The sequence below is a fragment of the Punica granatum genome, unplaced genomic scaffold, assembly GCF_007655135.1.
Source record: "Punica granatum isolate Tunisia-2019 unplaced genomic scaffold, ASM765513v2 Contig00357_ERROPOS270092, whole genome shotgun sequence".
Lineage (NCBI taxonomy): Eukaryota > Viridiplantae > Streptophyta > Magnoliopsida > Myrtales > Lythraceae > Punica > Punica granatum.
The window spans coordinates 22,634-86,049 of NW_022204300.1; the positions used below are offsets into that span (position 1 = coordinate 22,634).

Here is a 63,416-nt window from a genome sequence, read left to right on the forward strand (position 1 = left end):
TGTGGGGGTACGAGAGTGGTGGATATGTAAGCTCTCTCAATCACTCTTAGCCTTTCTATCTCTCTCTTTGCCGCACTCAACTCTCTCTGTAGGCGGTCACTCTCTTCTATCATCTTCTTTTCCTCACTGGTCTGTTTGTCTAAGATGTAAGTGAGCCTTTTTATAGTCTCCTCATTATCTTGGCAGGAGGAGCAAGAGAGTTCTGCCATTGCCTGTTCCCCGGGAAATCCTTGGGAAGTGGATTCCTCCTGAGATGAGTCTTGATAATGGCGTAGGGCTGGGCAAACATAATAGTTTAGCCCAATCCTAGATCTTGCCACTGCAAAAGCTTCATGGAGAGTGTGATATCCCTTCCATTGGGCCTCTGGGAAGTCTTGGATTTGGTCAAAGACGTCCGTCCAGGTGTTGAAGACACCAGCCATCCGTCCGTTTAATACCACAAAAAATGGGTATCCTCCTTGTGTGTAGCAGCAAAGTATTCTGCTAAACAATTCACCACATGGGAAAGTTTTTTTACATCCATTGGGTTAGTGTGTAGTCCAACCCAGAAATGGTCTAACAGGCATAATTGTTCTTTAGAGAATTTATTTCGGCCCAGATGAGCCTTTGGTCTATAAGACAGGTTTGAGGTCTGATATATGACTAGGCTTAAACCCAAATTTTGCCTTATCTAGCCTTTGTTGTGGGCGTCTGGCTTCACTGGTGAGAAGATCTGATGATTGTTGCTGGCCTGAGGGCCTCATCTGCAAAACAAAGTTGGTTATCTGTATAAGTCTTTGTATGAGACTTCTACTGCCTTGCTGTATACATGCGCAGCAGACCATGCAATATTTTTATAAGAAGATATGAAGCGAGAAAGAATATCAGCAAAACTATTTTCTTTCCCTTTTATATGTTCAACATTTACCACTCTTCCGTGGCCTATTAGGGACTTACACACGCCTGTCTCCTAGGCTTCGACTGCCCTATGACGGCGACCAGAGTCAATTGGGTGAAATTAAAACCTTATTAAGATATGGAATGCAGGGAAAACGTGCAGAAGGAAAAAAGAATAAATATAACAAGAATATTATATTAAATTAATTCATACCTTTAAGATAAAAGGGTGGCCGTTCCCTCCTTGGGGAACTTCCCGGAGAGCCAAATGAGAGGGGATTAAGACAAAATGAAAAACTTCTTTGTTGATCTGGAATGATTACAAAAGATGGAATGGATACAAGATGGAAGGGAGAGGAGAGGATGCTTGGAAGGCTATGGGTATGGTGTTTGAGAGCACACTCCGCTCATTCTGCCTATTCCTGTCCTTAAGAGTTCCCTCTTATCAAAAGAAGTTAGATTGTCCCCATGGACACGACTTTCAACGTGTAAAGTTATCTTCTGAAAACTAAACGACGCACTTGCAAAAAGGAAGTCCATAAAAAAGAGGCATAAAAGCATTGGCATGTTTTGTCGAAATATAAAAGATGATTGAAATACTTTAATTCAAGGAGAAAAGTAAAAAATAAAATAAAATGGAAAGCGTAATAAAATGAATCTTGGAGTTTTGATCCAGGGTCTTGACTGTGACGGACAGTGCATCTAATTGCAAAAAGTAAAGATCGTTCATAATAATTTTTTGAGACGTTAAATTGCAATAAGCGATGAATAAATAATTAAATTTTATTTTTAAATACGTAAAAATTCATTTATCATGAAAAGGAAAGAAAATTGATTAATGAAATATCTTTTTTTAATTGTATTTACACATAACTTTTGGTTTTATATTTTTTTGGTAAAAACATAGATGTCTTTATATTATTGGCCAAGATTAATTCCATTCGGATATCCATTTAACCTTGATATCTAACCTTGATTTCAGAGATACAAGTTTTTATTTGAATTTGAAGTGTTCAAATAAGTCATCCATAAAAAAAAGGGAAGAAAAATGGGTGAATAAAATTTCTTTAATTAAAACGGAAAAAGAACCTGGAAAATGGAAAATGGAAAAGGAAATTTGAAAACAAATGAAAAAACTGAAAAGGAAAGCGAAAATTTAAAAATATGAAAACAGTGAAGATCATTCACCCAAAAAAAAAAAGAGTGACGATCAAAGGAAAGATTCAAACACAACACCAGGTCAGGTACAAGACTCCATAGAGGGTAGCTTAAATAATGGATACATCTCTTGTAGCTTAAGTATCTTCCGAGATTTTTATGTAAAATGTCAATGGTTTTTGATAAAACTAATGGAAAGACCAAAATTAAAAGGGTGGGGAAAAAAAGGGATTTGTAATGTTAGGGAAAAAATTCTGTGGAACCAACACAGAAAGCAAAAATACAAACATAATCTAGATCTAGATTTTATGGTACATTAATTAATAATGATTCAATCTGGCAAAAAATTCTAATTATCCCAATGGCTTTGATCACGATTAGGAAAATTTTCCAATTAGTTTCACAATAAGGCTGCCTCTGATCACCGAGACAAAATAGAATATCCAATCGGGATTGGATGAGATTGATTTTCTATCAATTTTAAAGTCCAATTTTGCGTTTGGAGTAATAAAAAAAATCTAGAATTGGGCTATGAGGTTGAAATGACGATTCTATCCCACTTTTTTAATATTTTAATTATTTCTAATTTCTCAAAAATAAAATAGCTGGAAAATTTATTTATAGAAAAAAGTTTAGGGAACAAATTGAGAGGTGTTGTGATGCCCTATCTATCCGCAAAGGGAGAGAGAGAGAATAGGAAGATCATAGGCAGTGGTGGCCCGACAGCGAACACCACCTTCCGATGGAGGCCGCCCGCGCTATATGAGGCCGCCGACTTAGGGCACCACCGCTCTCTCCAACTCTCCCAGTAAGTTTCTCCTTGTAAGTGGTAGAAATGGTAAATTATATTATAGTGGCAGGACATTGTTGCCATTTCGTCCAAATTAATATCCTAATCCGGTTATAATTAACCCACCTCCTGTCATTTATTCTGTCAAGTTCTCCCAGATATCCTATTCTAATCATAAGTAACACAGAATAAGATTTGTTTATTTTTTTTAATAAAAAACACAGAATAAGAATCTGCAAAATTCTATCTTGCATTATTCCGGTTAACCAAATGCATCATAAGTCTCAGAAATTCGATATTTCACGTTCAGGGGGTTAATTTCCATGGTCCGATTTAATGATTTTCGTATTCAAGAAATGGGCTGGGCTTCAGTCCATGTACAGATCCCAAATCAAGTTGCTCTTGCCATGATCAATCTTATTTTCCACTTGTTTACTCGATCACACGAATTCATACAATTTCGGTCCTTGGTACATGATCAGAATATATGAACTCGAACGGCGTATATATGACCAAATTTACTAACCCGGGAAGGGATCATCTGCGTGTCCAAAAATGATGATTAGGGGTTGAGGTGATCCCTTCACGGGGCACTTGTCGGCCGAATTTCTGGTACTACGCACTTTTCTTCTATATTATGGCCATGCTGATGATTTGTTTGTCAGTGAAAGCCGTAACTACATATGGATGACCGCTTTTATACTTATCAAAGCCAAGAGTCATTTTAGAATGCTCAGGTTGAGATACGAAGATCTCGCAATTAATCGGGGGCTGACTCTTTCTATATGGTTCAACCACAGGACTTCATAAAGCACACAATAAGTCGTATTTCAATCGTGGTAGAACTCTCCAAAAAATAAACATACCTAGTCAAACCAGACATCAAGAATTCATGTATATATATATAATAGAGAGAGAGAGAGAGTACACATTTCTAATTCATTATCAAATCCATTTCTGGGTCAGTCATTTTGTTTAGGTACTCTCGTCGTGCCATCCATTAACGAGTTAGAGAGATTCGGGAGGCCGACAAGAGAACCATGAGTTTGTTTCTTCTTCTTTTTTCGTGAGTTTTTTTAATTAAACTGATCATATATATTGTATATATTTCTTAATTCAAACGTTTATAGCATTGCTTTTTTTGGGTAATTAACGTTTATAGCATTGTTATTATGCTATATAGTAGGCATTTGTACGTTGATAATGCATTAATAAAATACCACGTACGTCCTCTGCTTTGAGAATAGGATAATCACCCTCCTAATTTAGCTAAAATAGTCGCTTAAATAGGGTCATGTGGAAAATTTTGATATGGAACTAAAATAAATATTAATTTTTTGAAAAATCAAAACAATATATAGCTGAAAATTAAAAAACTGTAAAACTGAAACAGAAGTTCACATGAAAAATAAAACGTCCAAGAGGGAGGGACAATGGTGGCCTCCGAGTCAGCAAAAAGGATCCTTTTTGCCCTTATGGTGTCATCTTTAACATAACATGTCATATCGCACTTATCACGTCAATAACATTCACACAATTAAGATGCATTCCTCGAAGCCGGGTTGGAGACTTACTTTTGCTCCTTTGGAAAAGTAATGAAAGGATTGTCAAAACTTTTGAAAAAGATATGAATGAAAAATAGTGAAAAGTTTGTAGGAAGTTTCAATAACAAAATATCAGGACATGTGGCTCTATAATATGCACGCGAAGCCGTTTTCATGTTTTAGTTCATTTGTGTTTACTCATTCCTATGTCCTTTATATAAGCATGAAATTTATAATAAAAAAACTAATTCAGTATTTTTAATATAAAGGCATTTTTTAAACAAGTACATGGATGATTAAATACAGTAAGTCCATAAAAAAGAGGAATAAAAACATTGGCATCTTTTGTAGAAATATAAAAGATGATTGAAATACTTTAATTCAAGAAGAAAATTTAAAAAATGAAAAGCGTAATAAAAAGAATATTTCCAGGGTCATGGTTGTGGCAGACAATGCATCTAATTGCAGAAAGCAAAGATTGTTCGTAATCATTTCTTTGGTGGAATTATTTTTTAAACGTTAAGATTGCAATCAGTGATGAATAAAAATTTGAATTTTACTTTGTATGTAAAAAGCCATTTATCAGGAAAAGAAAAGAAAGATTGAGTAATGAAATATCTTTCTTTAAATTGTATTTACAATAAACTTTTTGTTTTATATTTTTTTGGTAAAAACACAGATGTCATTATCCTATTGGCCAATACTAATTCCATTCGAGCGTCCAAGAAGCAAATTTCAGAAAGCAAGTTGTTTAATGAATTATTTAAACGTAAGATTGCAATTGGGGTGAATAAATATGATTTTATTTAAAACGGAAAAAGCCATGGAAAAGAAAGAAAATTGAAATGAAAAACTTTTTGTATTATAAACTTATATATTTGGTAAAAACACAGATGTCATTATCCTATTGGCCAATACTAATTCCATTCGAGCGTCCATGTAACCTACTTTCAGAGATGCAAGTTTTTATTTGAATTTCAACTGCTCGAATAAGTCATTCATAAAAAAAAAAGGAAGAAATATGGGGTGGATAAATATCTTAATTAAAACGGAAAAAGAACCTGGAAAATGGAAAAGGAAAATTCGAAACAAATGAAAAAACTGAAATGGAAAAGCGAAAATTAAAAACATATGAAAACTATGAAGATGATTCACCCCCAAAGAAAACAGAGTGAAGATCAAAGGAAAGATCGTCAATGAATGCATCTTATATGTGACTGCCCTGCTGTAATAGGCGCTATATGATGGGTGTGTTCAAATAAACCACATATAAGGGCATAAAACGATCCCTGTTCGTGACATTGTTAATCGAGCCCTGGGAAGTCGATAGGAGTCTCTCCCACGCACAACCGAGCGCCTCTAACGAAATTTATTCGATAATACCCTCGACAAAATTCAATCTATTCACTCTCACGCTATATCCAATTGATTCCCCTCACACCATTCAACGGAGCCATTCAACCAGGTCACTGGAGTCCCTCCTACAATAATGGTAACTATCAGAAGAATCCCCCTTTGATGCTAACACTGACTATCACCCTGATAGGAAAGAAGATGAGCTGCTCTTTAGGAACGACTATTCACTGTTGCTGGATTCGTCCTCACTGTGTCGGTCGCTGCGTTGTTGAGAAATGATTGCAATTCACTAGGATATACATAAAGGTCATGTGCAATATACATACAGGGATGGCGGCAGTAAGGAGGGAGGAGGGGCAACTGCCCCCCTTGCCATTCCAAGCTCCAATACATGTGTATATAAGATTATAACTTACGAAAATTTTACACCATAAAAAATTGAGAATTGCACCCCTCAAATACATTATGATCTGATTTTGTCTCCAAAGTTCTTACAAAAATTGTGAACTTGCCCCTACCAAAAATGGAATTTATGTTTATGATATTTTGAAATTACAAAGGCTAGTAACAAATCATCTTTTTTTTTAATAATAAAATCAACCTCCTCCAAAAATCTATAAGGCATAAAACTTAAATTTATTAAGATAGAAGAATTCACCAAAAAAAGAAGATTGAGAATATTTTGGCAATTTGAATATAGTCTTCTTATTATTTGTAAAGATTTGGAAATTAAATCTACATGATATTGAGAATAATATATCAATTTTTACTTGCGATACACCAATTATAGTTTTTTTGGCTCAGTAATTAATGATTGTCCATTAATATACCAAAAAACGAGTACAAGGTAAAATGTTCAAAAAAAATATTATTAAGATAGAAAAAAATACAGCAAATCCAACATATCACTGCAAGAAAAAAAAGAAATGTGACAAGAGCAAATCGATGAGAACAAATAAAATTGTAGAAAATCTTCCAAGCGCTGTACGTCTAATCCCAATGTTTTGAAATTAAACTTTACATGGACTCAGTCAATGCTGGGAAGTGCAGCCAAGTGCAACCCACATAAAACTGCTACTGTGTGAAAATAAAGGAGCAAAGCCAAGAGGGGTCTTGAACCGATACTTAGCATAGAAACCATTCACATATCACAATATCTATATCTAATCAATCAACTAGTCTAAAAAAGTCAAATCAAAATAGCTAGACATCATTGATCGGTTCAAATCGGCGACTATCATTTAGAAAATCAAACCAAATAAATCAACCTACATTAATCGGTTCAAACCAGCAACTATATTGGGTAGTGGAGACCCTATCAATATCAACAGAAAAAGGTGGAGCCAAAAAAGGTCAATATCTGCCGACAAATAGTCAGATAAATCATAACAGAGTTGTAATCCTTGAAATGGAGGGCTATCACAGGGTGGAGGCGGATTACCACAGAAAAGAACCGCAATCGGAGGGAAGGAAAAGAGCTGATCGGACATAAAGAGGATTTAGGAGGCCATCTCCTTTGTGACATGATCACCACTTGTCATGCGGCTGTGTAGCACCGACGTCGGAGCCACTACAATACCACCATTGAAGCTAGGCACCATCTTAATTCCTAAGACTAAGTTACTAGAGTGGGATCAAGCGCTATCCCCGACAGAGAGGGGAAACCACCACTACACGCCCATCGGAGACTGAGAAGAGGAGGAGGAAAGACTACTATGACTAGTGATGTACTGGTCCGTTTACCCTATATTTTTAGTGATGCTTGAACCCTACTTGTAAATGACCAGACCCTACCATGTTGAGATCTCATGGGTTCTAGGTACTCGTTTGGACCCTGTAATTTTTTTCTTGCCATCTTAAAAATAATAATTAAAGAAAAATCTAACATCAATTGTTACATTAAAATGGTCACATAATCAAGCATAAGCCATATACAAATTACAAAATTAGGCAGAATCAAAGGTAAGAAGCAGCAGTGATTCAAGTTGGTTATAGCTCATGGAAGTGCAGCAGCAGACGGCAGTGGCTCGTGGAAGCTATGACTTAAGGTGGTTATAGCTGGATCTGACGCAATAAGAAGAGCAGCGGGAGCAAAGCAGTTAATCGTGGCTAGTCTCAATCAACGAGAGAAGGCCACGATGAAGTGGTTGAGATCGATGGCAGAGGAAAACAATGGGGAAGAGGATGATGATGGTGCAACACATGAGGGCTAAAAGAGGCGAAGAGAGATGGCCTAGGGGTTTCACTTTTTCATTTTAATCAATTTAGTAACTTTATTATCTTCATATTGCATTGATTTATTATCATAAAAATAGCACATAAAATAGAAAAATAAAAAGGTTCTGGGCACTGGTTCTAATTATGATTATGGGTACTTGTAAGTAAAACCAGAACTGGAATCGGTAATTACCGGTTCCTGAAATTGTTATTGTGAACTTACCCATTAGGGTAGGTTCCTACCAGTTCCAGGTCTACCAAATACCATGCACACCCCTAACTACGACCTCCGGGCTGTCGTCAACACCAACTCCATAGTGGCCGCGGGTCTTCCGACCCAAACCTAAGAAGACGCCGTGTTCCCAAACCTTGTGGCCACCCTTGTTGAATTTTGCCCAAATCCGATCCTATAAGGCATCAATCTTACCGGATTTGAGGTCTCTATGAGCTAGCCTTGCCGGGAAAGTACCATCTTGGTTCGATTCGGTTGTATTATACTTGATCGAGCAAGGTCTTGGTCGGTTTGGGTAGGAGGAGAGCAACACAACAGTACAATAGAGAGGAAGAGGTAGTGCAGAGCAGCAACATAACGTCGGAGCCAAGGCTTGGCATGGTACAGTGGTTTGTCACCTTCGCCAGAACATCGGTGGGTCAGGCAGAGGACAATAGTGTCGGACATCCATCAGTCTGAGGGCAAGTAGGGGTGGCAATTCGTATCGTATCGTGTCTAAACAGGTTCGTGTCATCGAAGTCATAACCCGTACACAACATGATTATTAAACGGGTCAGGTTTGTACACGACACAATTATATCCGTGTCAACCCGTACACGACACGTTTAAACTCGTTTATCGAAACGTGTCATAATAGATACACGTATAGACGATACGATTATAACGGTTATCCGGACACGATAACCTGTTTATCTAATTAATCCGGTTACCCGGACACGTTAATCGACCTATTTATCCGATCAACCCGTTTACCCGGACACGTTAACACGACATGTTTATCCATTCAACCCGATTACCCAGACACATTAACACGACCTGCTTAAAGTTTTCCAAAAATGAATTGCATGTCAATGACTTCAATCCAAGAATCCTTCGCCAAAGAGATCCTTGTAATGTTATTGCTATCACAAGATTCTCGCATGGCTTCCATGCCACAAAAGGCATCCTTACCATCTCTAGTAACTTCCTTTTCGTGCCACCGGAAGTTCAAGAAAGACTTTGATTTTCCTCTTCAGAAGTAATCTCTTGGATGCTAAAACTATCTAAATCAGAAATTAGCTAATGCTCATCATCCACATCTACAACTCCTTCATCAGTACGATCTTCAGTTACCGATAGTCTATCACACTTTTTGGCTCCAATGCTCTCGATCTCGCGGCCTGTCCCCTCTATACTACACCAAGAGGGCTTCAGCAGCAAACCGGAAGGGAAAACTTTCCCCACTAACTTCCCATTGCAGCAATTGCACCTTGAAACGGTTTCTTCTTCTGCCACAGAAGTCAGAGAGCAATTCTCACACATTTCTTGGGACTTGGCCAATTTTTGGTGGCGGTGATAGTCGCCCAGTCCAGAAATCCCCAAGGCATGGCGATTGTGTTGGGAATTGGTGTATGCCCTAGAGGCAATCTATAATCAGTTCTGTAATATGATATCTATTTCATTATATTACGAGGCATATCTGTTATTGTGTAAGATTGCGCTAAATATGATTTTACACAAAATGTCCTTGGAATAGTAGGTTCAATAGGCATCAAGTGTACTTGATTGTGAGATCCTATAATTAATGAACATTATTCCTAAATGTCCATAGTCAAAGTATTCGTTAATTAGGACAACGACAATACGGTTAGACTAGTGTGAGTGTTGATTGATGACCAATCTCATAGGTCATGGATATGGAGATATCAAATCACACCACATGGTACATTAAGAGTAATGTGCTTGGACTGACCCACCATGAGATTGCTACATGGGTTGTTACGTGACTGTCATTAGCTACTCAAAGTGACTATAGTGTATGGTCCTTTTGACTTGAGGTCACCATAGATCCTACATGTAATGTCATATACTTTGATACTGTCAAACGCCACTGTATACAGATGGTTATAAAGACAGTTATTGTATACCACAGAGCATGGAGAGGAATGTGAGGATCAAATAGAATTTGTCCCTCCTACGAAACGGGAGCGATATCTCACGGCCACTTGGTGGTTAGTCTAAAAGTGTATGCATACCCAATGAGTCGATATAACGATATCGAGCTCATTTGTTCTGATAGACTTAACCGATAAACCAAGAAAGAGAAATATTGAGCCATACAAGGATGTCATCGACCATGCCTTGGGCTCATAAGATATAGGGGACAATGGATTATTTACAACACGGTAATATAGGTCACGAGGTTCGTCGAGAAATTGACTTTCGATTACTTGAGTAACGTGATGCATTGCTAGATGCCGCTCACTGTTTGTAATATTGAATAGAGATTTTGATATTACTATCAATAATTGGGAACCTACAGGTCACACACTACGCTAAATTGACGAGATATTTTGAAACAAATAAAATCGTCTAATAGAGATTAGATGATTTAGGATGTGACTAATTAATCGGATATTTAATGAGATTAAATTTGTCGATTAATTAGACCCGATTTGAATTAGATTAAATGGACTAATTGAAAATTGCACGATTAATGCGGGACACATGGGCCAATGGTTTAATGACATTTACTTGGACACATGTCACTTGAGCTTTGATTTTCCTTATCCCACATCGGCCAGGATTTAAATTGCTTCCTCCCCTGTGTTGCTTATAAAAGGGGGCAGAGTACATAGAATAGATATATTGATATATATAATGTGTGTAATCATATACTTTTTATATATAAAAGCAACACATATTATATGTGCTGATATATTGTGCGTGCATATAATATGCATATAAAGTATATATATAATTTGGGTTGAAATTGTTCAACTCAAATTAGGTCCATTAGTCTTAAAAATTTCGGTGTTGCACGGTGTTTCTTTTCGAGTGTTGGTCGCTAGCACCGCCGATCTCGAAGACTCGTCGACAAAGTCGGTGTGGACACCGGTAGAGGCGTCACGCGTGGGACGCTTGGTCGACAATTTTAATATTCCAGGTACGCTTTTATTTACTCTTATTCTCTATAGGTCTTGGAATTAGTTTTCATCACGGTAGGAAATTTTGAATTTCTGTTCCTTTTTTCGTTCCGTTGCTCCCCGTGACTAGCAGATTGCACATTATCATCCTTGATGGCTCTTTATGTCTCGCACGGTCCAGACATGGCCGATCCTAGAGCACTAGAGGCAAGGATGTTGAGGCCAAAGTAATCTGCGAACTGGCAAGAAGTAATAAACAAGGAGTTGAGGAGAGGAGGAATATCAAGACCCACTCAAGAACTGCATAAACAAGTATTACGGTGATCTTGTTCGTGTTCTGTGAAAGCATTGTTGCAAATCTATTTGCTGCGCATTTCTCTTCAGGAGGAGAAAGAGAGACAGATAGAAACTGATAGAGACCGAAAGAGTGGAAGAGAGGAGGGAAATGCCCGGGTCGGGATCGAGGTTGCGCGGAAGGGAAGAGGCCAAAAGGTACGGTGGAGACTGGATTTGCTGGGAGTCTGGAAGCAGCGCTACAGCAGAAGGAGGAAAGGATTGAAGGAAATTTAGTTAGGGAATTAGGAAGTTAGAGTTACATAAGGATATTTTGGTCAATTCATATACATAAATGGGTTAACAGGTTACAGTTACCATTAAGTAACACGATTAAAACGTTTAATAACATTTTAATCGTATATAATCGGGTTACACAGTTTCAATTCGGTAAGACACACTATTAATCGGTCCAAAACGGTTGGACCCGTTTAACCCGATATCAAAAATACCAATCCAAACCAAACCCGTTTAACTCCGTGTCGTGTAATCGTGTCGTATCAATTATTGCCGGCCCTAAGGCAAGGTAGAGTAAAGGGAGGTAAGGGAAGGGATGCCACCGGACATACCAAGTCGAAGCTGAACAAGCCGGCGACAGAGCTGTCTTTAGGGTTTTCTGACTAAGAATGAGTCTTCTAGAGAGAGATTTTAGTTTGTGAATGATTTTAGGGTTTAGGGTCATATGTTGGCATGATTTTTATGTTGCCTCCCCTGAACGAAATTTATGGTTCGTCCCAGTATAATACAAATATATATGTATATGTACATTATAATTAAGTACCATACCTACGTAGCATCGACGGTCGGTTCGTAGCTGGCCTGCTATGTATGTACCACACTTTTGTCAATAATTAATTATTGTGAAAAAGAAAAAATTGCAGAAGTATGAAGGAGCTAGCTAGGGTGTATATATGAAATTAGTAGCAGGCAGCTTAACTTGGCGGGCCAACCATTTCTTTTTGTCTTCTTGGTCCTTTTCATTGGATTTTTGTGTTCACACCTCATAATTGATAAATAAAAGCCTCTAACTATACTAATTTTGTAGTGAAAAAAATACGTGTGTATATTGTCTATAATTTAAAAAATCGAGTATTAAAGTATATGATCTCCCAACAAATGCGTTTCTTTGAATTCATGGTTGTTTGTTCCTCTAGGAAAGTTGAAATTTGCATTCCATTTAACTGACATTTTATTAGTTATAATGATGAATAAGGGTCTTCACATCTCTATTCAATATAGAGGTAGATGCATTAATCCCGCTTTCTTTCTTCCAGCTCCTAGGAATGCTTTTATTTATATCCTCCTTAAATATGAATGCCTTCAACTTTCGAAAGAAAAGATATTGCAAAGAAATTCTACTCCAATTAAAAATTGAGCCAGATCATCGGTGAAAAAATTGACGTAAATTATTAGTACCAATTACTTCCATCTGTGGAGGATATTGACTGATCGGTAGGTTGACCATCCAAATTAGCTCCACGATGCTCATTGACTTAGAAGGAGGTAGAGCATATTAGAATGAAATTCAAAACCTTTACATCTAAGTTAAGGATAAAACTGTGCACAAACCGCTCTTTCTTTTCAATCATATGGCCCTTAATTTCAAATGATTGGATATATTACACCTTTCTTTCTCCTCCTCCACAATTAATGGCACAACTCCCTCGGTGAGGTAGATGCATGCATCCTCAATGGTTGTATTTTTTCCTTCTTTTTTTGTTTTTTTTTTAATTTTGAATTAGACTTTAAGTTATAGTTTTTTTATCAGTTGATACTAATCCTTATATGAACTCGACCAATCCCGGTGATCACAAAGTGCAGTTTGCACTAAGAGGTACGTATATCTTGAATATGTTATTCTTTTTCACTATACACAAGTTAAAGCTAGCTTCCAACATCATGATAAATAGTCAGTGCGATGAAGCTAGATCCAGATGTCGATATATATATATATATATATATATATGTCTTCTGGTTAGAGATCACATCACATGGCCAGACCGCAGTGGCCCTGAACTGTTTATTTAATTATTATTTGATAATTTTTTATATTATATGTACCTTCCAATTTTATGGGTTAATTAATCTGAGCAACAACAATGGACTGAACAGAAGATAGACGATGAAGAATAATCCGGTACACGTGTTTGGGGCTTTTCTCTTTTGATATGATATGATGGTTAGTGGGATTATTAACAATTGAAGTATGCAGAGCAATAAATGGTTCTTTGAACCTTTTGATAAGATTAACTTAATGTCACTAAAAACAGGAATAAATTAGGTGTTGGAGCAGGCATTTGGATGGAGGGTACTAAAAAATAATCTCAATGTGATGAAACATGCGTAACATCAACTTGTTATTTTAAAATTCATATATGCAAGGCTACCCCTTAAACAAGAAAATCAACCGATATATACACACATAATTACATAAAATGCATAATCATTACCAATCCATCAATGCAAACGAAAAATTCTTAATCTCAAATAAAGGAGGGTTGCAACAACGAACATCGTCGATTGTGGTACACTTATAAAATCTATACCAAAATAAAACCATATTCACGAAATTATATATATTCATGCATTATATGTATACACACTTCCGGATAGGTATATTCATACATGTATTATATATACACATAGACAATCCAAATAGCGTGAGATTGGAATATAGATCCTAGATGGATCTGCCTAGTTTGTGATGGAATCGTACTGCCCCGTTTGATTTGTAAGTTTAATTTAGAACCATGATTTTGATGTAACTCAACACACTACACACAAAAAATACACGTTTCCCAAGTTAAATTTTATAATCTCATTTTATTTGTCATTTTCCACAATCAAAATCAAAATCAAAATCAAACTTACTTTAATTCTAAAATCAAACGCACCCTTAAATTTTATCGACTTTCAGAGTAAATTCTCATGATCAATCTTAAAGGAAAATGAAAAAATTAGGTCACTCATCATAAGGTGCACGTTAAGCATATATAAGTGCAACTGAGAATATAACATATTCCTTTTCCCTCTTTTCGACAAAAAGGAAAACAGATATTTTCCAAAAAGAAAATATCTGAGACTGAGATAAAGACCAGCTTCACGATTCCTGACAATAAATAACAATATACATATGCAGATTTCCAAATCTCAGTTTTGTTCCTCGTTTTCTCGCACGTTCCTTAATTTAATCAAAATACATATTATGAACCTAAACTTGAATTAATCGGCATCTACTCCACTTAAACATCAAATTGTGCAGATTATATATATATATATATATATATATACACACAGATATTTGGATAGCCTCCATCACACACACACATATAATATAATTCTTTTAGAAATATGAATATGAACATATTTAAATCTTATGCACTTGTCATCATCTTACTTAACCGGATATGGCCACCACATTAGTTCTATGTGAGCATGATTGGCAATTATGAAGCATAAGAACCATTATATTTCTTTATGTTCCGCCATTGAAAAATGTTAGCTTGCATTTCGTTTTAGAGTTGGATAAAGTTCCCCATTGAAAAAGTTAGCTTGCATTTCGTTTTAGAGTTGGATAAATGATTCAACTCAATTTGATTTTGTGAAATGATTATAAGTGTTGATAAATATATTGAAGTATGAATATATATATATGTGTGTGTGAAAGTAGATGGAAAATTAGTATTAAAAAATTAATTTTAAAATTATTAGGAAATGTATGTGTGAGAAAGTATTATTAAATAAAGTTTAAAAATAGTTAGAAAAAGTTTGAGTGAAGAAAATATAATTAATGGAACAAAAAGACAAAACAGTAATTATTATATTGTCGAATTTGAGAAAGAATAGAGTTGACTGGGTGGAGTTGGATTATGATTCAAAAAACAACAAAGCCGCACATCATTTCTGGTGATATATTTGATTAAAAAAATGCTGATGATATATTCTCTCTCTAGATATTTTTTCAGTATAATCCAGTTAAGTCTGGTTGGTCCACTAAGGGATAAAGTTTTTTCAGCGTAAATTTTCTTCAACCATAGAACTCGAATCCGAAAATTAGTTAAGGGGACAAGTATCTAACCTTGAACCAATCCACACTGATCTCTCTACATATTTTTGGACATATCTCTTGATTTTGCTGTTTTGTTATAAATTTTTATTATGGGAGAATTATATTTCTTTGCATTTTTCCATTTTCCACTCGGTTACACATACGGCAAGGGTTGGCAATAACCAAAACAAACCTATAGCTCGATAAACCAAACTCGCAGTGTCATGAATCTGATCAGAAACCAATCTCAAATATTGATCTGAATTGAAAAGAACTGATGTCTAGAAAATTTTACAAACCTGAAAATATTCAAGTGAGGGCGTATTACAATATAAAAATAAATATTAAGTATTTTTTAAAGATCATGCAATATTTATGAAAAAAAAAAAGGCAAAAGTCATGCATTTCTATTCTACTCTCAAAAGGTCGTGCTATATTTAAGAAAAAATATAAATGTCATGTATTTTGTACTATTTTCTAAAGGTCATGCTAGATTTAAAAAAAATATAAAGGTAGTGTTTTTCTTAGTAATTAACTATAATTTAAATGTAGTTACACAAATTGATCCAACTAGTACTCTTTGATCTGAATTCCCTGTAAACCAAAATCTCTGTACTAATGTCCATCCCTGACTCTTTGCGGGATTTTTTTTTATCATCAACCAATTAATTTAATTTAGGCGGATAATTGAATCATGAGTTCATACTTCTGTGAAGTTCATCTCGACCTAAAACAAATTATTTATCTGTTCGATACACAGTCGACATTAGCCAAACGGAGAGAAAAAAACAACCAAAAAAAGGGGGAGAAGGAAGAGATAGAGATGCATACATACACGTCTCATGCAGCTCAGATACAGACAATACAGGAATCTAGCGATAAATAATACAGCTCTATACGGCTGGATTAAGAGCAAAACAAATAAATAAATAAAATAAAAATAAAAGTAAGCTCATACATTAAAAAAAAAAAGGGAAAAAAACCACTTTCAACTCAACTTTACATACCTTTATCATTTCCGTCTTAAATCTCTTTTTTTTTTTCGTTCAATTTTATCCTAAACGTAACACAATTTGTTCACTTCAATCCTGCCATCTGGTTTTCCATCCAAAAATAAGTTTTCCATCCAAAATGCTTTCAGAAATTTAAAAAAAAATTAGAAATTTGAAAAAGAAGGGAATTGACAAATCATTGAAAAAGAATGGTAGGAGGGGAAGGCGGCGTGATCCCTCGATTTTGAGGGAGGAGGACCCGCCATCAGTAGCCCCTCACATGGCGAGGTCTCTGGCAGCCCCTAGAATCGCCGAAGACCCAGAAGGAGGAAGGGAGAGGCTGAAGACCTCGTCAGGGGAGGGCTACCACCTGCAAGCCCCCTCCCTTGGAATCGAGAGGATCTCGCCATGAACCCAGGATTTTGGTCGAGAGGGTGAGTCCTTAAGGGCAAAAGGAAAAGTACATTTGTCAAGTCAATGACGAATATATGTAATTTCACTGAAAATGAAAGAAAAACTTATAATTTTCCGTATAACGTCAAAATTTTAGGGGGCGATCGCCACCCACAACCCTCCTTGGTCCATGCCTAATGTCGCCCCCTTACCTTCTTTTTTTCCTATCAATTCGAAAATTATTTATATTTTTTAAAAATAGTTTGGACGGAAAAGTGACCTTTGGACATAATCTTGGACGGTAGGATGGAAGCCACCAAAATGTGCAATGTTAAGGGCGAATTCAAAAAAAGAAAAAAAAAGAAAAAGAGAACCTAAAATTCATTCTGAATGCCAGATGAACGAAGAATCTTATCTTATCTATCTTCAATCCAATCTTCAATGTTCATGTTGCTATCTTCTCATATGTTTGAGAAAATATATAATGATTGTTGTTGGTTTCTTTTCTTGGGGAACAACCGTGTCCCTTATGCATATATGTTCGTGATCCGCAAGAAATTGTCCATTGGTTATCAACCAATTAATTACTTACAATTTTGATAAAAACATATATTAACTTAAACGAATTAATCGCTAAAATTAAAAAGAAAATTACAACTTGATAAGTTAAGAGTTGTCAATATATTTTTCAACCCCCCCCAAAAAAAAACAAACAAAGAAAAAAAAAAAAACAAGGAGTTATCCATTTGTAATAGACAAAGATTTTTTTAGAAAATGCGTAATTTACATTGACACATTAGAAATTAGTCACTTGCAGAAATATAATCTGATACAAACTTCCAATTAATAGATGTGTGTGTGGTGTGTTTTTTTTTGGTGAAATGTAATTGATCGGTGTCGGATTCAAGAAAATAGACATCAAGTCTTACCTATCTTTGTGAAGTTGATGTCCTGTAATATGTAAGTACTTAATTAATTGTTAATACTAGATCATGACTAAGCTCTTTTCTCTTTACTCCACCCATAAATAAAACGAAGATAGTAGGCTAATATAAATGAAGTGTATTAGACTGCAAAATTGTTCAGGATCTCTTCGCTCATATTTCTATATTATCCATTTCAAATCAAGTTTTGTCGTCTCATTTTCAATTTGTCCCAGTATCTACACCAATTATAAATTTGTCAATTTTCTCTAGTTGTATGACAAAGCACTCCATCATATACACTAGTTTAAATCAGATGACACTTACCATTTGTTCAATTTGTTTGCCACTAAGTTTGTATAGGTGTTTCTTTTCTTAACGGACACGAAGAATAGATTTCAAATCTGAATGAAAAATGATTGGAAGAATAATTCTTCTCCATTTTCCTGGATTTTTAAAATTATTTATATCATTTTGGGTTTAACTATCGTAATAATTAATAGGAAATAATTTATCATCTTGAATTTTAATATGTGAATAAGATATTAGATATAATATTTCAATTTATCTGTTATTGCGCCTAGTGAGCCTTAGGTCGGGATAAATTCATGTAGACTTTGAAAGAAAATAACTAATTAAAAAATATTTTCTTTTATTAATTTATGACAAGCCAAAGCAAGGAAATTTTACGGAGATAATGGCTCTTTGATTGCGAAAATATAATACAAAATGGATATTCTAATAAGTTGCGCTACGGAGGAACACATTTATTTGTGCGACCATTGAGTCGATAGTATATGATAGGATAAGGAAATAAATGTAAGTTTGATAATGTGGGCCGTCATATTTATGTAGCCTGCAATATCCGTCCACATGTAGTATTCTCAATTGATTTAAAGAAGTACTACGTTGATTTGCAGTCCATCGTTATAATCTAAATTTGATCGCTATTATGAGACTTTATTTCGTTTGCTCTGTCTATATTCTCTCCTTTTTATTTCTGTGTTACAATTTCTTAAGACGTGGCTTCAATGGAGCCTCCCTTCATGATGAGTGGCATTCAAAAATTTGGCTGGACACACAACTAGAAAATTGGACATCAGAGAGGGAACAATCCTGTACATTATAACATTTGGTGACTTACAACTTTCAGAAGAATATCCCTTTTCAGCAAATTTGCAATTTTTTTTTTTGCTGAACTAGCAAATTTGTAATTTACATTTACAAGAACTAGTCATTTTCAAAAACATGGATTAATATATTAATTGACGGGAAAATATATAATTTCAAAAACCATTTGTGTTGGATACAACCCAGAAAGTAGACATTGGGAATCTTGTCCAAACTAATCTTTTTGAAGTTGATGTCATGTAATGAGCAAATGCTCTTTCACAAACTTGTTGACATAATAATATTTAACTTATTATTTATATTTTCTAGGTACAATTTTTATTAGATACAATCACTCAATTACATCACATTACATTTATAAAAAAAAACATAAAAACCCGTCCATCTGATGGAGGTGGCGAGTGTGACGTTTTGTCTGTGACACCACTTGGTGTTGAAAAATCCTACGAAGTCGATTAATTTAGGTTCGAGCGGGGTCAATTCACTAATGAAAGCTCTTTGTCCAATCACAAACACCAAATTACCTAAAACCAATGCACGTAAATTAAAAATTATATTTCGCGCACGGAATTCTCACCATTTTTTTAATTTCATTATTTATTTATTATTTAATATAAGTAATTAACTTCTTTTTTAAAACAACACCACCTAATATTAGAACGTTGAACTAATCCAATTAATATAGGTTCGAGTAGGTTTAATCCACAAAGGATAAATCTCTCTTCAATTACAATACCAAATCACCTAAAACCAATGCACATAGGTAAAATGCATATTCCAATGTATCACCATAAGTAGTATCTTTTTATTTATGATTTTAGAAGTATCCTTTTTTTTTTCGGTTAATATAAGTCTAAGTCAATCTATTGATTTAAACTAATTCTCGCTTAGTTGACTTCGTTGTAATAAAGAGATACTTTTATTGAATACCTGAATTCTATTCCGAATATAGTTTGTCAACTTACCTATTCAAAAAAAAATTACCATTTCAACTTAGTAGGCTACTTAAGACCTATATAATATATAGTGGTCATGGTTTTTAATTACATTATTGTAAATTCAAATTAAAAATCGCAGAAAATTTCTTTGACCGATGGCATCTTGCGGGATTGCAACCTAGTTATACAAAGATATGAAAGCGAGTCCATATAATAGAAGGGGGCGACTGGGTGGGTTTTTCCCACCACACCCCATTCCTCTTTTTTTTTGTATTCTCTATTTTTATTAAATTTAATTATACTAATTTTTTTTTCGATTTGTACCACTTGCTATTCCAAAGTTTACTAGGTTTGATTAGTTTAGATTTGAGCGAGATTAACCCATTAAAGATAAATCTTTCTCAATCATGAATTTTCTCCAGTCATATCAAGTGGGGGCAAGTAGGTGAGTTTTTTCCACCTGCAAGACATTCCTCTTTTAAAAAATCTTAAATTTTATTAAATTTAATTATACATATCTTTTTTTTCTCTGGTGTGTCCCACTTGCTATTTCAAAATTTGCTAGTTAGTCTAGATTTGAGCAAGATCGACTCACTAACGGATAAATTTCTCCCAATCGTGAATTTTCAGTCAGAAAACTTGCACATGATACTTTATCTAAGAATAACAACTGCTGACTCACATAAAACCAAAATGACCAATCCTCATTGATGAAAATGTCTATTTCAATTCGTCAACAATTTTTTAGTTCAACAATTAGTCACCAATTTAAATAGTCATTTTTTATTTATGATTTTTTAGTGTGTTTAATTTCAAAAGTCCACAAGGTTCGATTAATCTAGGTTCAAGTGAGGACAATTCATTAAGAAATAAATCTTTCTCGATCATAAATATTCTCCAATCACAAGACTCACATCCGAAGCTATATTTACCATGCGTGGTAAGATAAAATATTATTAAAGAATAATATTTCATAATAATATTTTTTGAAAAGATAATAACAATTAATTTAATGCCATAGATAATATTGTAATGATATATATAATAAGTAAAATTTAAATAATACGTTTATAGAAAGACAAGTGACTCAATTAGAGGTTTACTTCAAGTATTTTTTTCCTTTTCTTATCGAAATATGAGTTCTACCCTAATGTACATGTTAAGAGAGGATGACTTTCTTATTTTCTTTGGAAATTAATTAATTAAATTAATTATATATAGGTAGTTTTCTGAGAGTTAATAATGTTTTTCAATATAATGAAGTTTTTTTGGTAATTCATTTAATATTTTTATAGTAGTAACATATGTTCGAAAGTAATTTAGAGTATCATATACTTTTCGGTATATACCATGGTTATAGAATAAGTCCTAATATATCATAATGATTTTTTTATTAAAAATATCAGATAAATTATTTTCATATATTTCAATATCCTAATAAATATCAATTACAAAAATAGCCTAATAAAATAGAACATAGTTTTATAATTATTATAAATAAATTTTAGACAAGGCATAAAAATATTATACTCATACTTTTTTAATTACAAGTAACATTTTTTCTCTTAATCCGGAAAAATCCATAAATATTCCAAATCCATTATTTTCGCATATTATAATCATATATAAATAAGTAGGTACTACAAATAATAATTTCTTAATATTATATTTATCTAATAAATTATTGGGTAAATTACAAAAAAAAAACTCAAGTTTTGTAAAATGTCTCAATTTTGTCCTAAATTTTGTTTTGTAACAAAAATACCATAAGTTTTCTAAAATGTCTCAAAAATGACCTCCGTTATAACTTCCGTCAATGTTTGTTGCTGATGGTGGGTCCCTTTAACAGTCCACGTAGGTCACACGTAGGCTAGTGGGTCCCTTTAACGGTCCACGTAGGTCACACGTAGGCAAAAATTGACGGAAGTTATAACGGAGGTCATTTTTTAGACATTTTAGAAAACTTATGATTTTTTTTGTTACAAAACAAAATTTAGAACAAAACTGAGATATTTTACTAAACTTGAATTTTTTTTTATAATTTGCCCTAAATTATTTGAGGGAACTTTTGTACCCGCGAACGCGGGCACATTCCCCCGGATAATCTTATACCCAAAAAGAGAAAAACCATACAGTACAATCATCTAGTTAGCTTATCCAAAGCACGCAGGAAATATAATATTAAAAAAACAACTTATGAAGGGAAAAATTTATTCCATAAATTCTTTGTCTTTTTTAATTTGGGATATCAATGATATCCTCCAAAAGATAAGATCGAACTATTTATTAATTTAGAAGAAACCGTGGTCTCGTAATAAATTCATGTACTTCGGTAGGAAGAAGTGGGGTTTTCTATGATTGTTGGTCGTGTATGATGTTAATTAAATATGACATCAACTAAATACCGCCAATCGTAGAAAAGAATCAATGTTATAAAGCTTTGCACATGAGATAAAACGAGAGATACCACTTTCAATTCTTCGTGCCATCCGCCCATCGACTGAAACTCTGAAGATTCAAAATTGCAGTTAGCTTGATTAAGTTGAGTTGGGCCCACTTCATAAACCATTAGAAGTTGTATAATATAATAAATACACACACATATATATATATTTCTTTTTCCCACGAATCATGATAAGAACAATTTATTAAGGTAGGGCCAACAAATTCTTTAATCAAAACCTAATCTCTTTCTCCCTCCTTTCTTGTTTCTTTTTTTTTTTGAAGCCAAACGAAATTCCCCGATTTTTGTACATATCAAAAGAAATTCCCAATTTTTGTATCATGAATTATTAATTGCTAAAAAAGAAAAATCACCAAATTTCCAATTTAAGGAGTGCGTGCATGTAGACATCAATATGGAGCAAGAAGTCTCACCTGACTTAATCACTGGGCGGGACACAAATAGTGAACATGATTAAACTTTTACTATAATGCAATCATTTACGAAAGAATTTTGTAACTAGAATAAGTCCCCGTCTGAGTGGAAATGAATTTTAAAAAATATCGCGTATTCTCATTAGAAAGAATCCCACCCAACTCAAGAAATTAGGATTGAGGGAGGCAACGGTGTCCTGTTCTTTTTGTTTCCCCTGATCAATAAGCCCTTGACATCTAGACTTTGTACAAGGAAGCAACTAGAAAAACCATTTGTTATTTGGTCTGATTTGATTCCCACCTACCCATATATATGTATATGTATATGTATATGTATATGCATATCATATATAGATCACTATGTATATCTTTATCTTATCTTTACGGTATTTACCTAAAATGACCATGATTTATCCATTTTGTCAAATTTATCCTATGCTTTTTTTTGTCAAATCTATTACATGGTTTACTTTTTGCATCAAATATATCTCGGCGTTATCTTTTCCGTCGACATCTAATGGCCATACTGACGTGGCGCCCATCTTAGAAAATTAATGTATATGATATAATAAAATGAGTTAATTTCATTAAATTTATTTATAAACTCAATTATCCATATTTTTTAGAAATTGTGCCGAACTAAATTTTGTTCGTAGATTACATTTGGTACTTTGTATGACAATACGGGTCGTTAGCAAGAACATTATAATATAGCATTTAATTTAAAATATATATATATATATTTTACTTAATATAAGCACATAAATATTATATGATGTAAACAAGTATATTTGTGACTAGAAAAATTGTAAGATTGTAATAGCACTACTATATACTTTATTCTCTTCTTACCACCACCCCCAAACCCCCAAGCTTGATTTATTTGTTTTAATTATTCCAAGTCTCTAATTTACCGCTGTAAACATGCTATATAATATAAAGTATAACTAATAAATAAAAACTGTTCAGATAGATTTTTAACCACCTAATACTGAAAAGTATATTTTATCTTTCTTACTTTACATTAAAATTGGTCCATCTTAATCTCAGGGAACCTTGTGACTTCATGGACCTTCCATTTAAATGTCTGCTTTTCACAATTTTCTTTTAATTTCTATATATAACTTAGTACAATTTTTAATTTGGTATATTTTTCCCTTCTAATTTTGCACTTCTTATTTATATGTATTCTCCATTTTTCTTTCCCTCTCATGTGAAAATTATTTAATCATTATTTTAAAATTTCATATAGACATTGCATTTTCATACTTATTTTCAATATTATTTAATTAAAATTTTAATTTATTATTCCTCTACGTTCATGTATGCTCACAAAATTGAACCAATTTTGAAATTAGAGTGTTAATCTGTTTTAAAATGAGTCATGCTACATTAATTTGTTAATATAATTTCTAATATTACTAATATTCGCTCTCATACTTGAATTGTGTGAAAGTATTAATTGTTAATAAAAAGAGTTTTTAGAGACCCACAACATAGCGTGGACTCCTTCCTAGAGTAAATTAAATATAGAGCACTATTTCTCGTTATTAAATTAAGTTTATTTACCCTTTATGTATTTCATAATAGTACTAAAATAAATGATAGGTCTTTTTTTTTTCTTTCGGACAATATACGTGATGGATGAGGACTCTATAGTTTAATAGATTTTATCTCAACTTTTATGGTAACTAGGCTATTGAACCCACGCATTGTATGGATTTTGTAAAAGAAATTATTAAGAAATGACAAATATTGAGAAAATTATTGATATTGATTTATAGGTTACTTAATATATAGAAAATAGAAAAATTATCCTTATACTAAAAAAATTTCATAGTCACACTACATAATATTAATTATGAACTCATAAATAAATGATTCATAGACATTATCTCAATTATCAATTCAATTTTTAAGAAAATAATTATAAAATAAAAAAAATCATAGCTAGTTTATTATTAATGAAAAATAATATAATCACAGTCTATAAAATTTTGACATTAAGTATTCGCAATTGTATTTTTCTCTTATATTTCATATACTAAGTTTTCTAAATTTAATTTTTTTTATAAAATGACTAATCAGTATGATGAGAGATTTACTTAATTTAACTTTAAGGTCTAATAATGATTATTAATATTAATTAAGTAAAGTTTAATAATTATTAATGTCTCTAAAATTAAGTAAGTTTATTTACTAATAAAATAGCAAAGTTATTAGAATTCTTCTTTAATATTTCTTTTGGATATATTTTTTTTAATTATAATAATAATTAACATTATTCAATTTCTATATAACATACTAATTTATTAAATATTTACGATTCTACTCCTATTAAATAGAATGTGATACAACCTTTTATAAATATAGAGAGAGATTACTCAACACTAGCGAAGATAACTAGATGGGGAATCAATAATATTGTCAAATGCCTCACAGTACTGATACAGTCTTTACGATTTATAAGATATTTTTTGATAAGTACAATTTATTGTGTATGGGTTTGTTGAATGTGAGATAAAAGGATCAAACTCTGGTAAGGTCGACATAGAAATTTTTTTCTTTTTTTTTTTTCGTGAGGAGGGGGAGGATTTCGAAAGTTGTTGAATGCTCGTTGTTTAAGGTAGGATTTGGTAGATAATCGCCCCATTACCTAAAATGCTGCCAGCTAATATCCAAATTAGTCAGTTAGTATTTTATGTCTCCCACCAAAAATCTGGATTATTTGATAAAACGAAAAAATTAAGAAGGCCTTACCGAAAAAAAAATTTAAGACGGCTTATCTCCATTATTTATTATTTAATTCAATCATGGATAAACATAAATAATGGCAATAATAAATTTTGGGGAAAATAATAACAAAATCCATATTCTTTGGAAAAAAAGTAAATAATTCACTTTTTAGGAAATTAGAATTTTCCTTCTCAATATGTTAAGGTTATCTGCTGATGAGTACTTAATTGGAATATCACCTTGACCTGAAAAATGAAAATTAATTTTTGATAAGTCCAAAAAATGAAAATAAGAGAAAAAGTAAAGAAGAAACAAAATATAATTATGTATTAATTTTGTTTCTCTGATGGAATTTCGCCTCTTGTGTGTTGAGAGCCTCTCACGTAAATATTATGAGCAAAACCCTCATTTCGTAATTAATTTTCAGCCTTCCTATTAATATATACCAAGATATTTTTTCCAATTTTATAATTAAATTTTTTAAAAATTTTCATAATAAATATTTATTGAATATTTTTGAGAAGTTATTACTTGTTATGTTTTGGCATTAATAATTCATGAATTAAATACAATACTAAATATACAATTACGTGACTAGTTAATAATAAATAAATAAATAAATAAATAGGATAAGAAATGCTCACAGTGCATTTGATAATAAAATAAAATAAAATAAAATTTAATTTGAGGAAATGAAGATAAAAATAATTAAAAATATATATTAAAGAATTTAAAGAAAATATTAAAACAATAATGATTGTATTGTTGTTGAAAATGTGTTGAATTTTAAAAAATATTGAGAGGATTTAATATTAAAAAATTAATTTAATAATATATAAAAAATATTATAAAAAATAATGATTGCGTCTTTTATGGATGACAAACGTCAATCTATATAATAGTTTTTTCTTTTCATTAGATTTAATTAATTCTTCATTTCCTCCCCCCCAAAAAGGAAAAGAGAAGAAATAATAATTCCTCTCTCTCTCTCTCTCTCTCTCCCACCAGAAATTTCTACTCCGCCGTATCATTTCAGCAAATTGCAGTATACTCTCCGCCTCTGTGTAGCGACAACAAATGATTCTGTCGGAACCCATTTTCAGCTGAAACACAAAAACAAAACAGCCTCAAAAGCTTCGATTTTTCCATGGGAATTCTCTGACAACCCCAAGATCTGGAAATGACAATAAGAAGCATATTGCACGAGATGAAGTCGCGCTCGAGCCGGGTGGTGCAGGACGGGTCGGCGGTTGCGGCGGTGGACGAGGCCTCCGACGGGCTGAGCCAGAGCTGCTGGGCCCACATGCCGCAGGAGCTCCTGAGGGAGGTCCTGGTCAGGATCGAGGCGTCGGAGAGCGAGTGGCCGCCAAGGAAGAGCGTCGTGGCCTGCGCCGGCGTCTGCCGGAGCTGGAGGGTGCTCACTAAGGAGATCGTCAAGACCCCTGAAGTTTCCGGGAAGCTAACGTTCCCCATCTCAGTTAAACAGGTAGCAAGGCTCTCTGTTCTGCCATAATTTTTTTTTTTGGTGAATAATTTCGTGAATTTTCGCTGGAAAATCCAGAAAATTACTGAATTGTGTGATGAATCCAATTCGTGATCGGTTGAGGCTGGAATTTTCAAGCTTATATTTTCAGGGCAGATTTGTTGAGGAAAAATGTTTATTAATTTCCAGCGATTCTAATTATTTTTTGGTTATTTTTTATTATCTCTTTTGTTTCTGTTGGGGAACGGCTTTAATGGGGAAAAAAAAAGTTTGATTTGCATTCGAATTGTCAATCACACGATACTCAATGCGATTTCGGAGTTAAAGTCACGAATTTGTGATTGTGATTGTGATTGTGATTGTAGAAGAAGATAAAAATATATGGGATCCACCAATTTGACTTTTGAAATATTAAATGAATGGAAGGTATAGATAATTAATTATAATGGGATTGTATTTTAATAATATATGGGGCCCATTAATTTGACTTTTGAAATGTGTGTTTTGTTGTGTAGTGTTTTGAGTTAAAGTTAAGTTAAAATCTTAAATTACGACTTTGAAAACAAACGAGGGGAATCTGCAATTTTTAATTTGGACATATGATTTTGTGTTTCCTGCCATTAATTGCAACCTTGAATGCTGTCGGCCCTTTTTGGTCAAAGTTGTAAGCCTTGGCGATTGAGGATAAGAGACTTACCTTCTCTGTCCGTCACATTAAACCGGCTTACCGGCTTTTAATGTGGCTGTCATGATCGGAAAACACAATTATCAGAATGCAAAATTCATTTTTGAAAGTAAATTTTGACGGTGCTGCACAAATTCGTGCCGGCTTCGGTGTTGGATATAGTTTCTGCCGTATAAATAAAATGTCTTTTGCAGTTATTGAAGAGATGGTTTCATGCGAGGGAGAATTTTATAGGCCTTATCTTACATTCGACTACAACAACGTAATTGTAGGAAAGGCCCAATATTCAAGTCGAAGCAATTTGACAGTGTTTTAATTGGGATCAATAACAAAAAAAAAAAAACCCCACAAACTTTTTACATTTTAACAATTTTAGTACTAACTTTTTTCTTTTAACTTAAAAATGCATTAAATTTTCAATTTGATAACAATTTTAGCACGACATCAATTTTTTTCGTTAATTTGGACGGAATTGAAACCATAGAGGGCGCTGGTGACCCTAATTGAAGGGGAGGGTGCCAGAGAACTCAATCGGGGTGATGGTTGGGGTCGTGGCTCCACTCGCTGGAATCGGGAGAATCCCCAATTTTAGGGTTCTCCCAATTCCGGGAGGTAGGGGCCTCGGCTCCGACCACCACCCTCGATTGGGTTTGCTGGCACCCTCGGTCATCGGCGCCCTTTGTGGCCTCGATTCCGTTCAAATTAATGGAAAATTTGACGTCATGCTAAAATTATTATCAAATTGAAAGTTTGTGCATTTTTAGGATAAGGAAAAAAGTTCATGCTAGAATTGTTAAAATGTGAAAAGTTTGTGATTTTCTTGTTATTAACAAGATGTTGTGTTTGGGCAACACGTAGTGGATTTGCTCGATACTTTGGTATGCAGGTCATATTCTCCGCTTTGTCCTTGAAATAAACTGATTTGTCTGCCAGTTGTAATGAGCTGTTGCTTGGACTGACCTGAGAAATTCTTAGATGGACAGCCACTAAGCTATTAAGTGGAGCATCATGAGAGGGACCATTTGGCTCTACTTTTTTGGGGTGCTCGAGTTTATGATAAATTCCCTTTTTCCTCGTGGTCCAGTAATGTGTCTGATAGCAATATCGCGCTCGAGATGCCTCAACCATTATGGAGAATCTTAGTGTGCCCTATTGCGTCCTACCTATGTATGCTTTTTACTTGGGTTGGAACCTACTGATAATTTGTCGTATTTAGAATTTTCCTCTCACGTTCCTACTTTGGTGTGTGTCATTTGCAGCCTGGACCAAGGGATTTCCTTATGCAGTGCTTCATTAGACGGAACCGGTCCAACCAATCGTACTCTCTTTACCTCGGTTTAACAAATGGTAAGCATTAATTGATGCAATTAGACTGGAATTCTTAAGAATTTTCAGGCTTCGTTAACATCCGTCCTTGTTGCAATTTACAAAACATGCCGGATGAGGTCTACATTATCACTTAATTATCCTTGTTTTCTTCTTTCGCACGATGGGAAAAAAGTGGAATACTCAAAAAACTGAGAACAATTGCTATAAGGACACGTTCTCTTGTTTTAAGATTGAAAACAATTTCTATAATATCTTTCCCTTTTTTTCTGAGCTTGTGGCAGCATTAACGGATGATGGGAAGTTCCTCCTAGCTGCACGCAAGTGTCGGCGCCCAACTTGCACTGATTACATAATCTCTCTGCATGCTGATGATATGACAAAAGGCAGCTGTTCTTACGTCGGGAAGCTAAGGTCAAGAATGTGATAGTTCTTTCATATGATTAGTTTACATTTCTCTCGAGTTTATTGGATTGAGTTTGAAAAATTCTGTATATTTCATCTTGCAAAGGTCAAATTTTCTTGGGACCAAGTTCACTGTATTTGATGCTCAACCGCCTCATGCTGGCGCCCGCATGACAAAAAGTCGTTCCACGAGGCTCGTGAATTTGAAGCAAGTCTCTCCCAAGGTCCCTGCAGGCAACTACCCAGTGGTCCACATCTCGTACGAATTAAATGTTCTGGGTAACAGGTACAGGCGGATATGCGTAAATTTCAGTTGGTTTTTGCAGATATTAGTAATATCGCCTCGATACAAGCTTGCTGCAAAATCTACCTGATTCTGGAAAACTGGGAAATTCCTTTCTTTTTCTTCTTGAGAATAGAAAAAGTACGATTTAAAAAAAATGAACTAAGTTGCATATTGCTAGAATCGAAATAACGCGACACTTCATGAAGGTACAGTACAACATAATATCTTTCATGAATTTCTCTGCTTCTCCATAAAAAGGGAAAGTCGTTCGTGGAAAATTTCTTACTTGTGGAATATGCACTTTTTAACATTCTGCTTGTTCTTTTGCATCTTTTCATGAAATAAAATTAGTTCTTATGTTCTCATTGAGATTATATACTCTGAACTGCGATTTTTTTCCTTTTACCTGCATATTCTAATTACCCAATTGATATTTAAAAATATAATTGAATAAACAGGGGTCCAAGGCGAATGCAGTGTGTTATGGACACAGTTCCCGCATCAGCAATCGAACCTGGTGGGGTCACCCCTACCCCTACCGAGATCTTCCTCAGCAACATAGACTTTTTCCCGTCACTGCCCTTTTTCAGGACAAAATCAAACAGTAGTGACAGTCTTCAGTCGGGTCCGGTGATCACTCAGAAGGATGGAGCTCTGGTGTTAAGAAACAAGGCTCCAAGGTGGCACGAGCAGCTTCAATGCTGGTGCCTGAACTTTCATGGGAGAGTGACAGTAGCCTCGGTGAAGAACTTCCAGCTGGTCGCCTCCCCGGAGAACGGAGCAGCAGGCCCACAACACGAGAAAATCATCCTCCAGTTCGGGAAGGTGGGGAAGGATCTGTTCACAATGGACTATCGTTACCCTATCTCAGCTTTCCAGGCATTTGCTATCTGTCTCAGTAGCTTCGACACCAAGATTGCTTGTGAGTAAAGGTATTATGTCATTGAAAAGGTTTATAGAAAAGAACATCTTGACTCGATTATTATCTACACCCCGTAATTAGAAGGAACGTAACACCGACGATTTGATATAAACATGAATTACTTCTTCGGGTTTCTAACTACGTCTCTCTCTCTCTTCAGGTAAGATTTGAAGGTCTCTTTGTAAACTATTGTTCTAGTCGAGTACCAGACAAAGACGTCGTAATTCAGGATTCAAGTCCTCGGAGCTGAATGAACAATTTGAAGAAATAATCAAGCTTTTGGACTTGGAAGGTCTTCTGAAGTTATAGACTTAGTCGTCCAGCAACCTGTGTATGTCCCCTGTTGTAGTTGTTCCTGTATATATATGTTCTTTTTTTTCTTTTTTTTTTTAACCTGAAAGAGAAGATGTCAATCGTGTTCATATATTGTTTGTGCCGACTTCTTTTGCTATAAATAAAATGTAAGGATGCAATATATTTATGTGTATAAAAGAAAATACATCCGTCCTCAACTTGCAGTGACGGCATCAATCCTCCGTCGCGTCCCTTCTCGCCAATCATGTCTACTTTCCTCAGACTGGCATCTTCCTCGTCCCCTTCCTCTTGGGTGTGAACGAGCACCTTTCATCCACCCTTCTACAGAGTAATCCCAGCGTGGTGTATATCTCACAACGGTCTCCATACTGCTGCTATAGCCAGCATCACTTCTCGGATGTCCGGCTAGATGCTTATTAGGTTCAGGTTTTTCTGGGATTAGAAGTCGTGCATTTCTCCAACAGGCTGAAGGAGTTCCTATTTGCGACTCGGACTCGCAGCGATTCTACTAACTTGCCGGGGAATGGCAACAGCCGAAGGGAGGATTGCCCTAGTAGCATCGGTGGCAACTGTGGTTTGTGTGCACTCCAATAACAGTGCACCGAGAGGAGCATATGATCCCGATGACTGCTCGCTTTTATCGGAGGCACTCGTGTCCTGCGAATGCAATCAACGTTTCTAACGGTATGGTCTGCCTATGTTATTGTTGCCTGATACTAATGGAACAGCCTTATAATGTACAATTAGACAACGGGCCGTGCATATGCGCCGACTAGAATTATTGAGACGAATAATTTTCTTGTTTTAATATTTTTAACATATACAAACATGAAATCAGTTAATACCGTGAACTGAGACACTCGTAAATGAGAAATGTTATGAGGGAAGGAAAAACTTTTAGTATGTCTAATCACCTATTTTTGTTTTTTGCACCATCAATCAATATGCTCTATCAGTTGAAGTTAAAGAAATTCATAGTGAATAAGTCATACTTCCGACTTGAGTCGAAACTTTTTTCCTCCTCAAATCTAAAATTTCCTTTCTTCGAGCACATGCAATCTTAAATTGCACCAATTGTAACAACATGATCATGTACAGTTCGCAAATCACTTCGATTAGCTATTCGTAAAAATTATAGAGGCCTTCATTTTTAACCACACGATCTTATAGAAACCTTATAAAGAAAATCCAATGATCACATCCTTCCTTCTCTATTAGATTAGCAAGAGCTTCCTCGTTAGTACTTTCGTTTATGATTATGTCTTCCTTTTTGTTTTTTTAGAAATGTCCATGATTATGGCACAGTCTTTACATCTTCCATGCATCGGTTTAGAGAAGTGAGGTGGCACCAACACTTCGCCTCTTGTCAAATTGTTGTTGGCAATCATACAAAAGGTTAGGCGAGGAGAACTCTTATCTGTCCTAAGTAGCCATTGATAGATACGTCGACTCGGCTTTTAATATTTACAAGACGGTAAGCTTGCACAAATGCACGGACTAGAATTATTGCCTATTGAGCCCCCATTATTTTTTTTCTTTAAATATGCAAATATGAAATATAATCGATTGACATCGTGAATAAAGAATTATATATATGTAGACATGTAAGAAATGTTAAGAGCGAAGGGGAATCTTTTTTTATCATCTTAATTTATTACAATTGTATTGGAAGAGTTTGTGGTATACTTAGAAGCAGATCTTTTTACGCAATACTTCGATATTGATGCAATATAATTCTCATATTAAAAATATATTGCGATCCCGATTTAAAAAAGGACTTCCACTCTCAACTTGACGAAATTAAAAAATGTGAAACAAATGAAAAGTAAGTGGTTCTAGTTTCGTAAAGCTTCTCAAGCAAAATGATATGAGATACAAGTAACTTTATCTTCTAAAAAACGTCTCACATGAAATGTTGGGAAAGATTTGCATCTTAGACGCCAAGTGTTTATCCAAATCATTCATCAAGTATGCTTCTATAACCTAGGATATAACGAATACTTGAATAAAATAAACTAAAAAGAGTATCGAACCAGAAGAAAAGACTCGTTAAAATTACTTTATATTAAAAGAGCTAATTGAGATGTATGAAGTCTTTACTTGATCAGAGTCTAGATCAAAGATCTCACGTGCTCTTCTGTGAAGTCCACTAGCTAATGAAGATTTAACGTGCAGTTAAATAGATTTATTTATAAGTTAGTCTTGTGATATTCTATTGCAAGTCTTTTTGGGAAGCAATGTGTCATTGTAATATTACATCACTTGTCATGTTTCTATTGGGGTCACGCGATGCAAGGAAAAAGCCGCTCCGATAGGGGTGTAAGAGAGACAATATAGCTCACAAACATGGTTGTCAGAATCGCGATTCGAATCATAGAATCGTACGATTCTACGATTCAAGGAGGATCACCGATTCTGATTCAGCTAGGTGAGTCGGGATTGTAGAATCGGAACCGAATCGCGTGTTGAATCGTAGAATTGCAGAATCGGCCCGATTCTGCGATTCTACGTTCAGGCTGGATTCAGCCCAAGCCCGGGCCCAATAAGCGGGCCGAAGCCTGGACCCAAAAGCCCAAACCCGAAACCCCTCTCCCACCCGCCCTTCTTCCTCTTTTCCTGTCATGAAACCCTAATTTCTCCCCTGCTGAAGTCCTTCCAATTCGACCTTCGAACGTCTTCGACGAAATCTTCGATAGTTCGATCCACCTACTTGCTTCGATTGACGGTCCACCACCTTCTTCTTCCGAGAAGCTAGCTTGTCCAAGCTTCGATTGCGGTTGCGGACCTTGCGGTTACTTCCTCTGCATTTTCCAGGTATGAAAAGTGTCGAGTACTTTTCCCTTTTACCCCAATTGCACAGCCCTTTCGCGGTTGAATGGATGTATCCTTCATGTTCTCTGCTATTTCCTTTCGATTGAGTTTGATGGGTTAATGTGTTTCCGATGCTTTTGCTGTCGAGGTTTATCAGCATTTCTGGGAATTCTCAGACTCGCGAGTCGCGTTACTGCAGCCAATCTTACCCGAATTCTCATCTTATTCCTCTTTGCCGTTGTCTTTGCTGTTGTTGAGCTCGCTGCAAGAAATCTGGGTCAGTGCATCCTCGACTCGAACGGCTCTGTTTTCCCTTCTAGAGTCCCCATATGTGTACACTATCGATGCATCGTTCTGCCAGCCTAACTACTATTGCCATGCCGGCTAACAGTCTTGTTCGTTACTGTTTGCCCGTTCTTGTCATGTGTGGTTGTCCGATATGTGTGTTTGGATCGAACCACTTACTGTCAAGACATGATTTACAGTATCAATTTGGCCCATAATTTGATGGGAAGAAATCTAGCGGTTTTAACTAATCTCTTCTGTCATTTATTTTTCGGATATGAGTGCAAGGTTATTAATGGTTCCAACTGGAAATTCCAAGATTACAATATTGAAATGCTGATCTTCATCCTGCGCTGATGTCTGAAAACTTATGTTATCGGTTTTCTCTCTGTTATTTTATGTTCCCTGTCTCTTCTTTGTAGGTTTGCCTGCATTGCATTGCCATCAAATGAGTGTATGATTCTCTATACTACCAAAAGTTCGGAATGTTGAGATATTATTATTCAAGTAAAATGCATTAGTACTATGATATAGCATAAGAAGATGCGTGATTAGTTAATTTAGTAATATACCCTTCTGTTCGTTTCATAATAAGAAGGCGGGGATGATGCCTTCTCGAAATATTTGCATGCATTTGTGTTATCCATCATTTCTCTCCTCTTTTGAACCTTGAATTTCGATAATTTGTAACGATATTTTGAGTTTTTATGACTTATTGTTGATTTGTTGGTTTGTGTTTTTATTTGAATGAACAAGAATTAATTTTTTTTGCTCAGAAAAGTATATTACATATATATATATGTTATTTTTTAAAATTACAGGTAGAATCTTACGATTCACGATTCGAATCGCGATTCACGATTCTACGACCCTTAACCGATTCTAGGTAGAATCGCGATTCTGACAACCTTGCTCACAAACTGTTTGAACTCAGCTCGGTGAAAGTTCGAGTTCGGCTAGGTCTTATCAAATTCGAGCCAAGCCGAACAGTCTCATGAGCCACGTTCGAGCCTGGGTGTGCTCAGCTCGAGCGATTCGCGAGCATTAAGCCTAAGCCTTATCGAGACTTTAGATGTGTTTATTGTATTTATTTTTTTATCAAATTAGAATTTTGTTGAGCTCAACTGAGTTGAGCTCGAGCCTATCGAGCTTATCGAGCCCAAGCAGCTCGAGCTCGAAAAAATTGATTAGCCTTGACGAGCTGAGCTCGAGCTACTCGAAATGCTCACGAGCCAAGCTCAAGCTCACCTCTCCAGACTCGATCGAACTCAAGCCGAGCTCGAGCTTGGGCTTCCACTCTCCAGCCAAGCTTCAAGCCCCTTGAGCTCCAGCCAAGCTTCGAGCCCCTTGAGTTCAAGCTCGGCTCAGCTCGATTACACCCTACTCTCCATCATACATGACGCTTCTCGACTCATCCCAACTTTTAATATTGTATATAGGTTCTGCTGCAACAATACTCTTAGTATGTCTGCATAATCTTATTACATCCGGAAAGAAATGAACGACTTTCAACCAAAAAAAGGGTCGTCATAATACTCCGCTGGTATGATGTGCCTAATATTATTCTTGCCTCATACTAACGGAACCGCGTCGTAATACTCCATTAGTCTACCCGTAAAGAAATCAACCAACTTCCTTCAAAAAATAAAATAAATAAATGTCATAGCCAAACAGAGAAGTAAAGCAAATCTCGTGTTCCAATTTTCTCCCTTTCCACTTCCAAAAGGAAAATGCAGAAAATAGGATAAGGTGGTTTACCCAAAATTCTAAAGATAAAACTAAAAAGATGCTCATCAAGTCTCCAATTACCATATTCTATATACAGCAATCTCAAGCTAATCCGTTCCTAAAATTACAGCACGTCCCGTCAATAAGCCCGGGAATCTAAACTTCATGCCAAACATAATGAATACGTATGTTCTTAACCCCAAGTCTTGGTCTAATTCAACTAATCAAGCCGCCTGCATGTGGACACCCGATTCCGAGGCCATGGGCACGGATTCTTCGGCCCCTACTACCTCCTCGTCGGGAATATCATCCGTGTCCATCTGAGGCTGATAAATGCTCCGTACAAATGCAGTAAATGAAGGGAAATGCTCCGGGGAGAAGAAGTAAGCTCCCATTCTCTCGTAGATAAACAAGTCCACCGAACCTTCCTGACCCGACAGGTTCTCCTTGAGCTGCTCGAATCCTCCCCTTGCAACTCGCCTGTCAGATGAGTTCTGCCCGGAGACATCAACCCCCAGTTTTCTACAGGCCGCTCGAACCTGACGGAGCAGCGACTGAGGACTTGAAAGGGCCTCCCCAGGCAGGTCCTCATCTGAGAGGTCCATTCCAGGCAGGATCACTTTACATGAATTCCGTGCAAACATTTCTGCTATTGCCTCGTAACCATCTCTCCTCTCCGTGTTATAGAATCCAGCTGTTAGCTCCAAGGGGCGAGCCCGAGTCCTATACCACGGGTGTAGGAGAGGTACCTTCCCGTAGACCGCTACATCAGCATCACTAAAGACTGAGGATGCCAGAGATAGGAGGCGGGCCCCGTGCGATGCCAGTTGGCTCGAGTACCAATTGAGAAAGAAGTCCCCATAGGGGGACTCCCACGACCCTCCATGGTCCTTGAAGAAGCCATTCGAGCTCGGGGTCTGGTCATAGCTCGGCGCATCATGGGGACCACTGAGCCCCCAAAAGGGGTTTCCAGAAGCTTCTGCGTGTTGCTTCAGGAGCGCAAGCATGTTCTTATCATAGCACTGGAACTCTCCGACTCCAGGTATTTTGAGGTTTCTCGACTGGCCGTGATCAGAAGGGTAACGGAGCTCACCATTTGGGCCAAGGCTCATTGAGATTCCCTGCAAAACAGCCATTTAAAATGCCAACGTGTTAGAACCTCCCTTTTAAGGGAAAAAGTCATCATCAGTACTAAGATTGCTAGATATCAAACTGGGTATTGATGGCTCTACGACTAACTTAAGTTATTTTCAAGGATATTAACAAAAGCAACCAGAAAGGAAATTAAAAAATAAACAATAATCTCGTTCAGGAAAGGTTAGCCAGATGAACTGGCTCATTTATCCCGGTTCACATCAGTCATATGATTTTCAGTCCACCAGAGAGAACCAGACAAGAACTAATCAGTTCGAGTTTTGATTATCGTGGCAACTTTTATCATTATTCAATTCAACAGTTATAAATCAGAAAGTTGTTAATGGTCCATCTTGAAACATTTGTCATAATGGCTAGAAGAACCATGATATCATGGTTTACCCTCAATTAACTAGGCCGCTCTAAATGACAGAACAATGAAGGGAAAAAGTTCTTACTGTGATCGTGGAATCGATGAACTGGGAGAATGAGGACTTGAAGCTCTGGCAGAAGTCCTGATAAACCTCAATCGGGGTCTTCCCGTCTAAGACTGGGAGTTCATCGACAGCAAGAGACAGGCAATCCTTATAAAGCAGCCCCGATCGGTCACTAAAATATATACTAGGCTCATTCTCTCCAATGCGAGTCACCCATTCAGGAAGAGGAATTTTGGGCTGTTTCAAACCATGGAAGCAGAGCGAGACATGAAGCTTGAGGCCCGCTTTCTGAACCATCTCCGCGAGATTGAGGTAGCCTGAGAAGTTGTAGCTTCCCATAGCTTCCTTCTCGGCTATTCCCCACCACACAGGAAGCTCCACGCCTTCAACTCCCAATAGCTTAAGAGCCTTCAGTCCCACAGAAATAGCCTTCGCATGGTTTACTGTGTTGGCCTCGGAGACAGCATCCAAAGGTAGCCCGACATATAATCTCACCCCATTGTTCTACAAAGATAAGTAAGTCCATAAGCAACCAACGTAAACCAGAATTTGACTACAGAATATCGCAGAGGGATAAATATAGATTATACTCATGTAGCTAATCATAATCTAATTGAGATGCAAAAGAAATGAAAAGTTTACTATTGTCAACCATATGTAGAATTCTGCAAACTAACAAAGGCATAGTCAAACAAACAAACGACAGACGTTTCCTAATTTTTCTATGCGATAGGAATTTCTAACATGTTACAATAGCCCAGAAGGATCCTGTTTCGAGCAAACCAAACTACGCCACTACAAAAACAGGTGAAACTCAAATTAAGACAACATTTTCATTACTCAAATAAACTACCATTTTTATACTATAAATTTTCCTATACATTGGATTATATATCATCAAAGGTTTTCCTATACATTTCATGAAATTCATCCACATTTTACTGACACTTAACGTTGAGCCTAGACAAGAATTAAAACACAAGCCCAATGCAACAAAGCTTCTTGTTCACCCCTGCTTGGCCATCTAATTTGAAAGCTAAGCTTTATGCTTCTCAACTGATTCATCATCACCGACAAGCAAAGCAAAATACTTCAACAGCAACTGGTTTGGCACGAGTCAGTTTCCAGGAAAATTTGTTTGATGAGCCAGATTCCGTCACAACCTCATTCGGGTTAGCGCGACCCTTTAAGGTTAATGTGCCAAATTCCATCGACCTAGATGAAAATAACTTTTCCCTAGCCTCAGACAGACAAGAAAACAAATTACTTCCCAAAAACATACTTCTCCACAAAGATTTATCCAAGATTTCAATTAAAGCACGAAAAGGGCATTCCCAGAAGAAAAGCAGATTCCGGCAGGCAGTATTCAGTCATGTGCCCAACAAATCCAAATTAGTGAATCAAACCGATACCAAACCTAAAGAAACAGAGGGGAGAGTAAAGACTTACAGGTCGAGATCTTGATGGAGCAGAGGCAGCAGACCGATCGGTCGATACTCTCGCGGGCAGAGCCGGCTCAGTATGAACAGCTCTAACGGTGAGTCTCAACCCCAATCTTCTCAGCCTGATGCTGGGTTGACCGAGACAAACCCTTGAGTTTCTCGAGAGAACATCATCGTACCTCCTCGAACTACAGAACCCAAGAACCCTATACGCTGAATCCGCCTTTACGAATTTCGCCTGCGTGCTCCCGATCACAGAGATCTCCATGGCTTCTCTCTTTTTCGCAACAACACGCTATTAGCTCTTGCAGCAGATTCAGATAAAAGAATCGCCTTTTCGAAGTAGAGGAAGCGGGAATTTCGGGATAAAGTTATCGAAAACCACAGAATCAATCGGAAAATTGGATAAGAGGGGTTGTGATTCTGCCGGAGAACAACGAGATTACGCAATAAAATCGAAAGAGAATGGAGGATTTGCAGATCGTTTAAGCAGATGGATTTGGGAGGCTACGAGCCGAATGCGCGACTTTATATAAAGAAAGAGGAGAGGGAGAGAAGAGAGAGTCGGTATGGATGAGGGAGACGACGCGCTTTTCAGTGGGACCGGCGGCAGAGGATTGAAACCGGTGATGCGCCTCTTGAAAAGAACCTGACGCATGTCGGCTCCTGGTCTTGCCAAATTTCGGCCGCACAAAAATTTTGAGGTTGGATTGTAAACTCCACAAAAAAAAACTACTACATTTTTCTTAAAAGATAAGATATGTCTAATAATTTCTCCAACAGTCACGGATATTAAATAATCCGTGATACTGTGTGAAAATATAACTCATGACACTATGAGCAGGATTTTTGAATTCCGATGATATTTATGATCATTAGTGATATTTATGATCATTATTAGGGTAATACAATAACACTGATCTTGACTTATCGATGACTTGACAAGTCCAAGCTCGAGTTGAAACGAGTAAAATTCTGATAATAATAGATTTTTTTCTATAGATAACTTTTATTATCTATTATCTATTATATTATAATTATAATTATTAGTTAAGGTTATATATACTTAGATATGTGAATTTTTTAAATGTTTGGATTAATTATAATTATTGAGATTATTTCAATTAAAAATTTCATGAGTATCTTCAAACTTGAGATTGTAAGCCACAAGATTCTAATTTAATTGTTTTTTTACATTGTACTCCTTGACGGATCACTAATGGTGCTATTAATAATACTAATAATTCGGAGGCGGCAACCTTATCCAAGAGAAAAATCATATTATATATCCATATATAAATTATTGTCAATAATGTAACGAATAATATAAATAAATGTTCCATCAGGAGGCAGCATGCATGCCTACACAAATATTATACATGTCTACATATCTATATCTATATAATAATTATTTTAGCACATAGAAACTCTCATCTTGATTTTGACGCAAATAAAATAATACAATTATTTTATTCAATTTTGATTTGATTTCTGAATATCTCTGTGATGGATAAGGGGCAATACGCTCAATTAGTGGAGCTGACTGTATGATGATTCATCATTTTTACCCAAATGAAAATTAAATTCATTTTCTCTTCCACGTCGGCTCTGTCTCCTCCTCCATATATTAGTTTCGTATTTTTTACAAAAGATAGGAGATTAAGATAATCATCATTCACATTCAACCGTCATAACTAATCAATTTCATGGACTCATCACCGATTGTTCGCTCTCCATCTCCAATAATTATTCATGCTTAATATAATCTAGAGGAGAACGCAGGCACCGGTGCTACACACAACGACAATACAAAAAAGATAAAAGTAAATAATACTATATAACAAAATACTAAAATAAGATTGAGGGTTAATTTTAAAGAAGGTAACTCTCTTTTCATTGGCTGGAATAGATTTACGGGAAAATTACACTATATGTACAATATTTAGCCATGTGTCAAATTTGATACAACTTTTAAAAAATACATGATACAGCATGAGTTATGATTTTCGTGTCAAATTTGACACTATACGTCATGTTAGCTAAATCGTCAAATTTGAATGAAAAGATTAAAAAGCGAGATCAAGACTCCATTATCTGACTTTATATAACCGTATAGATTATTGGTTTCAACAATGAGGTGGTAGCTCAGTTTGTGATACGCTAATATTTTAATATCCACGTTAGGGATGTAGTCTCCTAGAAATAAGGTGGGAAATGTCTCCCTGTTTATTGGAAACTCGCTTATGGTAAATAATTCTCCTACTATAGGCTTGAAGATATGTATGAGCTTTCACTGGAGCCTCAATAGGATCACGGTGACATGATGAGCCCATGCCTTTAGAGTTATGATTCAAATCGAACATGTCGGGAGGATGATCATGTCCTATGGATGATTGCATACACTCACTGCTGAACATTATTCCCCAAGGGATTGTTACTAAAAAAGAGGCAATATTTTGATATTATAAATGGCCTTTCTCATTAAAATTATATTATATATACATATATAGATTCTTAATGAATAAGTTACAAGATTGAGATTATTTCAATTAAAAATTTTCATGAGTATCTTAAATCTAGAGAATGTAATCCACAAGATTCTTAAGTCATCGTTTTTCTTTTTAACATTGCTCAACTTGACAGGTCCCTAATAATTCGTTATCTTTATGGGGAAAAAAAGTTTATACAGTGACATAATTTATTCTTGGTGTTACTAATAATTTACCAAAAAAATGCTAATAATTTGGAGGCAACCTTATCCAAGAGAGAACTCATACTATATCTATATCTATTTATCTATATTAAAATATATTGATATATATAATCAATCGTTTGAGTATATATCTATATATATATTCTCTTTGGATCCGTGGATATATATATATATATATATATATATAAATAACCCGAATTATTGATTGTTAACTAAAGAAATTTTATAAATTTTATAAATAAAGAAAAAAGTTTTCTATCCTTGGTGGGTCCCAATTTGAACGTTAATTAGACGAGGTTGAATTGGCCGTCCGATCCCCATGTAGGACACACTACCCACCTAAAAAAATTCACCACTTTTACTTCCCTTCAAAATATTTTTCTCAATTTGACGAAAATCAAATAATCCAATTTTAAATTGTCTTCTAATTTCTTTAGTGATGGATAAGGGCAATATATGCTCAATCGATTGAGCTGACTGTACGATGATTCACCATTGACCACACATTGAAAGAAAACACAAATAATTTTCTCTTCCACGTCAGCTCCGTCCCCCCACCACATATAGGTTTTGTTCTTACCTAGAACATTAGATTAATCATCATCCACATGCAATTGTCATGAAAAATTCATTTCATGGAATAAGTGATTGTTCGCTTTTTATCTCCAATAATTCTCCATGCTATATATAAATTAGAGGAGAAAGCATTAGGCTTTATGCAGTGACATTAGAAAAATATATTATCAAAATAATGGTAATTGCAAAAAGTACCAATTGATTAAATTTTATAAGGAAATAACAATAGATAATAAATTGTTAAAATAGATTTAAAACAACGGTTTAGTTATTCGTAGAGAGAAATCATTGGAGTGTTTATAGGGAAGTAGAGAGGAAGTTAGAAAATGTAAATGCTCAATTTTATCCCAAATTTTCGTTTTTCTTTTCGTTGCTAAATTTTTGGGAAAAATACACCTTACCGTACATCGTATAATCATTATGTCAAATTTGATATAACCTTTAAAAAGGTGCATCATATTAGCTTTGTTTCACGTGTACGTAATGTATAACAAAACATTAGATTTGCAAAAAAAAAAAATCACAGCGTGCCATATTTGATGATGAACTTTTTTTTAAGTGCCAAATTTGATACAATAGCCAAATGTTGTGCCATATAATATATTTTTCCTTAATTTTTTGTAAGGGTAAAACTGGAAATCAAAAAGTGAGACCAAGACTCCATCATCTGCGGCTTTTCATAATACAGATATCATATGGTAGCTCATTTTGCTAATAATATTCCGAGTTTCAGATTTAGGGTTCACGTCTCCTGGCAAATAAGGGGAAGAGGTCTCCATATCTGTCGTCGAACTCACTTGTGATTATAATGCTCTGATTATGGGTTTGCTCTGTTGGGGTCCTAATTGTTATAACTCAAATATTATTACGCCAAATGGGTTGTTACGTGATCACACCGACACCTTTTGCTAACTAAAAAATTGAAAACAAAGCTACATGAGAAGTTTCGGAAATCCCATATATATCAATTAATTATGGCATGCCTAACGTTTGCTTCTATTTATATATCAAAAATAAATTCTCCTAGGAACTGTGTGTAATTATTTTCATATACTTTAAATAATCATTAAATGTTGTTTGTTTAAATTATAACTGATGTCATTGTGAATAAAATTTAAGTTAATTATTATTAGGAAGATATAATAACATTCTTCTTATAATGACCATAAATTACGGATAATGAACCGATCGAGAAGGAAAGATTAAAATGAATTATTGACTATACTCACTATTGTTACGACACAGATTAGAAAATAATTGCTCCTCTGACCGAACTTTTCTACCCAACAATTATTCAAGGCAAGACGCGTGCTGGGGTTGAATTGATGAACTTGCTTTTTATTTATTTAAACATGGGTGATGTACGGGTTAAATAACCACTAAGTCATTTTATTTTTGATCGTCGAATTTCATGACATGCGATTATGACTTTACAAGTATTTTTTATTTTTTTTATTTTAAGATTCACCATTAATATTTTGACTATCTATACTTTCGGCCACGTATCTTCTCGTCGATGTTCGGTCTCACCTGTAAACTCGGGCAAATTCGAATTTGTATGTAAACTCAATTGAGTAAATTATAAAGGTATTTTAAATTTTTTTTTTTTTAAAAGAATCAGGGAGGGCCTCAGGCAAAGCCTTGGTCCGCCGGGATACGCTCGATTCGAAAAACTAATTTTTCCATTTCCTCATAGGTTTCTCGAGATGTTTCTTGTAATCAGATCCCACCATACACACTCACACATATATAAGATGTATAAGGATGACCGACCACACGTGTTCTCTTTGTAGTCCGTTGATTTTCCCCGACCATTTTAATTTTAACTTTGCAAAGTGGATTGATAAATGTAACTTTATTGATATTCTTGCATCTTATGTTTCCTCTATTGTGCGACAGATTTTAACATTAATACAATTGAATTGTGGGATGCAATGGAAAAAACTGGAGCAAAATCAGATTTTCCTGTTGCCGTCTAATTTTGCAGATGTATCATCTCGTGAAGGATTGAAATTTGATAGCCAGTGTTCTCTGCATTGAGGGTGAAAGGGAACAAACGATTGCACTAATATTTGGGGTCGAAAATATAGATTATCAAATTGTAAGGGGTGAATATTCAAGTAAAAAATTCATGGAAAAATGTGCGGCTCGGATCTTATCTAATGGGATCTAAGATTGAAAAGAAAACAATCACTATGCTTGTTTTTTCTAGCCAACCATGATAGAATCTCTAATTTAAACATTATGAGCATTTCTATTAGGCCTAGCTAATTTTGTTTTTGATGAGAAAAATGTTTCCCACGAGATGAAGCTGATGAAGTTCATAGACTGGGTGAAAAAGAGCAGAAATTATTACATGCACTTACGGACTGAGCTAATCATTGATTAACAAACATTTAATTAAAATATAATCCTCGATTATTATATATCAAAAGAGAATTGATCGGCATGACACACTCACAAACAAGAGGATCAAAACGATACACACTTTCAACTCTACACCGTTCACCGATCTGGCCGATCCACACCGAAAGGAGATGATACTTTTGTGGATATGAGGAGAGAGGTGAGAGCTCCTCAGAGGACGTGGAGAAGTCGAGGACCTCCACCTCATCTGATTCCGACTACCACCGCCCCCACTTGTTTTTCTATAGGTCTGTTTTGTAAAAGCTGTTTATTGTGTTTCTGGATTGGCCGGCCACGTGGCGCATTTCTACAGCTGGGTCCTGGATGCTGAGTCATCAGTTGATGGTTTTTAGACAATTGGCCATTCCATCTGGGCAGGCCAGCCTCACAAAGAAAAACGTGTTACCTGCCATTGTTGTCTTTTCTGTTTTCTCTTATAGGGTTTAGGTTTTGTGGATGTGAAACCTTCGATATCTCTTTCTATTTCGACGCTACTTTTGGTTTGGATATTGCGCACATATCCGATTTCTGTGGTTGTCTCAGGTTCTCTGTATATATTTTCATAATGGGACATGTATGTATAGCTTTGTGTAAAATTCTGTCTTGGATCTAAATAGACTTGAACTCATATTCAATCCAAAAGTTTAAGTTCATAGATTACTGAATTCAAGTCTCATATAAATTTGTGATTTCTTTCTATTTTTTCATGACATCTCAACTTTTTGCATATATATATATTTATATATACGTGCATATTCATGGAAGAAAAGTGGATAATTTATGTATATATGTACATGGATGACTTAGCTTTTAGCTATTATAAATCGTTGGTCGAAGGAGGTAGGTCTTTGCGAATAGAATAGAATCAATAGTTATATATCGAGAGGTACTACTATTCGTTGCTGTCGTTATATACATTCAATTGGTTATCTTATGTATGATTTTTCTCACTTGGGGATGATGTAAGTTTGAACATTCAAAACTTGTTCGTCCAATCTTACTAGTATTTTTACCAAATATATACTCTTCTCTACCAAATGTTCACTTCGTCCTCTACCTCCCATCTGATGAATTACACCCTCCATGACCACCATTGAGTTAGTCTTGATTTCGACTTCTCTTGATTTTCAGAACAATAGAGCACCCCCTGGCCCGAGATCAACAACTCATTAGATCTAAAGTGATTAATTTTTTGTATCCGAATGATAGTTTCCTGCTTCTCTCTATCCAATTAAAAAGAAGATTTACGGGTTTAGTAGGAGATAGGGAACAGAGAATGAGTGGAAATAAAAGATGACATAGAGGAACCAAAAATTTATTGAATTCAAGTCGAAGACGAGTGCCATTATACTTCGACTATACATACGTGTACGCTTTAGCTATAGAGACGTATTAGTATTAGTATTGTGACTTATCAGGGGTCTTATCAGATATCAGAATATTGATATCAAAGCGTTTGTTTTCTCAGGGAAATTTGAGATTAAGACTTCAAGCAATACACATGGCAGTGCCACATAAACAGGTTAAGGAAAATCAATCATTCAATGATCCAATTTTAGGAAAATTCAGAAGGAAGCTCCTCAATCTCTGGCCACAATTTTTCTTTCTTTTTTTTTTTTTTGCTTATGAAAATTTGAAATACACCCTGATCATTTTCTACCACAAACTGATTAATACAATATCGTAGGTTCGAATCCTCCTTTCGCGCGTAACCCTTACTGAGACCACTCATACATGTCTTGAATTCATAAACTTGCGAGGTCTTCATAAGCCCATAAAAAATAAACTCAATACAAAAATAAAGGAGAAAAAAAATATTATTAGGGGTCACGTTGATTGATTCTTGTCCCCCTCTTTAACTTTTTGGATTTAGTATGTAAGAGACATGATACATGTTGATTTGATCATTGCTTTCGTGACAACGTTGGTACCTTCCTTGCTGATCAATGGACCGCTTGGCTGAATGAAGTTCACCCACAAGTTTCTTATTTTAACAGATAGCCAATTCTAGCCAGTTTCTTATTACATCAATTCAATGATTAAGCAAATGAAAACTGGTGTCATCAGTGATTACCTTTCAGCGTACATATATCTGCTTGGAAGAATTTCAACGAATGTGAAGACGCGTACATCAATATGCGAGACGTGGAGACATATTAATTGGCCAAAAAAACCTAATCGACTCAATTCAAAATCGTACTTCTTGCATATATGTTTGAAGTGGAATGTATGCACCACATTCCACTATTTATTTATTTATTTATTTATTTATTTTACCACTTCGACGGTAAGTGGATTGTTGTAGCAATCTTAGATCACCAATAATTAATTTGATTCAAACAAATGTGTCAATCTTCTAGGTCTTGGTAAATTAACACTATCCATCATTCACATAGAGTATCATGTATACTAAGTGGAAAAGTACAATTTTAATCCTCGGCTTTCGGTTAAAAATTCAATTTCATTCTTTTTGCTCAACATCGTCTTTTATGTTATGATAATTGTTTCATTTAATCCTTTTATCAATCGAACTGTCGAATATTACTAATTTGGTATACAATTTGGTGCCTCATGTAAATTTTCTATATACGTGGTATATATTCATTTTTAAATTTTCAAATAATAATAATTTTGAAAATTAAACAATTGAAAGTCGGGAAAAAACCCTAAGGGATGAATCTGTCTCGGTGTGAGGGTGGGAGAGCTTCCCGGCGAGATCACTAGCATCCTCTAAGGCCGCCAGCAGTATCAAATAAGGAGGTGGTGGCCCGTAGGGAGGCCCCTCATCCTCAGATTGACTTGGATTTTTCAATTTTGAGATCCCTCTTGGGGTGAAGGCCAACCATCAACCCCCTGAATGAGGTCGGCAACAACCTTGTTGGTTGGGATTGTGGTCGGCGAAACCCTTCAATCCGGAGATGGAAGAGCTTCCCGCCAGCCCCCAACATGCCCCAACCCCGATTGAGACTGTGGGCTGTCCGGCGAGGAGACTCTCCCCACCCCCACACCAAAAGGGAACTATTCCTTTTGTCCATTTGAAAACTAAAAATAAAAATAAATGTTTTTAATAGTTTGACCGATAAAATGACCAAATAAAATAATTATTACAACGTAAATGATCTATGTGCAGATTACATATGCTATGGATGGACCAATGAGATTGTCATTTTTTTTCTCGAACATCCTGTTTTTGACAATTCTCTTATATTTATTCAACTCTTTTTCCTCTCTTTGGAATTCCTCGGCCGCATATTGCCGGACACATGGAACCATTTCCATTGATTAGTTGTCCAATATGTGTAAACATTAAGGAATTGCATAACCATTCCTGATTGTCAGAATGTTTTGAGTGATTAAGAAATTAATTAATCACAGCATCGGCTCTAAATTTACTACCTGATGGCATGTCACATGGTCGCATTACCAAATAAATGCCATCTACCAACGGATAAAATCTGTTTACAAAGGTAAAGACCCTATCAGGCTATACCTTCAGTTAAGGGAGTGGTTGGGAAAAATTGTATTGGTATATGTCTTATCTACTGGATTTGTGGTTGTTGGTAAAGCTTAAAAACCGGAAAATTAATTCTGCTGAAAATCCCAATCCCTTAGTATAAAAATATTAAATAAATAAATAAAATTGATGGAATATATCCAAGTTATAAAAACTATAAAGTCTATAAAGTCAACAGCTATAGTTTCTCCTCTTTCACGGGGACGTTTTAGAAAATTATGTTTATTTTTGCCAATAGATAATTTTTTGGATTAAAAAAAAAACATTATGACCATAATTTTAAGACAGATCATTCAATAATTTCTGCCAGTATTTGCATATGTCCACCAGACTGAAAAAGTCACAGAACAATCCATATTAAATATCTTATCAACTTAAAAAGAGAAAACGACAGTATAGTCTCACTTGATAGACAGACCTATACTAAACAAGAAAAATATACTTTTCATAACCGTGATAGAAACATCATGCTAATCTTCAATCGCACTCGGAAGCAAACCTGAAAATAAAGGAGAAAATTGTATCAATTCAAAAGAAATTGTATCTCGAAAATTCAAAAAGAAAAAAAGGAAGAGAAAAATGATGAACAAACACGGTACTGCCTTCTAGCTTAGTCTCCCCACGAAGAGAATCTTCATGAGCAAAACATACTTAACATAAAGCTTAGGGATCTATAAAAGTGGAATCCAGAAACGACCATAATAAGAGAAATGTTGTATTCAGCAAGCAAAGCAATAACATGAAAGTCAGGTGAACTCTTGCAAGAAACCGTAGCAGGCCTTCCTTGTTAGGTTCAATCTCAACTTATCCATTTGTACCAAACAGCCTCTCAAAAAAACCATGAATTCTTTATACCAGTCAATTTATTATACCAGCTTATATAATCAAATTATTCCATTGTGGTGCTATCCGCTTTAGAACTTATTGTCAAAGTACTAACTAATTGAAACAATGCAAACAGCTGACAAAGGATCGTAATTCACAGATTCAACCAAATAAAAGAACTACCTACCGCTGAAAATTAGTTATAAGTTTGAGAACATATACCTTCCTAATTTGAATCGGGATGGCCATGAGCTAAAAATTTGTTTGCACCACTACCTTTATCTGAAGCCTGTTCAATAACAACCATAAAAAAGAAAAATCAGGGAAGAGATAGTAGTATAAAACGAAGTAACTAGCTGCGTAAAAGATAAGTGTGACACCTCTCCGATAATCAATCGCTTCACCACGTTTTGAACGGTTGTCACCTTTTCATTAGGAAAGTTCCTTTGGATTACTGGCAACAGAGTTGTACGTGCTCCTTCCAATTCACTTATCCTATTCCTCAATTCCTGAACTTCTTCATTGTTTCTAGCCGACTCGAAGGTTAAACCACTTGATCTCTTAGACGAAATAATCTTGCCCAAGCATCGAACTCTTCCTTTCTTCTCAAGTTCTTTGATCTGGGAGTAAGCATCATTTTTCTGAGAAATACTATCTTTTGAAGTCTCATAATTCCCTGCACTGCCTATGTAACTCCTTATTTGACCCTAAAATTCAAGAGTATGAAACATCAGCAAAAACCAATGAGAGGAGTGTGTATATACACATACAAACACAAATACATACCACGAGTTTTGCTGCTTTTTCATTCACAATATTTCCATTTCCATGAGTATGACTTAGTATATAGGCTTCAGCTCGCGAAGGCCGAACCCCATTAGCCTCGATAGTCTAATACAAAAAAAAAAAAAAAGAGTTCACAAAGATATTATGACATGATTTTAATATTCTGCTTAAATAAAAGACTTCAAGGAAAATTAAAGGTACCTTCTCCTGAATGAACATTGAATACGATTTTGTTCGAAGACAATGGGGCTCATCATAATTTGCCCAATTTCCCTTATTAGTAGAGTTGATTCCCTGTTCGGAGAAGAAAAAGGAGAAAATAATATTATTAGTAATTAGAGGAATAGTAGTACCAATATGAATCCATCTCCCTATGTTGATCATATTCACACATATAGTGACTACTGTGTGCTTTTTTGTGTGTGTGGAAGTTATAAGGACGATCACAGTGGAAGAAGTGAAGTTTTAAGCATGCTCATGAGCAATTTTAGTCAAAATGCAAGCAGAGAGGTAAACATGCACTCTTTGGTCCACAAATTTGTTCGATAAGATTCATCAAAAACTGGCAGAAACATTGGAGAAAAGATAAACAATGCTGTCGATCTCAAACAATGAGAAGTTATCACAGTACATATATGTGTCCATTTTCAACATCACAATTAAAACCACATAACTGAGAATTTCAACAGTAATTAACAGCAATCAATTCTTTATTATCTATTGAGCTCCATCAATAGATAATAAAAACCACATACCTTTGTAATTTTCAACATCACAACTAAAACCACATACCTTTGTAATTTCGAACTAGAAAGTATTATTTTCTTGGTTATCTACTGTTGGCACTGCATTTCCTTAAACTTCGTTTTGCTCTTCAGTTGGATCTTTGCCAGAAAATGGCCTGCTGTTCTGAAAGGGCCCCAGCTGGGTATATGCTATGTGGGTTTCTTTCTTTGTTTGAATGGATGATTGTTTTGTCTCCTATTCTGGTCCCTATCATATGAGGATGCTGGTTCACTGTGATCCTCGGTCGAGATTTGGTTGGTTGGCTGTTATAATGGCGGGCTCAGCTCTCTTGTTGGGCTTCTATTCAATCATGCTTCTATCAAACAGAATTTCAGTAATTTTTCTTAGAGAATTAATATCTTAATTTAATTATGTCCAAGGATACTTTTATTAGATAGCCATTTACCATTTTCATCTTTAGTTATGGCAAAAATGATATTCTTCAATCATCAGCTATTCCTTATGTTGGATCATCAAGCACCTTTTGATGCCTTAGTAATATATATGTACGATACATATATTTAAGGCCTCCTTGCAAAACTGATGGAGTTCGCATTTAGTGTGTGATTGTTTGTCTAATTGGATCTTCATACTTTCAGTATACTGATAAAATGAATTAGATAGAGGCACATCATGTTCATCACTTTATATTTGAATGGGTCTTTCAGTACTAATTATTGGGTTTGCTGTTTGCAGGTCTCCTCTATTGGAAAAAGAATTTGAGCAAAGAATGTGATGGTTATAAGTAGATGGTTATGTTAATTTGACGATTATAAATTGATGGTTATAAGTTCTGTTAGTGCTAATTATAAGTTAATGGTTACATTAATTGTTGAACGAAGAATTTGGATAAAGGAAATGAGCAATTTATGAATGTGCACAAAGTAAAGAGAAACATGATTTGGAGCTCAAGTTGTTGAGATATGTTATCTCACATTGAAAAATTGAGAAAGAAACCACAAGCTTATATGAGACTTGGGTCCAGTAACCTATTAGCTTAAGTTTTTGGGTTGCAGATGGACTCAAGTTCATGTAGACCCAATGAGATTTTTACATGGTATCAGAGCGAATTATACTTCCGCGCACTCGTGTAGGCTCACACCACGCCATATTCAGTTTCGAGGCAACCAAGAGTGTACCTCATGTTAATTGGGCCCAATGAAATTTTTACACAAGTGAGATGAGCAATGACAAAGTGGTGGCAAGAGAAGCATAGGAGAGTACCAACAGCTGACGAACTGAGGAGTGGTGGTAGCTCAACATAGATCGATCGTCAAAGAACTGAAAAGCCATAGCAATCGGTGTCAATTCGCTAAACCAGAGGGATCGAATTGAGAAGGAGAGAATCCGATCGGCATCACATTGAGAAGCAAACCAACGGGAAGCACTCCGATGGTTAACCAGGGAGTCGAACCAATGGCGTCAATTCGCTAAACCAGAGGAGTCGAGGCAATCAATATCACCTTTTGATGTCTTGTTATGGATCTCTTAATTCAAACGTCTTATGTGTTGTCAGTAAAAATTTCTGTTGGTAAATGTCTTTTATTTTGTAGTGTCTTACATTGTAAGACAAATTTCAGGAAATATAATGGCACGTACCCGATAATGGCCGGAATTTCTGATTCCATACATTCAAAAGACCAAAAGAATTGGGGCCCAAAAAAAAAAAAGTCGTGTGCTTCCATGAGAATTAAGTTGAATAATTGAGGCAATATCATTACAGGACGAAACATATCCAGTGGATTCATGGTTGGCTTGACCAACACCGGAAGAATCGTGCATAGTTGGCTTCAATGCTCGCCACCGAATTTATCGGTGCCATGGTAGCTGATTTCTTAGACATCGGTCGACTTGCCAAACCAGAATTTGTCACATATCTATTTTATAGATGTCGAAGGCGACTAATTATCAACTTAATGTGAGCCCAGCCTTATTTAGCAGTTGATATTTTTCACGGCGTCTATTATATGTAAACATGCGAGCCTTGAGTGGGCTAGGAACGTTACGAGTGAGTTTAAACTAACATATGCCCTAGAACAAATCTCACTTCACTATGGATGTGGGAATCTATTGATCGAAACGCCAAGCAAATTAAAATCAGTTGTTACATGATCCGTGCAATACGTTGGTGTCCCTCTACTATGATTGAAGCTAAGGGGATCAATCGTTTCTCAATAGCCTTTGCTTATGGCCCTCGAATGCGTGCTGAAGACTTATTTCGTGGGGTACTTATCTGCTCAGCAGAGTAGTCAGAACAATCCCAATCGTATTATATCCACTAGAAGAGATGTTCAAAACGAAATTTGCCCAAACTCCGCGAGATAACGGGTTTTACCAAGGCCGTGGGCCTGGGCCCCCAGGCCCAGGGGGACCACCTGGAGGCCCACCAGGCCCAGGAGGACCAAATGGTCCGGGAGGGCCGAAACCGGGGCCAGGAGGTGGGGGAGGGCCGAAAACTGGGCCTGGGGGGCCGGGTGGAGGAGGCGGAGGAGGCCCCGGGGCAGGTGGAAACCAGAATGGAGGAGGAGGTGGTGGGCCTGGACCAGGAGGAGGTGGTGGGCCCGGACCTGGAGGAGGCGGCCCGCCTGGCCCCCCAAAGCAGTCATTTATCAGCCAGCAACAGCACAGGACATACAAGCTGCAATTGAAGAGACATGTAAAACATATATGTATCAGAGGCGAATTTTTCAACCAAACTGGATCGGAGAAAACTGATATCTAGCTTCTGTTTTTCTCGGCATAGTTTAGTTTCATTCCAAGATCTTGACTCGGAAAATATTAAGGATTGATTAATCCCGCATCAAAAAATTGATAAAGAAATTCCCTTGATATATATATCAGACGGTTGGGCTCGCCACCCTCAGTATGTATGTCAGGATTTGGTTCGCTGTCAGGACAAACCGTGCCAACTCCAAAACAGTCCCTCAAAATATATGCGTAAAGCGCTCAAACATACGGGTGTAACCGGTCAAAGAAACTATATATGCAAGCTTGCGAAGAATAGGCATTAAGGTCACTCACCAGGATGACACGCTGGCACAAAGGCCGTCAAAGATCCCGCCAAAGAAACCAGGAAACGGGCCGGGGCCGGGGCCGGGGCCGGGGCCGGGACCGGGACCGGGACCAGGAGGCCTCATTCAGAGAGAGAGAACAGAGCAATAAACAGCAAAACACCACACTGGTGAGTTCAAGCAGCAGAGGTGAGAGCCTGAGAAGAGATAAAGACGGAGACGACTGGCAGCGTCTGGATTTATATGATGGGATGGCATGATAGCATGGCATCATGAAGAGCACTACATTAAAAAGCAGGCACCCCGAATACTTTTTTTTTTTTTTTCTAATTATAAGGAAATTCATGAATATAATATAATAAAATAAAAATAATCTCGTCACGAAAATAGAACATCACATATATTGATTATTAAATAAGAACGTATAATACTGTACTATACACTCTTTCTTGACACGAGAGCACTTTGAGCCGAGTCGGTTCGGTTGGGTGACACGTAAGTGCATGGGAAACACGGGCGGCTTCTAAGAGTGTGTTTGGATTGAGAGTTGAATTGAGTTGAGTTTTGATTTTAATTGGTTTGTAATGATTATATTATTGAATTATGAGAAAAAATGTGAAAAAATAATAAATAATTGAGAGAAAATAATGATTAAGTAATGATTGTGTTGTTGAATTGTGAAAAAGTAATGAATAGTTGAGAAAATTTAATATTAAAAATTAAATTGAATGGTTAAAAATATTTAAAAAAATAAAAATAAAAATAATTGTGATGTTGAATTGAAGGTAAGTTGAGTTGAGTTGAATATTGTTCCCAAAATAAACACACCCTAAAACTCTCCACCCAACTGTCAAATGGAAGAAGCCTGCCTCTTTCTCTGTGCCTCCCATTGCCAACAACACTTCTCCCCCCCGCCCCATCTAACCTTCGCTTACTCGCTTCCTTTTAATTTCCTCGTCCCATTGGTTTCCATGCTTGTCTTCGACTGCTTGCCGCGCCAGAGTACGTAAACAACCTGTACCATTAATGAATTCGAGTCCTCGGCTCCTGGCTGAGCAATTTGTGGTGCGGTCGGTATGGTTACAAGCCTTGAATGTGAATATTATCTGTTGTCCTCGACGATGACCCGAGCTGCCGTTTTCCTGCAGCCCTGCATGCACTTGTACAACTAACTGGATGATGTTGATGTTCAACTTCAGACACAATAAATGTCGACCTCTCTTTTTAGTACCGAACCGCACCAATTTGCTCACACATTCCTATCAACCTTATGTATCATGATCCGACATTGAGACGCTCGCTCTCTCAGCCGGGTTGTGCCAATCAAGAGGCCCCGAGTATGATGGAGGACGAATCGAGGCGATTCCTTTTTTTTTTTTTCTTTTCTTTTCTTTTCTTTCCCTGATCATGTTTCTGTTTCCTCCCAAAGTTCACATTCCTTTCCAAGGCTGACCTTTTGGTCTGACTCCACTTTTTCACCATCATTTTCAACCTTTTGAATTATTGTTTACAGTTGCCACCAAATTTTCCATTATTCATCAATTCCACCAAAAGAGAGCATAGATCCAGAATGACCTAAGAATGGAAGCCAATGTTCAATTAGTAGTGAGGCCATACCTTGGCAGAAGAACCCCTACCGATCGCAGAATAATTGTACATTCCAACCCGACTATGCGTGGTGATTCCATCATATTCTCTTTGTATCATAATCTTACCAACCATGATGTAATGCTTCCACATTACATTCTCTTTGTATCCTAATCTTACCGACCATGATGTAATGCTTCCACAACCGCCAGGAACCACACATTCTATTGCCCGACCGATCTCAAACTAAACCGTCCATCATACAGGATGCAATAAAAAACTTTGACGCAAAGAGTCTCCTCTAAACAAAAATTTATTGGACATTTCTAAATTACTGAGTCGTCCAAGACAGATGAACAAAATCGACAAATATACACCAGCGTAGTGCTTCCCGTAATTTGCAAACATATATCGCAGTGAAGGAATAATAGAAATGAAAATGCAATTGCTTTTACCTCTCAATGCAACTTTTCTCAATTCAAAAGCAGCCCTTGCAACCCTGCAAATATCCTCTGACAACACCCCAGATTAAACCAACAAGGCACCTCTAGCCCTTGCTCCGAGAAGAAGCCCGACCTCTCGAGCTTTCCTTCCTTGACTTTAAATGAGAGAGCCCGTCGCCGGTCAAGTGTTTCTTCTTACGGGGAGCGCCCACAGCACCGGGGTCCACCAGTGGGCCCGACCAAGTCTGGATTGGAGCTTTGGGTATTGAGAAGTTCATGGAACTGAATGGGACTTCAGGAGGGTCATCAAAGACTGGGTCAATGTGCTGCGAAGAGCCCAGAGGGTATCCCATAGTCCCATCTTGGTGTGGAGGAGGGAACTTCTCGCTCTTGCTCTTCGCATTTGCATGTGTTATCAATCGCCGTCTCTGTTAAAGATAAAATTGACATTAAAATTAGCACAAGGAAAAAGAAATAAAGGATAGAAATAACACTAGAATTAGGATTGAAAATGCAGGTCTTCATTAGAATCTGTACATGAATCCGCAACAGCATTGTCCAAAGCAGGTAATCCTACTAAAGCTACATTTTGGCCTGAAAGTTTCGAACAGATGGGAATGTAATCACAATATAAAGTATAGCTAATTCTATGAGATGATTCAACTCCAATTCCGTTCCATCTTTCTCCCAGACATGACCTTAGAAACAGGATAAGGCAGTGGACTGGAATCTCAACTTGGCGATTAGGTGATTCAGATTCAAAATGTTGCTTCATTGATGAGTATTTACTATTCATGATTACAAAAGGTCATCTCAGAAAATTTTAGTTATTCCTCTTTCACTTCTTCACCCCTCCTGCTCCTAAGAAGGAAATTGTGAAGCTCTAGCTTCCGACTTGACAGAGAAATATGATCTGGCATGCCTACTAAAAGAAAACTGACAGCTCAAAGCATACATATATCTTAGTGAAGGAGCAGCTTATCTGACATACATCAACGTTGCTCTGAAGTTCTGCATTGGCTTCGGGTGCAGGAATAGCCCTCGGACCTCGATCACGTCGTGTCTTCTTCACCCCATCCACGTGGCCTTTGGCAGCAGCTCTCACTCTGACACGTAAAACTTGCGTTGGTCATAATAAAGACAAAAACATGGAGAAGGAACAACAGTGTCAAATAAAGTAAAAGGCAAGCAATTCTAGCTACTGGAGAGGCAAAGTCATTGCTGATGAGATGGATATAACATACTGTTCCAAAAGAAAAACAGAAATAGATATAAAGTATGATAGAGAGAGCAGGCAATAAGGCAAGGAAGAATGACTAGTTATTGTTCATATCCTCTTTCCATATATACTAGTTTGGTCCTTGATCGACAAGCATGAATGAGAAAGGAATTCCACCTTCTAGCTTCTTCATCCCGTAGCTTAGCATCCATCTCCTTGCTGGGGGGATATTTGGGAAGGCTAGAAGGATCACAGGCATAGGGCTTCGTAGTGAAAAACTGTATAACATAAATCAATGTTAGCGTATTCACAATTCTCATGAAACTGATGAACAAAGCAGCACCAAATATAAAATCAAGAAATAGGTGGTATTGACTTCCCAAGCACCCATTCAAGCTGGTCCTGGAAAGGACTGAAGCAGCTAAATCATGTGATTTTTCTTAAATCATATGAAGAAAAATGAGATGGATATCCTGCCTCATGGAAAAGGAATTCCAATTTTACGGGGTTCCAAGAATTAAATAATCATCTAGGAAAGAGGTTCCAGTGAGACAAGCTTATAAAAGAAAAACTTGTCCAGCTTAAGAATACCATTTAGGGGCCATGTCCATTCAAGATCACCCTAGCTGGAATTCTACATTTAGCTATGGTAGATATCTGAAGATGAATCATGCAAGTGAGATGGTTTTTTAATTTGACAAAGAATTACATATCTATCCTAATCCAGATGCAATCAATGCTGCACCATGGTTTGCATCGTCATACGAGTTCAAGGAAAAAAAAATCTGCAAGATTCAAAATGAAATGTAAGATAAAAAGAGAAGTACGTCCTCAACCCTCATTAAAGTTCCAATCAAGGGTACGTAGTCAAGTACTTCACTATGGTCTACTATTTTGTTAAACTAGTCTAGTCAACCTTTGTCTGGCAAAGGAACTGAAGTGCAAGTTGCCCACTGAAAGCAGTCCAGTTGCATTTGCAAGAGTAGAACCAAAATAATAATAATAATAATAATAAAAGGGAAAGAAACAAAGAGAAAAGAATTCTCTCGGGCTTTAGTACCAAAAACAAAAGGAAACTTTTTGAAGTGTCAAAACTATGATCATGCATGCTGATACTCAATAGACAATTGTGTTATGGATATAAAGGAAGGATACAGTTCCAAGAAGCACAGGTCAATGGAAGCATTTGGTAAATCTACATTAGTCAGAACTTAACTCACGCTACAAGAATTACGTAATGTTGAGGTTAAAATGAAACAAACATAGTAAGCAGAAGGATGCATAAAGACTCACTTCGCTTCTCAATGCATCCGTCGCTGTTTTGCGTTCAGCTGGATCTATTGCTAGAAGGCTATCGATCAGAGGCAGAGATGATTGTGGAAAGTCCTCAAATGTGTCCCTTATGCATCTTTTGTATGACTGTTGGGGTTTAAATATGGTCGCATGAGGTAACTTTGACTTCTTCCAATATTCTTCCGAAGGAGACCCGCACAGCTTAAATATCTTATGCAACTGCTCCACCTAAAAGGCAATAAATTTAGAGAAGAAGCAAAAGTCAAAGACAAAAAGATAGCTTTCAACAATATCAAGAAGGTTTATCCATATTTTCGTTAATTTGCAGCATAAAACATAGAGCTGAAAATTACCTCAGTGCGGCCAGGCATTATAGGCTTCCCAGCCAATAACTCCGCAAGTATGCAACCAGCACTCCATAGGTCCACACCCACACCATAATCAGTAGCCCCCAGAAGCAGCTCTGGGGGGCGATACCATAAAGTTACCACTCTACTAGTCATAGGCTGCTTGTGATTGGGACTGAAGAAAGAGGCCAACCCAAAATCAGCGATCTTAAGAATTCCGTCGTTGTCTATGAGAAGATTTGACCCTTTAATGTCCCGATGCAGGACATTTTGATTGTGACAGTGTTCGAGCCCCGATATTAGCTGATGCATGTAACACTTGACCTGCAAAAAACACATATGATATCACTACGGAGACAGCTTCACTAATGCATGAAGTCCACTTAACGGCCAGAAATGGCCAGAAACATATCAGTCTCACCTGCGCCTCTGTGAATTTGATCGTGGGGCTCGCAGCAAGTCCAGCTAAATCATGCTCCATGTACTGAAACACGAGGTACAAACTACAGGACATCCTCGACGTCACCAAACCTTCCAGTTTGACAACATTGGGGTGATCCAAGCGGCGTAAGATCAAAATTTCTCGAGCCATGAACTTTACACTTTCGGGCTCTAAATTATCGAATCGCACCTTCTTCAGTGCAACAATCTTTCCCGTTAAAGTATCCCTAGCTTTGTACACATTGCTGTATGTACCTTGCCCAATCTGGTAACAAGAAACGCCATTAGAAAACATTAGGACGAGCAACTCCCAGTGACACCATAGATTTGTTCAATCCATGGACGACCAGAAACATTTGACAAATCAAACAAAATATGATAAAAATGTCCGTTGGAATTGTAATGCCAAAAAAGAAAAAAGAAAAGGCAGAGTACTTTACTTGCTCAGTCAAGCTTCTCACAAACTAGTCAAAGAACATATATGCGTCACTGAGCATTTCTCAGAGATGAACGAGGAAATATCAATGGCAGCAAGCTCAGATCGGACCCACTGAGACATTACCTTATCGAGCTTCTCGAAGCTATCAGCTCGCCGCGGGGTCCAGCCGTTGATGGCCTCGCCAGCAACCTCCGACAGCCACGCCGGCCATCCCGCGGCTACCTGCTCACCCTGGACGTGCTTGGGGATGTTGCTCGGCCTCGAAGACCGTCTCCTGGGCCGCACATTCCCTTCCTCCTTCCTCCGGCGATTATCGCCTACGCCATTCCTCGCCTCGGCCGCGGCAGCCTCCGCCTTCACAGACCTCACCTCCTCCGCATTCCTGTCCTCTCTTCCCGCCTCCCTATCTACCCGCCTCTCTACCGGCTTCCTGGACGGCACCTCTTTCCCGAACACGCACCCCATCGCCCGGTCACTGAAACCCTCATTGACACATCCTCACCCGCTCATCGGCCGGGAGCACTCACGCACTGGACAAAAACCCTAGCGAGAAATCCGGGAAGGTGGAGACGGGGATGGCCTTTAGCTTTTTAATTGGAGCTTGGGAGCTTTTTGAGGGACAAAAGAAAGGGAGAGCAATGATTTGGAGGTGGCCATGGAAGCACAGTCAAAAGAGGGAACTCCGAGCTCAACAGCACACTTAAAAGGAGGACGAAGATGAAAATAAAGGGGAAATTACATTATTGATCCAAAAAATTTCACTAATATATTAAGTTAGTTCAATAATTTTTTTTTGCTATTTAATGGTATAAAATATTTTAAAAGTGTAATATGATAGTACAAACCGTTATCTCACCATTGACACCGTCAAGCGAAGTTGACGTGGCCGACACATGGCTCTGATATGTTTTTAGGAGTTGGTGGAACGTTACATGATGATTCAAACTCTTTTGAAATTATCATTTAATAATCCAAAATGTTTTACAGATGTAACATAATGGTATAAAATATTTCTTTAATTAACTTAAAGGTCCACCCATGTCAATGGCAAGATGACGACGTCAATGGAGAGATAACGGTTTGTTCTATCATGTTACAACTTTGAAACATTTTGTACTATCAAGTAGCAAAAAAAATTTTTTGGACCAACTTGATATATTAATGAAACTTTTTAGATCACCGGTATAATTACCCCTAAAAACAAATTAAGAAATATTATATATATATATATATCCACTAATCCAAAATGGATTGATTCCGGTGGTTCAGCGGCTTTCAAACTGATAAGGTTTCGTTTACGAGTCCAAAATGAAGGTAATCCGTGACAATTTTACTTTTTCGTGAGCCAATCCGTCTTGAAAGTAAATCCGTCAGACTTATTGGCATTCCGGATATTCCGTGGTGAACAGAAAACGTATATATCTTCATGAAAAGGATATGGAGTAGCTCTTTGAGTGTGTCCCAATCTTTCCTCACTTCCAATTTAGTCCCTAAACTTCTCACGGCGATATCAGTTGCACCCCTAATTTCTAGTTATCTTGACCCATCCCATGTTGTACGGGACACCTCTTTATTCGTATACGAAAATACAATTGAGTTGTTGAATTCAATAGCAAATTAGTACTAATCGGACATTTCAAAAAGAAAGCAGAATGGAATTGGAAGCTTGTTGCTTACTATATCAAAATCACATATCAAAATATGAGCAAAACTGATCAAAAGTCACTGATTCATAATTTATCTATCTATTGCGAGGAAAAATTAATACTAAGAATGAATCAATTATTGTTTATACTTCTACAAGACATCTTGTCTCGAATTATGACCATTGCAACTATGAGCGAATGATAGTCAGTGACATGCAAAGAACTCTTTTAATTTCACGAACTCTCGGAGCGCGACGAAACAACAATATCTAGAGTGACTCTTTAGTGAGCATCCGGATTTGCGTCTACAAATTATGTGTACCAATATGGAATTCACCATATTTCATAGAGATTGGTGTGATATATATATATATATATATATTTTTTTTTTTTTTTGTATTAGTGGACTAAAGTAGTTGCATGATGAAGATTCATTTTTCCCCCTTTTTGTTCATATAGTTGGTGTTGCATTTGGGCTTACTAAATTTAATGTGGTTAGGAATATTCCTAAAAATACAAAAAATTACAAAGTGGGATTTCTTTAGTTAAGGTTTCTGTTAATTATCTTTTTCTCAGAGGGGTCTTTGCTCGGTTTGACTCCCTTAGCAGATATTATTGCACAACGGCTCACATGTGATATTCAGTGGACCGGCTTATGAGCTGTTAATTAGCAAATTTTGTTTGCCTTGAGTCTTTGACTCAGATAATTAATTACAGAAGGATTTAATTTATTATCAAGGCTATTGACATATCTGTTCGAATAACAATAAAAATTTCAATATGATTTTTAAAATTATAAAAAATTTTAACAATACAAGTTAAAATAGATATAAAAGTTTTCCGAAACTTAGCCTATACACATATAGCATGCACACAATTAATGCTTATAAGTACAATAATTAATTTACTATTATTTAGTAGGTATTTAACATAAATTAATTGTTTTAAATTAAATTTTAAGCATTTAATTTGATTTGGCTAAATTGATAAGATAAAGAAAAAGACAACTTAATAAATTTATTCTTACACTTGGTCGTTGGGATAGAAATTAAAGTGGGATGGGATGGGTTTTATTTCATGGATATCCAGACCCCTAATCTAATATTTGGGGTCATGCCAGCACTTGTGATTGGGTATTAAAGTCAAATCAGGGGTCCTTATACTAGTTCTTTAAGAATAATTGTATATTTTTTCAATTCTTCCCTTTTTCAAAATAAAAACAATTGAAGAATCGAAAAAAAAATCTAGAAAACTTAGAGGGTCGATGGTTACCTACACCAATAACCACCGCCTCAGCAAAGTCACCGGCAGGCCCGGTGCTAGGCCACCAGTGCTCAAAAATTGTCCCCCCTCAAAAAAAAAAATAGAGAGAAAGAGGATTAGGAGAAGGGGTGGTGGTGGCTCAATGTCGACCACAACCATCTCCTCGAGATCGTTGATTACTTCAGAGGTCATTGACAATCTTGATCATGGCTGTGGAATCCCATATCAGACTAACGACGCTCCTTCAAAGAGAGAGAAAAAGGGACAAATTCAAGGTTGAAGAGGTCCGATACCGACCCACCATCGTCCAAACGAGGTTGCCATCGACAACCCCGATTGGACAGTAGTGGTGGATTTTGGCCACTGGTACCCTTTTTCAGTTCTTCAATGTTCCTTCCACATATATATATATATATATATATATATATCCCATGGCAATTTCCGCAAATTAAATGTTAAAAAGGGGCATTTCAGTCATTATGCATAAAATATGATTCCAATCCAGTCGGCAAGCTCACAAGTCACCAGCGACTTCAAGCTACATTGTGGTTCCAGCCAATGAGCCACTATAGTGGAGTTTGGATCTCCTTCCCATTCTCTCTTTGAAGGGATAGAGAGAAGGAGATCGAGGGCTATGATGGTTCCGACACTAGGTATCACTTGGTCCCTAGCAACTTCGATTAGGGCGAAGGTGGCCGGTATCGAAGCCGCCTCCGCTCCTCTTCCTCTTCGTTTTGTTGTTCTTTATTTGCTTTTTTAATTTTTCTGAATTTTTTGTTTGAGAGATAACATATAAATATGACAAGGGTCAATGTTGAAACCAAAAAAGTCATATGGCTTTTAAGCAATTACAATAGAAATAACTTAAGTGCATATATTTATCTCATTAAGTACTATTTATTTAAGCACTTATATTTTAAGCATTTAAAATTAAGTTTATCAAACACCATCTTAATTTCTTTGCTCATTCAAAAGAAAAGAAATAAGAGAAAAATTAGTACAATTTATATGCTTTAACATTATGTTTTGACGGTAAATTTACTGAATGAAGATGATTCTGAAGGAGTTTCATTTCCTAAATCCGTTCAATTTTATTAGAAAATTTTTCCTAATGTACCAAAAAAAAATATTTTATCTTCCATTCACAAAAAAAAAGAGAAAATAAAATTCACCATTTGAGTGAAATAATTTAGAATTATAATACTCTTTCTCAGATATTTCCCCTGTAAAATTTTCCTCTGCCCCCTCCATCCAACTCTTCTTCTCTAGGGAGAGTAATAGAGAGAATAGGCGACCATGAAAGAATATAATGGTTTGAATAATCCTTATATATTCTCCTTTCAAATTTTCTTTGGAATCAAATACGATTGAAGTTTATCTTAACAGAAAAAATTCAAAAGCTTTCGAATAAG

The 63,416-nt window shown here is 36.2% G+C and overlaps 5 protein-coding genes and 1 long non-coding RNA gene across 9 annotated transcripts in view; 1 reads left to right on the top strand and 5 right to left on the bottom strand.

Moving 5' to 3' along the window:
• Positions 1 to 1,316, bottom strand: part of LOC116190184 — a 1,819-nt gene extending 503 nt beyond the window's left edge. Inside the window, exons 1-2 of the long non-coding RNA XR_004152618.1 lie at positions 1,091 to 1,316; positions 1 to 743 (exon numbers count right to left, since the gene is read on the bottom strand). The exon at positions 1 to 743 is cut by the window's left edge and continues 503 nt beyond it. This is a non-coding gene — a long non-coding RNA (uncharacterized LOC116190184). The remainder of the gene's footprint in view (positions 744 to 1,090) is intronic.
• Positions 1,317 to 26,377: 25,061 nt separating this feature from the next.
• Positions 26,378 to 31,034, top strand: LOC116190190 (tubby-like F-box protein 3). 2 transcript variants are annotated; one of them, XM_031519851.1, is made up of 6 exons: positions 26,378 to 26,936; positions 28,878 to 28,965; positions 29,229 to 29,358; positions 29,456 to 29,635; positions 30,094 to 30,557; positions 30,718 to 31,034. In XM_031519851.1, exons 1-6 carry the CDS (start codon positions 26,631 to 26,633, stop codon positions 30,726 to 30,728), a joined length of 1,179 nt encoding a protein of 392 aa, XP_031375711.1. In that variant the 5' UTR covers positions 26,378 to 26,630; the 3' UTR covers positions 30,729 to 31,034. The 2 variants fall into 2 exon arrangements, with proteins under 2 accessions (XP_031375711.1, XP_031375712.1); XM_031519852.1 differs by having other exon boundaries at positions 26,380 to 26,936; positions 30,094 to 30,567.
• Positions 31,035 to 35,631: 4,597 nt separating this feature from the next.
• LOC116190185 (inactive beta-amylase 9-like) lies at positions 35,632 to 39,222 on the bottom strand. Its single transcript, XM_031519844.1, has 3 exons — positions 38,717 to 39,222; positions 37,289 to 37,771; positions 35,632 to 36,817 (listed from the first exon to the last, which is right to left on the bottom strand). Exons 1-3 carry the CDS (start codon positions 38,975 to 38,977, stop codon positions 35,921 to 35,923), a joined length of 1,641 nt encoding a protein of 546 aa, XP_031375704.1. The 5' UTR covers positions 38,978 to 39,222; the 3' UTR covers positions 35,632 to 35,920.
• An 8,970-nt stretch (positions 39,223 to 48,192) lies between these two features.
• Positions 48,193 to 50,497, bottom strand: LOC116190187. Of its 3 annotated transcripts, XM_031519849.1 has the most exons (6): positions 50,322 to 50,497; positions 49,731 to 49,823; positions 49,530 to 49,634; positions 49,124 to 49,450; positions 48,966 to 49,032; positions 48,193 to 48,417 (listed from the first exon to the last, which is right to left on the bottom strand). In XM_031519849.1, the coding sequence occupies exons 2-5, from the start codon at positions 49,746 to 49,748 to the stop codon at positions 48,970 to 48,972; spliced, it is 513 nt and encodes a 170-aa protein (XP_031375709.1). In that variant the 5' UTR covers positions 49,749 to 49,823; positions 50,322 to 50,497; the 3' UTR covers positions 48,193 to 48,417; positions 48,966 to 48,969. The 3 variants fall into 3 exon arrangements, with proteins under 3 accessions (XP_031375709.1, XP_031375708.1, XP_031375707.1); XM_031519848.1 differs by lacking the exon at positions 50,322 to 50,497 and having other exon boundaries at positions 49,169 to 49,450; positions 49,731 to 50,062; XM_031519847.1 differs by lacking the exon at positions 50,322 to 50,497 and having other exon boundaries at positions 49,731 to 50,062.
• Positions 50,498 to 52,032: 1,535 nt separating this feature from the next.
• On the bottom strand, positions 52,033 to 53,589 carry LOC116190188 (basic proline-rich protein-like). Its single transcript, XM_031519850.1, has 2 exons — positions 53,337 to 53,589; positions 52,033 to 52,953 (listed from the first exon to the last, which is right to left on the bottom strand). The coding sequence occupies exons 1-2, from the start codon at positions 53,450 to 53,452 to the stop codon at positions 52,647 to 52,649; spliced, it is 423 nt and encodes a 140-aa protein (XP_031375710.1). The 5' UTR covers positions 53,453 to 53,589; the 3' UTR covers positions 52,033 to 52,646.
• Positions 53,590 to 55,178: 1,589 nt separating this feature from the next.
• LOC116190186 (probable serine/threonine-protein kinase At1g54610) lies at positions 55,179 to 59,777 on the bottom strand. Its single transcript, XM_031519846.1, has 7 exons — positions 59,219 to 59,777; positions 58,637 to 58,921; positions 58,222 to 58,539; positions 57,869 to 58,096; positions 56,753 to 56,853; positions 56,348 to 56,462; positions 55,179 to 55,784 (listed from the first exon to the last, which is right to left on the bottom strand). The coding sequence occupies exons 1-7, from the start codon at positions 59,558 to 59,560 to the stop codon at positions 55,461 to 55,463; spliced, it is 1,713 nt and encodes a 570-aa protein (XP_031375706.1). The 5' UTR covers positions 59,561 to 59,777; the 3' UTR covers positions 55,179 to 55,460.
• Positions 59,778 to 63,416: the final 3,639 nt, after the last annotated feature.

Coding starts and splice junctions, on each gene's coding strand:
- LOC116190190 (XM_031519851.1), top strand. CDS start 26,631: ATGACAATAAGAAGCATATTGCACGAGATGAAGTCGCGCTCGAGCCGG. Junction 28,966..29,228: donor TTACCTCGGTTTAACAAATG/GTAAGCATTAAT, acceptor AGCTTGTGGCAG/CATTAACGGATGATGGGAAG. Junction 29,636..30,093: donor TTAAATGTTCTGGGTAACAG/GTACAGGCGGAT, acceptor TTGAATAAACAG/GGGTCCAAGGCGAATGCAGT.
- LOC116190185 (XM_031519844.1), bottom strand. CDS start 38,977: ATGGAGATCTCTGTGATCGGGAGCACGCAGGCGAAATTCGTAAAGGCG. Junction 37,772..38,716: donor CTCCATCAAGATCTCGACCT/GTAAGTCTTTAC, acceptor TTATCTTTGTAG/AACAATGGGGTGAGATTATA. Junction 36,818..37,288: donor TCATCGATTCCACGATCACA/GTAAGAACTTTT, acceptor GCTGTTTTGCAG/GGAATCTCAATGAGCCTTGG.
- LOC116190187 (XM_031519847.1), bottom strand. CDS start 49,913: ATGATCAACATAGGGAGATGGATTCATATTGGTACTACTATTCCTCTA. Junction 49,635..49,730: donor CAATGTTCATTCAGGAGAAG/GTACCTTTAATT, acceptor TTTTTGTATTAG/ACTATCGAGGCTAATGGGGT. Junction 49,451..49,529: donor AAAAAGCAGCAAAACTCGTG/GTATGTATTTGT, acceptor CTTGAATTTTAG/GGTCAAATAAGGAGTTACAT.
- LOC116190188 (XM_031519850.1), bottom strand. CDS start 53,452: ATGAGGCCTCCTGGTCCCGGTCCCGGTCCCGGCCCCGGCCCCGGCCCC. Junction 52,954..53,336: donor TGTGCCAGCGTGTCATCCTG/GTGAGTGACCTT, acceptor CTTCAATTGCAG/CTTGTATGTCCTGTGCTGTT.
- LOC116190186 (XM_031519846.1), bottom strand. CDS start 59,560: ATGGGGTGCGTGTTCGGGAAAGAGGTGCCGTCCAGGAAGCCGGTAGAG. Junction 58,922..59,218: donor GCTTCGAGAAGCTCGATAAG/GTAATGTCTCAG, acceptor TCTTGTTACCAG/ATTGGGCAAGGTACATACAG. Junction 56,854..57,868: donor CGGATGCATTGAGAAGCGAA/GTGAGTCTTTAT, acceptor TATGTTATACAG/TTTTTCACTACGAAGCCCTA.